We start from the raw sequence: 72,089 nt of genomic DNA, 5'->3' as shown, positions 1-72,089 counted from the left end.
TTCCATTCCTTCATATTTCTATTTCCGTAATATAAAATGAAATTTTATATGCTACAAATCAATTTTTTCAAATCTAAATAACATTTAGGTAATGCATAATCAGCTTTATCATCACTTATGAGTGATTCCCAGAGTCATTTACAGATAATATTGTTTATTGGGAATCTACACAGCACCCTTCTTTCATGAGCAGCATTTGTTGTCTTTGGAAGATGATTTTTCCTCCATTTTATTCCTGTGGTTTAAAACAGCTACTATCAGTGTCAGCTGGTCCTGGGGGTGAGCACTGGGCCCAAGCTGTGAGCAGTGAGGGTTGGTTGCTTCTGCTGGTCTTGTTTTCAGCTGTCAGGAGGATGTCTGTCAGACAGAATGGAATCAAGTACAGAAAAGCAGAGGCCAGCGATGGTGAGACAAAGGCTTAGGATCATTGATTCCTCATCCAGATTATTCCTAAGGTCCAGCCACAACCCTATGCTCCCATGGTTTGGTTATGAGAGACGATTCCTTTTCTGCCTAAGCAAGTTTCCTTTTCTGACTATGGCATCGCCCTTGAGTGATGTGAATCACCTCCACTTAGTTTATCCCAAGGGAAACTTCCTCATCTGCTTCTCAACAGATGTGTGGGCTTGGCATCATAGAAAGTAACTTCTGGAGAACAAAACTCACTTGAGGGCAGAACTCAGCTCAATGTCTTACACTTTTTTCATTCAGAAGACCAGATGGAACCAACAGGTTCAAGAAGAGGATGACTTTAAATGACCAGGCATGGTTTTTGCAATTATCTTTTATAACTAGTATAACTGGGAACATTGTATTCAATGAGAAAAAAACAAGGAAAACTCTAAGTTGTTATAACTGGGCTAAGAGATATAATGGATCATCTAGTAGCATGTGGCCTATACTCAGGGCTTTGTAGTAAAATAATTTTAGAGAAACCTAGTAAAAAAGAAGTCACAGAACTCTGATTTTTTTTTGTTTTTTTTTTTTTTTAAATTCTGTGGTTCTCCCTTGGTTTTCAGGGATTCATCACATGGTCATTTGGTAAGCAGATAAATATGACTACAGATTTGGGACAATGGTCCTAGTTCTCCCTGTATCCCCTGAGAAGACTGCTGATTTTTAGAGTGTTTCCTTAAGGGTGAGAAGAATCCAAATATATTTCCATCTGCTGTTAGGCAGCAGGTGTGAGGGAATTATCAAGATCTCTTGGGGCCAGAGATGTGGGTTCAATCTCTGCCTACACTATTTAAGTAGGCTACACAAAATGTTCTGAGCCTGTTTCCTTTTCTGTACATTGAGATGGTGAGATTATCTGCTTCACAAGGATGAACGAGATAATATATGCAAAAGGAAGGGTATAGAATATTCTTAACCACTTGGCTTTAAACAATCTTCTACAGTGAACAACTACCTTAATTTTCTAACCATCCAAGGGCCACAGTCATTCAGATATTAGTATGAGTTCCACCGACTTATATGCTCCTTCTGGGATTAGCTCTGAGGAAGTGGACACTCTGAAGAGGGAGGGGTTAGGATTATTTTTGGAGGTGGGGTACAGAAAAAGGGAGGAAGAATTTGATGGCATTCCAAAGGAAGATAAAATTGGACATTTAGAGAATAGGAAGGAGGCATCTATCAACAGCAAGAATGAGGGGGTTGTAGAGGAAAGGGCCCCAAATGAATATAGAAGAAAAAGAAGTTGGAGTTCAAAGAACAGCTTCATGGTTTTCTAAGAATGAACACTGGGGACTCGGCTCCTGGCACTCCAAAAAGCCCATTACACTCTCTACGCTTCCCTCATGACCCAAAGGCAGGCAAGAACTCATGTCATACCCTCCAATCAGTGCATTTATGGCAGGAGAAAGAGAGTAAAGATTAGAGGGTCTTACCTGGCTGAGACCCATCTCACCACAGCCACACCTGACCCAGAAAATTAGCAGGCCATGCTCAGGGCCAGCTGCAGTCTGCCGAGCTGCAGAACAGATGCTGCGGGCACAGGGTTTCCTGCAAAGCACCATTGTACCTCTCTGCCAGGAAGTGCCTTTGAAAGGCAAAGAAACAGACCAGACACCCAAGTTCATAACTAACAAGTGTCTAACCCTCGCAGTGTCTTGCTTGTACAGCTGGAGTGGGTGTGTGTGACATCTCCCCCACCCACACGCTTGCCAACCGTAATACTCAAGAACTGTTTCATGAAGGACGCAGAAGGGAGTCAAACACCACCAGGGACTTTTTACAAAAATGATTTGAGCATGCCCTTCCTCTCGAGTGCTTGGTCCAAATACATTTATCTTGCTAATATTCCTCTGTCAGACTAAATTTCAGACGACAGAACTCTACTTTCCAGAATCTTCCACATTGTAACTGCCTATTAATTACCTCTGCTTTGTCAGCTGGCCTCACACACAGGGCCTAAATGTTTAGTCTGCAGTTTGTGTAATCATTCTTCTGCTTCATAATTACTTTCCAGAATTACTTAGCTCTGAGGGCCGCACCACAAAGTCTGTGCTTTTCATTTTCTCATAATGGCTCATTATCAGGTCTGCATCCATAAGGCCTTGCTCAGGGGTTTAAATGAATCTTTATATAGTACTGGTCCTTTGGGCAAATTCCCAATTTTACAACCGCTTCTCAGGCCCTTCGGCCAGGAGCCAGGGCAGTGGGTTCTGGGGGTAATGAAGGATCAGAGACGCCCTGTTTCTACTGTACACATGGAAGGAGGAGCTTCCACACATCCTGAGGCAAGAGGATGTCACCACTCCATTTTCCAAACAGACCCTGACCAAGCTGGAGTAATGATGAGCTTGGAGGAGTCTGCACCACGGCCCTGCACACTCACCTGCCAGGCCTCATCTTGCGCTGGATTTCAGGAAGCATGGGCCTGCCCATTGGGAATGAACTCCTGGCTTCAAGGGAAGAGCCGAGAGAGAAGCCTAAGATGACTCAGCGGGAAAGGGAGATGCAGAGATTTTTACTGTGTCAGAGCAGGTCTTTCATGGTGCATGGAGAAGCACTTATCCCACCAATTAAGACCCTCTGGAGTCCAATGCACTAGCTATTTCCAGCACAGTCTCCAATTATTCACCATCCCAAAACCTCATATCAGCCAGGTTGGCTTACTCATCTCACTCTCATGGATCTTTCACCACCTCTGTGATTCCACTCATGCCTTCTGCCTGCCTAGAATGCCCCTTTCAATACTCAAATCTACCTCCTCCAGGGAGACTGTGTCCAGGAAGACTCAGAGGCAAATAATGTCTTGCCTCTCTGAAACAACGTCATATATTCTGTATGTAAATTAACCACGCTCAGCTTTTTCCCTCCCTTCTATTGTTAATTTAAAGTGTCATTCATATTTTTATGATTACTTGACTTTGCATTGTTGATATATTTTCTTCACAAATATAAGTTCCTTGAAGGCAAGGTTTTTGTCTTATTTTTCTTGTCTCTCCCGGCATCGACAATACTCAAACATCTCTGATTTAGTTCATTTGCTGCATTATACCCCGAATTTACAGGTTTTTTGCCCCTGTAGCAAAAACCAGAGTAAGAAACAGTGGATCTGTGATTCAGCCACTTTAGCAACATTTAGATGTTTACTTCATTTATTAATCTGTACTATAATTTTAAGAGTCGCATTTGTTTTCTTACTCCTGTATTCTAACCATATGCCTACTACCAGAAGTATAAGAAAACTTGTTTTTTCCCCCTCGCCTCTGGCTAGATCGAGAGCCAACTTGCTCTCCACCCTGTGAGAAGGGGAATTAGTCATGGTAACTGAAAAAAAGGAGAACATAGTCAAAGTAAAAATAAAAAAAGGAGAACCTATTCAAAGTAAATTGCTTTTCACTCAGAATCTGAACACGCACAGGAGCCTGAATTTGTAAATATTTGCTGTCACTTATGTTAAAAAATATTGACTTCCTAAGCTATATTGCTGCCAAAATATTTCTTTCTCACATGCCTACCCAGAGTTTTGGCCTATAGCTGGCAACAAACCCTCTGCCTTAGGTTAACCTCATAGCAAGGGTAAAGCTTTAAGTGTACTTATGTGGAGAGAGAGAGAAGCAGCTTGAAAAAAATAAAAATGGCAACATAGCTAATGATAAAAGTACTATTTCCAATAGTGTCTGAAGTCTACTATATGAGTTAAAAGTGAAACATCAGCCTAACCAATGCAAAAGCTTTATGGAGTCTGAGCAAGGATGACTAATCTCCAAAGCTGACAGTTTCACAGCTTACACAGGCTTCGTTCTGCTAAAGTGTGGGGAACACCCACCATCCCTATCATAGTCCCAGACCACATTATGGCATTGTATACTCATTCTCAGAACTTCACAGGGAAGATTATGGCAGAACTGGAATTCTCACTGAGGACACATCACTCTGAGCCCAGTTGCCCACTGGCCCCCCTTCCATCCCCTACCCGTCTTCTGGCTCCTTGAGCCTGCATGAACAATGTTTATTTTCATGTTGAATCAACCTGGGTTCAGAACTTTGAGCTCCACAAAGAAATCCACTAACAAAACCGTAAGAAACAATATCTTCACTGCAGATGCTATGGAAGAGTGGGGAAGAGTGAGGTAGGTTACACTGCCTGTCTCATGACCACTATTTATCCCGTCAAGTGCTTCTGGTCTCCCTGAAGCCACCCCCTAGGCCACTTGACCACTGTGAGTTATTCTCAGAGCCCAGCCTCTGTGTATTACCCAGTTCCAAAGCTGCTTCCACGTTTTCAGGTATTTCTTACTAGCAATAGCCCCTCTCCTCAGTATCAATTTTCTGTCTTAGTTCGTGTTCTGTTGCTCTAACAAAATACCACAGACTGAATAATTTATAAAGACATTTCTCACCATCACATGGTGAGAGGGCAAAAGCATGCCAGCTAAGGTCTCTCTTCTTCCGATTAAGCTACCAGTCCCATCATGGGGACTCTCACCCTGATGACCTTATCTAATCCTAATTACCTCCGAAAGGCCCCACCCCCAATCAACATATGAATTTGGAGATTACGTTTCCAACACATGAAATCTGGGGACATTATCAAAACCATAGCATCTCCCCAGCTCCCCCTTACTGTGACCTAACTAAAACTATTTTCTGAAAAGCTAATTCTTCTTCCTTGTTCCAGTGAAATAAAAAGAGCCAAGACTTTCTAAGTAAGAGTAGAAGCCCTTCTGGTTGGATTGGAGGCAGGAGCTCCTGAGATGACTAAAAGGATTCAGTCTTGCTCCCTTGCCTCTCTACCTGGTCCTTCTATTTCTACCTCCCAGCCCAGCTTGAATCCTTGCAATAGCAGTCAGATATGGCCATATAATTTGTAGGACTCAGTGTAAAGGGGAAATGTAGGGTGGGTCCCCTTGTCAACAATTATGAACAATTGCAAGACAGCAACCACAGCACATTAAGCCAAGCATGGGACCCTCTTGAGCAAGGGGACCCTGTGGAACTAGATAGGTCACATGCTCATGAAGCTAGCCATAATAGGAAAAGTCACAGGACTTGCAGCCACTTACATGAAATGTGTGCCATTTGTGACTAATTACTGTGCAGCCGTCACAGTTGTGCATTTCATAATTATGTAAGTGAAAATATGTAATCATTATATAAACACTGCTTTGTAATAATACAATGCAAGGTATTGTTTTTACTAACTATGGGGTTCATTTTGTTGAATGCCATATTGACTACAAAACCAAACCCTGTTCATATGCAGACAGCCTTCGGGGGACCTGGGGCAGTGCATCTACTCACAAATTTTCATTTGAAGAGGCTATGAATGATGTGACTCGAAAAAGGCATTGCCTTAAAAATCCACACCAACCATGACCACCAGTAATGAATTTAGGAACTGAAAATAAACCAAACTAGGGAACTGAAATTATACTATAGGTATACTATAGGTCATATTAAAAGAAGTGGTTCTTCAAATTTTGGATTTTATAGACCAATAAAATCTCTAAGAAATTTAGAAAATGAACATGAAGTTGACACATTTTAATTTTGCCATGTAAAGACATCAAAAGCCATCAATTCATTTGAAAATGAACAATTATGTCAGAAAAATAACATTTTGAAATATAGTTCTGCAAGTTAAATGAATTTAGTATTATGAACAACTTACATTGTCACAGTGTTTAGGTGAAAGCTTTTCCTCCATCAGCATGCTGGGTAGACTGACATTTATAAACTATAGGTCTAGGGGCCAGTGGCTACAGGAATGTTTATATAGAGAATTGAAATATTTTGCTTTAACTTGCATGATTCCCTAAGGCCCATGGCCAATTCTCTGCTTTGGAGAGGCAACTCATTTGGATATTATCACCCATATATCAGTTTCCCCTTTTCTTTGCTCCTCAGCTCCAATCCTGAGAGATTTGGTTAAACCTGGCCCAAACTCCAAATCTATGTCTTTGAACCCCAAGGAGGCTATCTCAAGTTCTCTGAATAGCTGTGCCTTGGTTCCCTGTCTCCCTGTTCCTATATTCACATGGAATGTCTAATTTGAGTCCATTCATTGTTTCCATTTAAAAAATCCATTCAGTTCAAGCACTTCGGGATTTAGTCAATGTCATTGAGATTTGCTGGGTGTGTGGTCTTCAGCCATCATCTTCAATCCACCTCCATTCTCCCTTTCCTCATCCTTATCTCTTAGAACAATAGCTAAATTCTTATAGTACAGTTTTGCCCCTAAGCAGATGCTTTGAGTATTTAGCATCTACCACAGAGTGCCTTCCAAATTAACAGGATTTTCTCCCTGAAGGAATTCTGGTGGGTTTAATGATTTCCCCATTCATCACTTACTAAGTAATTCCACATACTCACAGGAAACTTTCCCTGATTCCTTTAGCTTTCAAAGGTCTCCTACTCCTCTGAATTTATGCACTGAATTTTGCACCTACATCACAGAATCCTTTTTCCTGTTTACTTTGCTAGTGTTTTGTGTCTATTTGTCATGATCCTCAATTACGTTGTAATGTGTATGAGAGTCAGGACAGTAATTCTTACACCTCTAGTCATGCATTCATTGAGCAAGCCTTTGGATGTCTACTATGTACCAGGCACACTTAATACAGATGGCAGCATGTCTCCTTGAGAAGCTCATAGCTTAGGAAGGAGCAGAAGCACATATATACACAGATGAATTACAACACACTGTAGGAAATGCTATAATAGAGTTGTAAACAAAATGCATAGGCACCTAGAAGAGGAAAAACTACCCAGTGGAGCTGAAAAGGGCCTCCGAAAGATGCATAAGAGATCACAGGAGAGGGGTATTATGCACAAGCACAGAGATATGAGAGAGCAAATCGTGCAAGGAAAAATTAAAAAGTTCAGTGTGACTAGGGCTTGGAGCTTCTTGAGCAGATGGAAAATAATTAAATAGGTTGTCAGGCAGGCTATAAAAAAGACTTCTGAATTTCTCCTAGCTCCAGTCTATTGTTGTGCCTAATAAATAATAGCCTGTGCCTAATAAACAGTATATCATTGTAGAGCACTGTACCATCTTCAGAGAACTCTTACGCTCACGATTTTTGGTCTTAACTCTATAAATAAACGATATCTCCTTCAAATTTACAGATAATAAAGTTGAGGTTCAGAGAATTTTAGTGATGTGCTTCAAGTCACCCAGCTAAGTAATATCAGGTGAGACTCTAATCTAATCCAATTACCTCTTCTAATTCTAAATCCAAAATTCTTCACCACCCAGATCTTGAGTGAGCAGGTCCATCATTACACAGCCTTATAGAGTGAGATGCTGTACAACTTAATGAAAACAGAATGAGCTTTAGAGCCATAATTTCCAAGTTCAAGTCACTTACAACCCGCGTGACCTTAGGAAAGTGACAGAATCTGAGCCTCTGTTCTATCACTGTCAACATTAGATGTCAAGCCTTCTTTATAGAACCATTGATGAGATCAAAGCATACCATCCCTCCATAAATTCACAATATGAATATTACAAACCTATTTTAAGTGACTATTCCAGTGGAAACTTTAATTGCATATTACCTTTCAAAAAAATAAATATACTTATTTTAAGTCTACCAAATATTTTAATTTTGGCCTAAGTAGTCTGGTGTGCCCTTAAAGCTACTCATTCTTCCTTATTTTTCCTGGAATGTCATTTACAGGCTCAGCTTTATTTCTAAAATGAATTATAAACCCATCTACATATGAATCATTTGCTGTCCTCATTTCACACCACAAGTTCTATTTTGGGGGATGGAGTGGGAGAAGGGACAGCCATTACAAACTCCTGTGAGAATTTGCTGTTTGCTCAGATAAAATGGCTCCTTCTTCCATGGCTTCCCTTTGAAAGAAATTGGTTGAGAAACTCTCTTTTCCAGGATCTTTGTATCATTAAACCACTGCCACTAGGGTGATTACGGGTGGCAGGGGTGGAGGGACACAGGGAAATACCATGCAAATGTCAGTCAGATCTGTCAACACCCACCCCAGCACTTCTGCAGGCCCTCCAAATTAGCCTTTTCTCTGAGTATTGACTTCCAGAAAAATCATGCAATCAGCTTAAAATTAATAATTACCTCAAAGACCAAAACAATGGTGGAGTAAACAATGAAAATAAAATAGGGACCCCATGATGCCCCAAAATCACATGATCAGATGCTATATTCCCCCCAAACCCCCTTTCCAAACAACTGATCTCTTCAATTAGTGCCATCTAGCATGGAAAAGGCAAGAAAAAAAATCACAGCTTACAGCTGATATTTTCCACTGAGCCAGCCACCCTCCCTTTTTTTTCTTCCCTGAAGTTAATAGTGAAAGCTCTGTTTGTTTCACAATGCATTAATTCTTGCTGCTTGCAAGAAATTATTTTTGGAGGTATCATATTTTAATATAAGTTTCCATGAATCTTTCCACATGATTCCCTTGCATTGAAGCACTGCCCTCCCAGCCAGGCTCACCCAACAATGCCCACACTTCATACACCCTTAGGCCTGGGACAGGCCAAACACTGTGTTCACCCCCTGGACCACAGCCCTGGGTGCTGGTGGGGAAGGAGAGAACGTTTGCAACTGATCTCAAGTGTCATAGTGGTTTTCAGCTGGCAAAAGCATCTGAACATAGTTGTTGTACTTTTCATGCTCATGAAGGGGTTTTCCAAAAATCTAAGCTATGTTTTGAAATCTGCATTATTATAGGGTATAGATCCTTGCCCTTCGTTCTTTCTCCAACTCACTGCTTCCCAAATGGTTTGGAGCAGAACTTTTTGAAAACACAGCCAGAGGAAAGACCAGCTCATTTTGCCAAAGATTAAAACAAGAGGCTGATTAAAAGAAAAGTCACATTATATTCTTTCACATTTTGATTAGCCTAATTATACCCAATTTTGTTTACCGACTGTTCTCCATTCAAAATACCAGAATTAGAAAGGCTGGCTGCAAATACAAGAGAGTCAGTCTTGAGGCAGGAAGGCCCCCAAACATGCTATCCAGTCAGCATGAAAGTCGTTGACTAGTACCTTTATTTTTGTCCTTATAAATTCCAAGGGCTATCATTACATGAAAAATACATTTTTTTCATTTTCTGTATACCATGTTTCTATCTCTTGGATCGGGAACTTAGAATGATCAGTGTTTGAATTCACTCTTGTCATTTTATCAGGTAAGATAGTCTGAGCTTCATTTTCCTCTCCTGTAACATGGGAATAAAACCAAGCTGATAGGTTGGGTTACTATGATGATTAAAATAATTTTGTAAAACCTTGAACACAGTGACTAGCACATGGTAAGTGCTCAATAAATGAAAGATATCATTACTATTATTACTAATGAGGTAGAGTTTCTACTGTGGCTTTCCCAATGAATGACACTTCCTGATATTTACTCCCTCGTAAAGTTCTTTCTTGCATTGAATCTGGGCTTGATCATGTGACTTGATTTGGCCGATGAGACTTTAGCAAGCTAGGCTTAATATAAGCAATCAGAAAAGGGGTTTGTTGTCTTGGGAAGCTCCCTCTTGGATCCCAGTTTCCATGTTGTGAGCAAGACTAGGCTGTTCTGCTGGAGAGAAGCCATGTGGAGATGCCCTAGAGGATGAGACACTACTCAGAGAGAGAGGACACCTGGAGGAGAACTCAGGTGCCCCAGCTAAGCTCCCACTGATGCAGTCAACACCACAGAGAGCACAGGAACAGCCCATGGAATTGTGAAATCATTGTGATAACAAACACCTGGGAAGGGGGAACACCAACCCCTGCCACCCACCCATGCACAAACTTAGAAGTTAGCTTCTACTCAACCGATGAAGACAGGCAGTTAATACTAAGTAAGAGCATGGACTTTGGAGTCACAACAGCCATGGGTTGACTCAATTACAAACTATATGACTGTGGGCAGATTCTAAGCCTCTTTTATCATCTATTCATGAAAATAGCAGCTACTTCATATACGGTTATTGTGAGGCATTTAATCAAGATATTCCATATAAATATTTAGTTCCGTGCTGGATGCATGGCTAGTGCTTAAAAAGTATAAGTGACATCATTGTTTTCATTAAGGTAGAAATAGAAGCATAGCAATATTGTTCAAAATATTAGGATATCTTGTTAATAACAAGTTGGCAGAGGCCACTGCCCAACTTTTCGACCTGAAGGACACGCTGAGCAGCTGAAGCCAATCACAGATATTCAGGTCATTTCTGCTATGGTAGCTAATTTAAACAACCATGATTGTGTACACTCCTTTCCTTTAAAGAAAATAGTGACTTAGTTTTCACAGGTGCTTTCAATTCAATCACTGGAGCCCTTACGCAACCACCCATCCTTGTTTTTCTTTTCCATGGTAAAGAAGTAATACTAACTCCTGCAAACCTGATTTTAGCTCCAGAAATCCAGCCCAGGAGAGAAAGGACATGAATTGCCCTTCGAAGCACGTATTACTCTGTTCTCACACTGCTATGAAGAACCGCCCGAGACTGGGAAATTTTATAAAGGAAAGAGGTTTAATTGACTCACAGTTCAGCATGCTGGTGAGGCCTCAGGAAACTTACAATTATGGTAGAAGGCAAAGGGAAAGCAAGACGCCTTCTTCACAAGGTGGCAAGAAGGTGAACTGCCTCGCAAAGGGCAGAGTCCCTTATAAAACCATCAGATCTCGTGAGAAGTCACTCACCATCACGAGAACAGCATGGGGAAAACCACCCCCATGATTCAATTACTTTCACCTGGTCTCTCCCTTGACACATGGGGCTTATGGGGATTACAATTTAAGATAAGTTTGGGATGAGAAAAGTTCATCAAAGCAAACACATCAAAACCCAAGTTTGGGGATATTTAATTTGCCATGTACCATTAGGGAAGAAGGCACAGTTTCAGCCCTAATCAGAGGCCAGGATTTTACTAAAATCCAAGCATTCCTGGAACCACATAGTCAAAAGGAAGGGAAATTAAGAGATTGTGTTAAGAAAGAGGCCTCCAGTAAATGCAGTCAGTGCATATTAGAAGGCACCTGAAACATAGTACTTGTTTAAGACATCAGGCTTAAGCAGAGGTAGTCATAAACCTCAAACATCTGTTTCATGGCTCATAATCTTGCACATCTTTAGGAGGAAGCACAGTGTTACCACTGCTGGCAGCACAAGTCTGCTGATAAGGAATGTCTGGATGTTTTTCAGGCAAATACACTATTCTCTGAGTGATTTGGAAACTTTTTGTAGGGAATTCGTAAAATGGGTTTTCCCAGAATCCTAGGACAGGAAGGATTATTGAATCGATATTCACAGCCCTTATTGTTTTACTTGGAATGTTTAAATGCTTTAGAACTCACTCCCTCTGTGTAATTCTTGTCTATCACAATTGGGCCATTTGCTGAACCCTGTGGACTCCTGGCAGGCAGACCCTGTGTTTCTCTAAGGCAGGTCCTCCCTTCTCCCATCCTCTTGGTAGCTTCTGTCCTGCCCTGGCTCCTTCTGCCCAGCAGACCCTTTCTTATGTCTGCGTGTCAGCTCACATGAACTTCCTGAAGTACCAATCAATACCCCTGGGCATACAGATTGCCAAGGCAACCTCTGCTCAAATCACCCAGAATATTCTCAGTCTAGCAAGTGAAAGGGGAAGATGTGGCTGGATTAGAACAAAAATAACAGAAAGGCTGGTACCACCAAGAAGCCAAAAATCCTACAAAAAAGGGAAAAGATGACGTGGATGTCGTGACTGCAAAGAAGAAGGCAAGGGCTGAGAGATGCAAGGGAAAAGTGGGCAGCCAACAGCAAGGAACAGGAGCAGGAAAGAGAGGCTGAGAGAGGGCAAGGCCCACATTTCCACCCACTTCCTCCTCCAAGCCCCTGGCAGCATCTCACCAGCAAAACCTCTGCCAGCTCCACACTCTAGCAGCCGGCCACACCCAGGCCACCAACACTTTGCCACTAGTTGCAAGAGGATGTTAGCTGAAGTCTCCTCTGATTTAAATGTGAGGCCACTGGTATGTGACTCCAAGATGTGTAACTCACAGTAGGATCATCAACTTGGGTCATTTAAAAGGTGACCCCACCCAGGAGTACCTTCTGGAAATAGTATAGTGATCTCAGCAGAAAAGGCTAGAAGCTGTAGTTAGTGGGACCCAGCAAAAGAATCTGTTAAGGACCCATAGCCAGAGGAGACCAGCATGAGACCATCAAGCAAGAACTTTCCCTGTCTCTTCTTGTTCCCCTGCCTCAGCCCTGGGTCAGCTAAGACAACCTAGTAAGTAAAGGAGAATGGTAAACGTGCTCCATAGAAATACAGAAAGTAGGTATGCCTCCCCTTCCTAACTTCATACAAGTTTCTAGGAGAAAGCAGCCTGCACGGAGGACAGCAGGGCTTCTAGTCTAAATGTTACTATTATATAGGCCTGGACATTTTATTACAAATAAGATATATATTTTTTCGTGGCTAGATGTAACTAGAGGACTTTTTCATTATTATCTAAGAATAACCAAAAAGAGGATGTCTATGGGAACTTTCATCCAAAGGCAAGAGTCAGCAGAAAGGAGCCAAGATGGCATCTGCTGGAGCGGTGATGAGAAAACATGACTTCATGATCATACCAGATTAAACTCTACTTGTTCAGTATATCAGTTCATTGGCCCAAGCACTCTCTGGTTAGCATCTCTCTGAATCAGATCTGGCCAGGGAAAGAGGACATGGAGAGGCCACTCAAGCTGGAAGATCAGGTTGAAGTTTGGTGACTTCTGTGACTGCTGGGGTAGGGTGACCCCTTCCTTGTCTGCTCCACTTCTGTCCCCTCATTTCTCCAAGATCTCTTACCTACTGATGTCAACCAGCTCTTATGACCCTAAATATTGCTCACCAGCCACAGGGCTTGAGATCAGATTGTCTTAAGATTTTTCAAACTAGGAGAGCCCTTTCTTCAGAAGAAATTGTTGGAATTTTAGAAGACCCACACAAAGCATTCCTGCCTTACTGGCCTATGTTCAGAACCAACAGAAAGAAGTGCAGATCAAAACATCAGTATCATTACTGGTGAAGCTACTGGAGACTGTGACTGAGATATGAGGACCAAATGAGCATGCTAGCATTACATCCCAAAATTAAGTGTATCCACAACGGCACTGGACAGCCAGAAGTCTCCTATGAAGGGGTCCTCTCAGGGAAAACTACAGTACAAAGGAATCAAAGAGACCAGAACACATGGCCTCTGAGACAGGCTGTTCCCAAAGCTCGAGGGCAGAGGAGGAGACTGAGCCCACATTCCCAAGCATCGCTCCCAAGTTCCCCAATCAGGGAAGTCACTCCTCCTCTGGAGAGGAGGGAATGAGGAGATAGAAATGTAAAACTGCCAAGTTCCTCTTACAGGGAAACAAGAGGAATAGTGACTTAGTGTGCACTTGTTGCTGCCACATGTCTATTAAGCAGATCATTGCTGTACTTCTCTGGTTGGAGAGGAGGAGGAAAGTGATGGTGCGTGTGCTGTGTGCCTCTTGCACTATGGTGCATCCTTAGCCAGCTCAGGAGACTCGCTACTACTAAGCATCTTTGGAAAACACTGCCTTGGGTCTCCTGGCAACAGCACTGTGCATGGACTCAGAACATGCTGCAGCTGTGACTCATTGATACTCTGGTAGATTTCATTTCCGTGGCTTGACATCCAGCTCCCTGAGTGTTATGGGTGCCCACTGCTGCCTCTATCTAGCCTAGCATCCTGCTGCCCCATCAACTCCTACACACAGCCTGGCCCAGCACAATCAGTAGGCATCTTTGTGCCTAGGAGCTGTGCCCTGCCTGTCACTCAGGCCTCCCTGGGGGAAACCAGTGAGGGAAAGGGTGAGGCAAATCGGCTCCCTCTGCCTCAGCTTCATTCAGAAGCAAGATTCACCTGCCGAGCTCTGACCTCCCCCGGGTGATAATTGAACTGTGGGACTTCTTTGGCATCTAAAACCAGCGAGTTGTGCCTTGCTTTGAACTGGCTCCACTTATGGCAATTCATCTACTTGCTTGGTCAGAAGAACAATTCCTAAAAGAGGCCAAAAAATGAATGACAATGATGCTTACTGACTGGGGAGGAAGAATTGAAGGCAGAGCTGTGTGCATTTCTACTCCTGGATATTTACTTCCAGGTCCCCTTAAACCAGTAATTTTTAACTTTGGGTCTGGGGGTGGGGCAAGAGAAGGGTCACAAATTCTTTGGATAAACTAATGAAAGAGATGCTTTCTTTCCAAAAGTGCACACACTCAAACACACACACAATGTGTATATACATGTGTGTGTATGTATATACATATGTATTTAATATATGTTATAAAGTATGACATATGTGTGTCTGTGTGTGTGCATGTGTGTATATATACATATAAATTATATAAATTATAGCCTACCTTGAGTTATGTACATACAGACACACACACACACACACACACACATATGCCAGAATAAGAATGCCTGCTTTAAATCACGCAGAGTTTTAGAACTATATGGGGCATTAAATATAGTTTGGTACAAAACAGGGATTTCAGTTGAACTAAAAAATTTTTTTCTTTTCATAAATTGATATACTCTTTTAAAGGTTTAAATAAAGATAATAAATAAAGACAATGGGAATCATATAAAAGATAGGTAGAATTAACTGTATCCGCAACAAGGTTGTTACTGTAAGTAGACGCTTAAGTCTGAGCTTCTGGACAGCCAAGACAAACAGAGAAACATCAGAAATATCAAGTAAAGTGACCAATTATTAAGAACTGTGTGTTAAACTTTTAAAGAACATGGTCCTTCTCCTTAAGGAGGAAAGAGTGATTTTTATTAAAATATTCACAGGCTGAAGGCCAGGGCAAGGATACGTGATGGCTGCGTGTTCCATGCTATAAATGGAGATTAGGTTCTACAGGCGGCACTTAGTATTTGCGATATAGAAATACATAACATTGCTAATAGGGAAACACAACTAAGATTCAGGAAAAACATTACAAATGATCTCTGGGGAAAATCCAGTTTGTCAGGTGAGGGGCTGCCATCACGAGTCATTCTTTCAATAGATTAATTGGGAGCATCCAGGAAGAGTACCAGTACTGAAGGGAGCCTTCTGGAAGACAACTGAATGCTCTTGGTCAAGTTTTGTCTTCTTGAGGAGGATTTCTTAAGAGTACAAAGATATCACAGCTAAAATGCACTCTCAACTCTTTAGAAGAATCAATGCTGCTGGTTCTGGAGCCACATCTTGAGAATAAGCTGCTGGATTTACATTTCCTTCAGGACCCGAAAACATCCAGTTTCATTCCAGCTGGTCTCTCACATTCTTCAAGGGAATCCCTGGGAATGCACTTTCACGAAACAAGGCTCCGTCTCCTAACACTGGGATTCAGCTGCTGCTGAGAAGAGACTATTTCCCTCCACCTTCTCTGAAAGCCACTGAAACACAGCTGGCCTGCCTTTTCCTATGACCTGACTTAGCCACCTCCACATTTCCACCAGGGGTAAGCATGTAAGAAATTACCAATAGGAGACAAGCCCTACAAACTGTGAAATTACTTACAGTTGTTTATATTTTTCCCCATAAAATAGTATCCTTCCAGAAATTTGCCTGCAGAGAGGATAGTCTTTCTAGTAGAAATTCCTGCCTGCGAGGGTTGCTGGTCCATTGGCATAACAGGACTTCAGGGTACCAGCCAGGAGATCACAAGAAAGATTCTTCTTCAAGTGTCTGCTGCAGTAAAAAATAACACCTGAATATCATTCAAGACTCACATCTCTTTAGAACAAAAGCACATCAACATGCTTACTTAACCAGCACTATGTAGTGTTTCCCATATACCAGGCCCTGTTCACATGTCACTCTTTTGCACCTTTTAACAACCTTCTGTGGGGACAACCATTATTATCCCCATTTGGCAGAAGGAGACATTGAGGCCCAGAAAAGTTTAGTTGCCCATGTTACTCTGCAAGTAACAGAGGCAAGATTTGAACCCAGGCAGTCTAGTTCCAGGGACACGTTCTTATTCACTATCCAATAGTTGTAACTTCAGCTTGTACCAGAATCCCCTGGAAGTCTTGTTAAAATGCCGAAGCTGGGGCCCCATCCCTAGAGATTCTGGTTCAGTAGGTGTAGGGTCGGGGACTGAGAATTTGCATTGCTAACAAGGTCCCAGGTGATGCTGATGCTGCTGGTTCTGGAACCACATTTTGAGAACTACTGCCTATGCTCCCTGAGCCATCAGTTGAACACCTGCTGGGCCTTTGCACACTCTACCTGCATTGTTCTTAGTGAATCCTGATCATCAGTAGTTCTTTGAATTTTCTCCAGGTGATGCTAACGTGTAACTAGGATGAGAATCCCTGCTCTGCTTAAAGCTGCTGGTTCTCAAGCTTGGCTGCACATTGGAATCACCTGGGGGATTTTCAGATCTGCTGCCCGGGGTCCTAGCCTCAGATATTGTTTTAATTGGTATGGCCCTTAAAAGTCCCTGGACATCATGTTTTTAAAATTTTTACAAGTGATTGTAATGTACAGCAACCATTGGAATATCACTGCTCTCAACTCTTTCACTTTTAGAAGCCATCAGTTTGCTGATGATCAATTTCCAGGATCCTCAGGGATCTTCAGTTATCCTCCTAAAGCGTGATGACAAAGTTAACCCAGGCCAGAAATTAGCTGCTGCCATGAGACCAGCTGACTTCTAGTAAATGTTTCCAATTAGGGCCACAGATTTTTTTTTTAAACAAGTTAGTCTTCTTGCTAAAGGGCCAAGTTATTTAGATAATAACTTGATTTTGGCAGACTGTTGAAATTCTCTGTCATTGCCTTCTCCCAAATTTGGAGTGGTTTGCTTTACAAAAGGATTCTCTATTTTATGAAGGAATTCCTGGCAAGTTTTCTTGAAAGGACACTTAAAAACAATATCTGATTTGCACTCACTCATAAATTAAGGCTGGAGCCTTTAAAAGATTCTACAGCCCCTGACAGTGGCAGAAGCATCTTTCAAGACATTGCTTTGTTCTCACTCTAAGGTCTGATCACTTCCCCTCTGAGTTCCTGTGTTAATTCCACTGTCTATAAAGCTGAGGTGAGTGACGACACTTTCAGACATCACTCAGCTGTTTGACCAGCTCTCTGTTACAAAAACTGACAAGGACAACACTAAGAGAACAATTGAGGTGATAGTTTCTTTTGCTAGGGAAAACCTAGTCCAAGTTATTCATTCATCAGTCTTCACAAACGTTTCTTAGTACAAAATGGATTTTACTCATCAGATTATGCTAACAGAGTTCAATTCACTTGCATGATTTTTGAACTCAGTGATGTATCTTCCTAGCACAAACGTGCAACAGATTACTTGGGAGAAAATTTAATAGATGGCAGCTTATCCTTTTTTCCCCTCAGCTTTATTGAGGTATAACTGGCCAAAAAAAAAAATTGTATATAAAGTATTCATCATGATGTTTTGATATATGTATATATTGTGAAATAATTACCACAATCTAATTAATTTGCTTATCACCTCATGTAGTTACCTTTTCATTTTTCTAGTGAGAACACTTAAGGTCTACTGTCTTAGAAAATTTCAAGTATACAATGCACCATTAACTATAGTCACCATGCTGCACATCACATCTCCAGAACTTATTCATCCTGCAAAACTGAAACTGTGTACCCTTTGACTAGCATCTCCCTACCACCCCCAACAAAGCCCCTGTGTTAGGTTTCAGTCCAAGATGAGGTCCAAGGGGAGTCGCTGGGGTAGCAGGTAGCTGAAAGAACACTCAAGAGACCACAGGTAGGTGAGACGTGGCTTTATTTAGCAGCTCGCTGACACTGTTGGTGCTGCATTTATGCACCTCACAGACAACAGTGGCTCAGGGCCAGGTGATGAAACTTCCCATGTTATGGCTACATAGCTATGATTATATAATGCATGGGGTTGCGTGTCTGCACTCCAATCCCACTGTGTCATGCTGTGCCAGATGTGTACCTCGGCCTATACCTGACTGCGATGCAGCCATTGTCTTTACACCCTGAGAACCACCATTCTACTCTCTGCTTTTCTTAGTTCAACTTTTAAAAATTCCACATATAAGTGAGATCATACAGTATTTATCCTTCTGTGTCTGGCTTATTTCACTTAGCATAATATCCTACAGATTCATCCATGTTTTAGCAAATGGCAGGATTTCCTTCTTTTTAAAGGTTGAATAATATTCCATTTTATATGTGTGTGTGTATACATATATATATGTGTGTGTGTGTATACACACACATACCATATAAAGTATGGGATATATATATTTATATACACATACCATACTTTATCAATTTATCATTGACAAACACATAGGTTATTTCCATCTCTTGGCTTGTCTTCTTTGGATGAGAAATATCTGTTAAGGTCTTTTGCCCATTTTTAAAATCAAGTTATCTAGGTTTTTTGGGTTTTTTTTACTATTGACTTGTTTGCGTTTCTTATATATTTTGAATATTAAGGCTTTACCAGATATGTGGTTTGCAAATGTTTTCTACCATTGCATAGATTGATTGTCTCTTCACTCTGTTGATTGTTTCCTTTGCTGTGCAGAAGCTTTTTAGTTTGATGCAATCCCACTTGTCTATTTTTTTGTTGCCTGTGCATTTGGGGTCATATAAAAAAAATTATTGCCCAGACCAATGTCAAGAAGATTTGGTCCTATATTTTCTTCTAGCAGTTTCATGGTTTCAGGTCTTACATTTAAGTCTTTAATCCATGTTGATTTTAATCCATATTATTTTAGCTGTGGGCTTGTCATACATGGCCTTTATTATGCTGAAGTACATTCCTTCTATGCCTAATTTGTTGAATTTTTATCATGAAACGATGTTGGATTTTGTCAAATGCTTTTTCTGCATTTATTGAGATGATCATATGATTTTTATTCTTCATTCTGTTAATGTGTTGTATTACATTGATTGATTTTTGTATGTTGGACCAACCTTGCATTCCAGGAATAAATCTCACTTGATCATGGTATGTATGCTTTTAATATGCAGCTGAATTTGGTTTGCTCATATTTTGTTGAGACTTTTTGCATCTGTGTTCATCTGGGATACTGGCCTGTAATTTTTGTTTCTTGTAGCATCCTTTTCTGGCTTTGGTATCAGAGTAATGCTGGCCTTGTAAAATGAGTTTGGAAGTGTTTCCTCCTCTTCAATTTTGTGAAGAGTTTGAGAAGGCTTAGTTTTAATTCTCTAAATGTTTGGTAGAATTCATCTGTGAAGCCATCTGGTCCTGTGCTTTCTTTTGTTGGGAGACTTTTTTTAAATTACTGATTCAATATCCTCGCTCATTATTGGCCTGTTCAGATTTTCTATTTCTTAATGATTCAGTCTTGATAAGTCATATGCTTTAAAATTTACTATTTAAGTTATCCAATTTGTTGGTGTATAATTGATGCTAATCATTTCTTATGATCCTCTGTATATCTGTGGTATCAGTTGTAATATCTCTTTCACTTATAATTTTACTTATTCAAGTCTTCTCCCTTTTTTTCTTGGTTAGTATAGCTAAAGGTTTTTAAATTTTATCTTTTAAAAAAACAACTTTTTTGTTGTTGTTGTTTTCTAGTCTCTACTTCATTTATTTATGCTCTAATCTTTACCTCTTCCCTTCTGCTAAATTTTAGCTTACTTTGTTCTTTTGCTTTTTTCCAGTTTCTTGAGGTATAACATTAAAGTTGTTTATTTGAGATCTTTCTTTTTTCTTAAAATAGGTGTTTATCACTATAAACATTCCTTTTGGGACTGCTTTTGCTGAATCTCATAAGTTTTACTATGTTGTATTGTCATGTTCATTTATGTCCAGTATTTTTTTATTTTAACTTCTTTTTTGACCTTGTTGATTTTCTTTGATTTTCTGTCTGAATGATCTATCCATTGTTGAAAATGGAGCATTGAAATCCCTTACTATTATTACATTGCTGTCTATATCACCTTTCAGTTCTGTTAATGTTTGCTTTATATACTTACATGCTCTGATGTTGGGTGCATATATATTTACAACTGTTATAGTCGCTTGATAAGTTGACCCTTTGATCACCATATGTTAAATAATAACCTTGTTTGTCTCTTATGACAGTTATGATTTAAGTCTACTTTGACTGATATAAGTACAGTCATCCCTACTCTCTTTTGCATGAAATACCTTTTTCCATTCCTTCATTTTCAGCCTATGTGTGTTCTTAAAGCTGAAGTGAGTTTCTTGTAGGTAGCATATTCTTGGATTTTTTAAAAAAAATCTATGTAGCCACTCTATGTCTTTTGATTGAAGAATTTAATTTGCTTACATTTAAAATAATTATTGATAGACCAGACTTACTAATGTCATTTAGTTAATTATTTCTTTGTTTTCCTTCAATTATTTCTTCTCTTGCTTTCTTCCTTTTTGTTTTGATTATACTTTGTAGAGGTATGCTTTAATTCCTTTTTCTCTGTCTTTTGTGTATATATTAGAGCCTGTGTGTGTGGGTGGGGGGGGGGGGGTTACCATGAAGCTTACATAAAACATCTTATGGTTTTAACAGTCTATTTTAAGCTGATAAGTTAAACTCCAAATGCATTCAAAAGCTCTACACTTTTACTTCTCCACCCCACCTATTTTATGTTAGTGATGTCAAAATTTCCATCTTTTTATAGTGTGTATCTATTAACCTATTATAGCTATATAGTTAAAATTGCCCCTTGAACAACACAAATTTGAACTGCATATATCTACTTGGAAGAGGAGTTTTTTCAATAAAAGTAACACCTAGTGTGCCTGCCTCTTCCACCTCTTTCTCCTCTACCACCTCTAAGACACCAAGACCAACCTCTCTTCTTCCTCCCCCTCCTTAGGCTATTCAACATGAAGACAACAAGGATGAAAAGACATTTATGCTGATACACTTTTCCTTAATGAATAGTATATATTTTCTCTTTCTTATGATTTTCTTATTAACATTTTTTTTCTAGCTTACTCTATTGTAAGAATGCAATATATAATACACATAAAATATAAAATATGTGTTAATCAATCATGTTATCAGTAAAGCTCTCAGTCAACAGTAGGCTATTAGCAGTTAAGTTTTGGGGGAGTCAAAAATTATATGCAAATTTTTGACAACATGGGGGAAGACTTAGTGCCCTTAACCTCTGCATTCTCCAAAGGTCAACTGCATTTTTTAATATTGCCTTTATTGACTGAATAAACCTTTCCCTGTCCAGAATTTTTTATCAGCCAGGATTATTGATCTCATGATTTGTATATGATCAATCTCCTTTAGGAATGGGGTTAATATGTAGTAGTATTAACCTAAGTATGGACCAGCATCACGTAGGAGTTTATTGGCAATGTAGAGTCTGGGACCCACCCGAGACCTTCTGAGTCAGAGCCTGCATTTTAACAAGACCCCAAAATGCACCCATCTTCTGCATGTTTTCCTTTCTTTTATGGATGGGAAAACCGGCCAGGAATGTTAAAGAACTCATCCAATATAGGAAAAGAGTAGAGAAAAAAGACAGAACCAGGCCTCCCTGTCTAAGACTTTCTATTCTATCAGACTGTATTTCTGAACTGCTAAGATTTTGTTTTATTTTGTTTGAATATAAGGAGGCACTTACTCTTTATAGAGCAATTTCTTTGGACAATAGTTCAACTGCATTTTTAATACTTTGTCTTCTAACTTTTATATTAGGAAAGTGATTTAAGTACCACCATTGCAATCTTACAGCATTCTAAATTTGACTATAAACTTACTTTTACCAGTGAGTAAACATATGAACACTTTTATATGTTTTTGTGTTACTAATTAGCATCCTTTTCTTTAAGCTTAAAGAACTCCTTTTAGCATTTCTTGTGAGGCAAGTGTAGTAGCAAATCTGAGGAAGCCCAGCTTTTGTTTGCTTGGGAAAGTCTATCTCTCCTTCAGTTCTGAAGGACAGGTTTGCCACGTATAGTATTCTTGATTGGCAGGGTTTTTTTTTTTTTTCTCCTTTAGCATTTTGAATATCTCATCCTACTCTCTCCTGGCCTGCAGGCTTTCTGCCAAGATATCTACTCATAGCCTTGTGGAGTTTCCCTTGAATGTTACAATCTGCTTCTCTCTTGCTGACTTCAAAATTCTGGCTTTGACTTTTGATAATTTTATTATAATGCGATGTGCCTCATTATAATCTTCTTTGGATTTTCCTGTTTGGGAATTTTTGAGCTTCATGAACCAAGATGTTAATATCCCTCTCAAGATTTGGGAAGTTTTCAGCCATTATTTCTTTAAGTAAGTTTTTGTCCCCTTTTTCTATTTCTCTTTCATAATGTATATATAAATCCATGTACTTGATGATGTCCAATAAATCTAATCAGCTTCACTCTTTATTGTTATTTTTTCTCCTTTAACTGGATAATTTTATCTAATCTGTCTGGGCTCACATATTTTTTTTCTTCTGCTTAAGTCTGTTGCTGAAGCTCTCTATTTAATTTTTCATTTAATTATATTATTCAGTTCCAGAATTTCTGCTTGCATCTTTTTAATAATTTCTATCACTTTATCGAACTTCCAATTTTGTTGATGTATTTTTTCTGAGTTCATTGAGTTGTCTGTTTTCTCTTATAGTTTGCTGGGTTTCCTTAGAACAATTATTTTGAATCCTTCATCAGGCAATTTATAGATCTCTATTTCTTTGGGGTGGTTACTGATATATTATTGTGTTCTTTTAGTGAAGTCACGTTTCCTTGATTTTTTGCATTCTTCGAAGTCTTTCACTACTATCTTCACATTTGAAAAAGTAGTTATCTCTTCCAGTCTTTACTAACTTCAAAAGAGAAATACTTTCACTAGTCAGCTTAAATAGGGATTCTGGTGGTCTCTCAGAACTTTTCTATAGATGCATACGCTCCACTTCCCTTGTTCCCTCTTGAGTGGGGTAGAAAAGTCTCAAGATTATATTAATATGTTGTCTTATTCTGCAGTGCTATAACAAAATACCTGAGACTGTGTAATTTATAAGCAATAAAAATTTATTTCTTATGATTTTGGAGCTGGGAGGTCCAAGATCAAGGCTCCAGAAGGATTGATGCCTGATGAAAGCTGCTCTCTGCTTCAGGATGGTATTTTCTTGCTGCATTCTTCATAGGAGAAGTCTCACCTGGCAAAAGGGATGGAAGGGCAAAAGAGAACTCCCATAAACCTTGACCTCTTTTATGAGTTCTCATCCCATTCAAGTGAGAAGAGTCCTCATTACTTAATTACCTCCCAAAGGTCAGACTTCTTAGTACTATTGCATTGAGGATTCAGCTTCAACATAAATTTTAAATTTTAAATTTTCATTCAAATTACAGCATATTCCTTCTCTTGGTCTTGGAAAAGTCAGGCCATGTGCAATGTAAGCCTCCTGTTTATCTTCCCTAGGAAGTGCCTTGAAAAATTCAAGATTAGTTGCCTCTTTCCAATCCTGAATCAAGTTAGTTGTCTTCGTGTTCCCATGCACAATCTGCAGAAGCTTGTACATGCTATCCGTGGGGGTGTATTCAGGGTGCCAGCTACACGGGGGAAAGGCATGCAGAAGGTTGGAAGCACACATGGGCTAGGCAGGGGATCTGCAGATTATGCATTCTATGCAGTTTGTGGCTGGCCCTCTTGATGGAATTTGGGAGGTAGTTAATAGAAACTGTGGCTCTTTGCTGAATTCCATACCTAGGTTGCTGTGAGTTCTGCCCCTTTTCCCTGCTCCTAGCTACCCCAGATTATTCTACCATACTGATTCCCTCAGGGTTCTGACCTGGGTGAGGCAGAAGTGGGTCTCTTCTACAGCATCCTACAGCTGAGGAAATTGGGCACTCACTGTTCTCACTTTCCCCTGTGGAAGAAATCAGGCTGAAGTGGTCTCCCTTGGCACTGAGCTGTGCCACACTGGGGGAGGGGTGACACAGGTAAAGTAAAACTGTTCTTACCTTCTTTAATGCATCTATTCTTGGATTTATTTATTCATTTATTTTTTATTTTTTGCTCCAAACAAGGTGCTATGATCTCTCTGCTGAACTTCTGAGCTCCCACAAAGGTTCTCTTACCTGTGAGTGGTTGGCAAAATTAGTGTTTCTGTGGGAGGGATGAAGGTTGACTACTCATCCATTGACTACGGCCATTCTCCCATCTTGCTGATGTCACCTGCAGCATTGTTTCTTAGAAATGCCAAGATGCCCCTATACATTCAAAATTATAATGTGGCAACTGAAGACTCAGTTTTGGTCATATCTGTGCACCATATTAGTCTATAAAGCTCCTGCATTAAAAAAATTCTTCACTTGCCAACTATCTATCTATATCTATATTCTTATCTATATACTCTCTACACACTTTAGTTTCTTAATCCTGCTTTTTCAGCTTAGCATAAGATTGACAGATCTAGCAAACAGAATTAAGAATGCCCAGTTAAATTTGCATTTCATATAAATAATGAATAATTTTTATTATAAGTATGTCCCAAATGTTACATGTATTTTATCTGAAAACCCTAGCCAAGAACACTTTCTGAAGGCTAGAGTGCTCATGCTTTATTTTGCCCTTCCTCAGCCAGATTTTCCTTCATATTACCGGTGTTTACATTAAGTTCCTATCCCTTTCTTTCCCTTTATTCATTCATCCAACTGGCTCATGGTATTTATGTTTGGGCTGGATCTTAGAGTTCTAGATTTAGAAAAGATATGAGACTCAGAGATCAAGAGCCTTAAAACTTGGAGTTGGGAGAGTTTATGGCTAATGCTGTGATAGCATTTCAAATAGGTAATGACTTTTGTAGGCTTGCCTGAGAATTTACCAATTGTTTAGAAAATTTTTTCTCAAAGAAGGTAAATTTTGAGTTCCAAATTGAATTAGTAACCTAGTAGTAGAGATATAGGGGAGGGGAGAGATTAGAGGAATATTTTGATGGTAAAATAGAATTTGGTGATTACTTGTATACAGACAATGAGGGAGGAATGAAAGATGACACCCAGATTCCTAGTTTGGATAACTGGATTGATAATGAAATAATGAAGCACATATTAAGAAAATACAAAATAAGAAAACAGCTCAAGAATATATGTGTGTTTGTGTGTGTGTGTGTATGTGTGTGTGTGTGTGTGTGTGTGTATTTGAAGTAATCAGAGAGCTACCAAGGCAGCCAGGACTTGAAGGGCCAATATTTTAAAAACAAGAGAAGAATGTTGAGGTGAACCAGACAATCAGTGATGCTTTTCACCCAAGGCATTTGTCATTTTATAAGCATTGGTAGAGACATTGAGAAGATAAATAGCACTTTCAGAATTTCAAAAGAATGGGGAGACAAATAATAGAACTTCAGAGCTCACCAGGATGGAAGATCCTGGGTAAACCAATAAACCCAGGCTTTCAGAAAAGAAAGGGCTTTACCTTAGGAATAAAGGTGAAACTAGAAATAGATTGGCCCTTAGTAAGAGCAAAACCTTGCTTCAAATCAGAATGGTGCCAAACTGGATTAAGTTGATCACTTTCTGTTCTAAACCCTCACTGGAGAAAGGAAACCTTATTGTGAGCCTCCACTTTCAACTTGTCACTTTATTTTTTCATATATAATGTCTGGACTCAATCAAAACTTACAAAGCAAACCATAAGATCAGACTAGTGTCTGAAAAACCAGAGGGAAAAAGACAAAACTAATTGAGATATTAGAGTTATCAGGCACAAACATGAAAACAACTGTGATTAATATGTTTAAATTGCCAAACATGTTTTTCCATTTTTTCCAAATCCCAGGCATATCTTGTTACCACAATATTAGGAATAGTTAAAAAAAATACATTGAGAAGGATGTAGAAAAATAAATAAGTTACAAAGCAGGTAGAAATGTTCCATGTCTTGATGGCAACATATGGCATCTTGATTATGTTGTTTTTACAGGAATACACGTTTGTCAAAACTCATCAAATTGCATTTTTTAAATGAGTAAAGTTTATTGGTTGTTTGTAAGTTTTACCACAATATAGCCTTAAATTCAATCTCAAACACTACATTCAAAAGGAAAATTTTAAAAATCAAATATTCATAAATGCTGATTCAAAATGAATGTAATCTTGAGACACACCTACCATGTCAGAGAAGGGAAATATGTCAGACAGTTTGGTGACATCAAAGGAATAAGATGTGTATTCTCTTTCTCTCTCTTTCCCTCTCTGTTTCTCTGTCTCTATCCACACAGCCAGAAGTATCATATCTTATTATTGCAAGTTCTCTATCTCACAGTTGATACTTCCCATAGTTAAGATAGAATAAAGTTGACAGAAAACAAGCCATCTCAGGTTTCACTCCTTCTTAATAGGCACGAATTTCCAGTCCACATTTTTCCTGTACTCTGTGGCTCTACTGACCGCTGACTTTTACCTAGACATTTGACTTTCTTCTTGGTGCAGTTTCCATAAAACCCCTTAGTAGATATTTTCAAGCCATCTGGGTCCCGAACCCCACCTTTTGCCTGTACCCAGTATCTGGTCCCACTTCTCTCCCTGATTCTGATTCCATTACCATCCTAACCATTTCCTCCCTCCCAATGTTTAGCTGTTCACTGCTTTCTTAGTATTCTCTAATGCTACAGTCTATGATACAGGAGAGCAGGAACTTTCAGAATAGTTGGCACATTGGTCAACGAATCTCAGATTACAAAATAAATTTTAAAATCCAAGTCATTGCTTCAAACGTCTGTTAAGATTTCAAGGTTACATAGAAAAATAAGACTTTATTTCAAACATAAACTTTAAAGTTTTAGAATAAAAACAACCAAACTATTTCCCAGAACAGGAAGGATCGTTTTTCAAAAGTTGAAAAGCCTAACAGATTTTCAAAGCATAGTGATAATGCATTACCAACACCAATGCCCTCAGTCTAAAAAGATAATATTACCCACCAAAGCATCATCAGAACCAACTGAATTTTCCTCTTTTTAAATTATTTCACTCTCTTCTCTGTTATTCTTTTATTCTCTTGATTTTTTTATTATAGTCTTTCAAATTCTCATCATATTTCTCCTTCCAACTCCCTCCCTTTTAACTGGTTATGATATGGAATTTACAATTAAATTATCTGTTATATTTCTTGAATATAATTGTGGGCATATCCTGCCTTCACTTTAAGATTGCAGATTAAAACTGAGTCAAAGTATTTCCCTTTCCAGTATCTAACAAAATGGAAGAGACGAGAATTTTTAAAAATTATAAAACCTAAAACCTAAAGGAGAAGTCACTAGTAGCCACAAAACAAGAAAAGGGGAGTTGCTTAATGCATAAACTCCAAAAACTGGTAAATAGGGAAAGATACTGAAGACTGTGAAATGAAACAGAGAGGGTGCCCTGCTTTGCTTTTACTTGTGCCCAAACCCCCAGAAGTTGTACTTCTGAATTGATGAACTCAAACCTCAAAAGAAGTTAACTGAGTCACTGTCTTTTTTCCTTTCCAAATGAGAAATCGGGGGGGGCGGGGAAGAGAATGAAATAGGGACTCACCCTACAGAAAAGAAAGCTCCACAGCTGTACAGTCTAAGGAGCAAAGTCTACATTTCCACAAGAAAGGAAAATATCACTCCAGTAAGTCTTGACACAGGACCATCAATAAAGTTCCAGAAAATGAGCAGGGCTCAATTCTTTAACAAAGACTGTAAATAACCTAACCCAGCTGAGCTTTCTCCCTCTGTTGCTATTCTCTTGGTTTATAACAGAATGGGTAGAACACAAGGATACTCAGGCACCAACCTAAAGCTCTGAGGAGCAAACAAAATCGTCATAGATAATGTTTTAAAAAATAAGAAATAACCCTCTGCACATCAGAGCAAATAGAATGCCTAGACAGAACCACCCAAACTTAAAAAAAAAAAAAATGAGATGGCAGGCAATTATATAACTTTTATATGATAAGGAAGAAAGAGAGGAAAGGAAGGACAAAGAACTAAATAAGTTCTTTCCCAAAGGAAAACTGCTCTGCACTATAGAATAATTTACAAAGTACTTGATCTTGCTAAAACAGACTCAGACCGGTTCCAAGATGGCCAAACAGGAACAGCTCTGATCTGCAGCTTCCAGCGTGATCGATGCAGAAGACGGGTGGTTTCTGCATATCCAACTGAGGTACCTGGTTCATCTCATTGGGACTGGTTGGACAGTGGGTGCAGCCCATGGAGGGCAAGCTGAAGCAGGGTGGGGCATTGCCTCACCAGGGAAGCGCAAGGGGTCAGGGGATTTCCCTTTCCTAGCCAAGGGAAGCCATAACAGAAAGTACCTGGAAAAATGGGACACTCTCACCCAAATACTGCACTTTTCCCAAGGTCTTAACAACTGGTAGACAAGGAGATTCTCTTCCGTGCCTGGCTCGGAGGGTCCCACACCCATGGAGCCTTGCTCATTGCTAGCGCAGCAGTCTGAGATTGAACTGCGAGATGGCAGCCTGGCTGGGAGAGGGGCATCTGCCATTGCTGAGGCTTAAGTAGGTAAGCAAAGCAGCCAGGAAGCTCGAACTGGGCAGAGCCCACCGCATCTCAGCAAGGCCTACTACCTCTATAGACTCCACCTCTGTGGTCAGGGCATAGCTGGACAAAAGGCAGCAGACAACTTGTACAGACGTAAACATGCCTGTTTGACAGCTTTGAAGAGAGTAGTGGTTCTCCCAACATGGAGTTTGAGCTCTGAGAATGGATAGACTGCCTCCTCAAGTGGGTCCCTGACTCTTGTGTAGCCTAACTGGGAGACACTTCCCAGTAGGGGCCAACAGATACCTCATATAGGTGGGTGCCCCTCTGGGATGCACCTTCCAGAGGAATGATCAGGTAGCAATATTTGCTGTCCTGCAATATTTGCTGTTTTGCAGCCTCCACTGGTGATACCCAGGCAAACAGGGTCTGGAGTGGACCTCCAGCAAACTCCAACAGACTTGCAGCTGAGGGTCCTGACTGTTAGAAGGAAAACCAACAAACAGAAAGGACATCCACACCAAAACCCCATCTGTACCTCATGATCATCAGAGACCAAAGGTAGATACAACCACAAAGGTGGGGGGGAAAACAGAGCAGAAAAGCTGAAAATTATGAAAATCAGAGTATCTCTCCCCGTCCAAAGGAACATAGCTCCTTGCCAGCAATGGAACAAAGCTGGATGGAGAATGACTTTGACAAGTTGAGAGAAGAAGGCTTCAGACAATCAAACTTTTCTGAGCTAAAGGAGGAAGTTCGAACCCAGCACAAAGAAGCTAAAAACCTTGAAAAAAGATTAAACGAATGGCTAACTAGAATAACCACTGCAGAGAAGTCCTGAAATGACCTGATGGAGCTGAAAACCATGGCACAAGAACTACATGACGAATGCACAAGCTTCAGTAGCCGATTCGATCAACTAGAAGAAAGAGTATCAGTGATTGAAGATCAAATGAATGAAATGAAGCGAGAAAAAAAATTTAGAGAAAAAAGAGTGAAAAGAAATGAACAAAGCCTCCAAGAAATACGGGACTATGTGAAAAGACCAAATCTACATCTGACTAGTGTACCTGAAAGTGATGGGGAGAATGGAACCAACTTGGAAAACACTCTGCAGGATATTATCCAGGAGAACTTCCCCAAACTAGCAATGGCAACAAAACCCAAAATTGAGAAATGGGATCTAATTAAACTAAAGAGCTTCTGCATGGCAAAAGAAACTACCATCAGAGTAAACAGGCAACCTACAGAATGGGAGAAAATTTTTGCAATCTACCTATCTGACAAAGGGCTAATATCCAGAATCTACAAAGGACTCAAACAAATTTACAAGAAAAAAACAAACAACCCCATAAAAGTGGGCAAAGGATGTGAACAGACACTTCTCAAAAGAAGACATTTATGCAGCCAACAGACAGACACGTGAAAAAAAATGCTCATCATTACTGGTCATCAGAGAAATGCAAATCAAAACTACAGTGAAATACCATCTTATGCCAGTAAGAATGGCAATCATTAAAAAGTCAGGAAACAACAGATGCTGGAGAGGATGTGGAGAAATAGGAATGCTTTTACACTGTTGGTGGGAATGTAAATTAGTTCAACCATTGTGGAAGACAGTGTGGTGATTCTCCAAGTATTTAGAACTAGTAATACCATTTGACCCAGCAATCTCATTACTGGGTATATACCTAGAGGATTATAAATCATGGTACTATAAAGACACATGCACACGTATGTTTATTGTGGCACTATTCACAATAGGAAAGACTTGGAACCAATCCAAATGTCCATCAATGATAGACTGGATTAAGAAAATGTGGCACATATACACCATGGAATATTATGCAGCCATAAAAAGGATGAGTTCATGTCCTTTGCAAGGACATAGATGAAGCTGAAAACCATCATTCTCAGCAAACTATCCCAAAGACAGAAAACCAAACACCGCATGTTCTCACTCATAGGTGGGAATTGAACAATGAGAACACTTGGACACAGGGCAGGGAACATCACACACACTGGGGCCTGTTGGAGGTCGGGGGCTGGGGGAGGGATAGCATTAGGAGACATACCTGATGTAAATAACAAGTTGACAGGTGCAGCAAACCAACATGGCACATGTATACCTATATATCATACCTGCATGTCATGCACATGTACCCTACAACTTAAAGTATTTTTAAAAATAGAATAAAAATAGCAAAAACAAACAAACCAACAAAAAGACTCAAAGGCCCTATGATAACAACAACCTACCAAGATGTAAAAAGTTGTTGCATACCTGAGGAAGCAATGGGGGTCCTAAACAACCTCATATAAAAGTAATAAATATTTTAGAAACAATATGAAACACAGTGGCTATTGCTGTATATACAATTACCAACATAGCAGAAAGACTTGAACTAATCATGGTGAATAACATTTAAAAAGAAATCAAAGCATTTAGGAATGATGTAATAGATATGGTATAGAGAAAAATGTGATCTAAAACAAGGATAATTGGTGCCATCAAGGTAACAAACCCAACAAATAAACAGAAAAAAAAAGGCAAACACATAGTGCAAGAGACCATTCCTGAAGCAAAGAGTTAAAAGTAATACTTAAGTCCAGGCACGGTAGCTCACACTTGTAATCCCAGCACTTTGGGAGGCCGAGGCAGGCAGATCACGAGGTCAAGAGATTGAGACTATCCTGGCCAACATGGTGAAACCCTATCTCTACTAAAAATACAAAAATTAGCTGGGCATGGTGGCGTTATGCCTGTAGTCCCAGCTACTCAGGAGACTGCAGCAGGCGAATTGCTTGAACCCAGGAGGCAGAGGTGGCAGTGGACCAAGATCCTGCCACTGCACTCCAGCCTGACGACAGAGCAAAATCAAAAAATAAATAAATAAAAAATAATGCCTGCATTTGCAGTTGTTTTTTCCTGTATTTTCCAGAAAAGTTTGATACAGAACACTCTACACTGAGCATAGCCAAGTTACATTATTAAAATTCAAAGATAAAGAAATAATTCTTCAAGTAATAAGCCAGAAAAGAAAATCATGTACACTGGGAAAAAAATCAGACTTCCTCATAATGACAGTAAATGCCAAAGACAAAGGAGTAATGCTCACAATGTTCTGAAGCAAAGAAGGTGTGATCCAAGAACGTCCTACCCATCCAGAATGCATTTGACTAGAGGAGAACAGTAGGCAGACTTTCTCAAACATGACAGAATTCAGGAAATACAACATTCATAAGCGTCTCTTGGGGAAAAAATATTAAAATATGAATCAAAATAAAGAACACAGAAATAAAATCATCCAAGTTTTAAAAAACTGATAGGCATTAAATCCATTTATATATTGAGCTAAATACTAAACTAATCAAACTAAGAGAATTATGATTACAGAAAAAACCTAAAAGTTACATTTTTAGACAATATAAAAATATTACCAAAATTTGGGAAGCAGTGGGAGAAAGTTTGAGAATGCTAGGATTGAAATATGTAGCTGAAGGCCAGGCGCGGTGGCTCAAGCCTGTAATCCCAGCACTTTGGGAGGCCGAGACGGGCGGATCATGAGGTCAGGAGATCGAGACCATCCTGGCTAACACGGTGAAACCCCGTCTCTACTAAAAAAATACAAAAAACTAGCCGGGCGAGGTGGCGGGCGCCTGTAGTCCCAGCTACTCGGGAGGCTGAGGCAGGAGAATGGCGTAAACCCGGGAGGCAGAGCTTGCAGTGAGCTGAGATCCAGCCACTGCACTCTAGCCTGGGTGACAGAGCGAGACTCCGTCTCAAAAAAAAAAAAAAAAAAAAGAAATATGTAGCTGAAGAATTATTATTGTTTTTTAAATTTCTTTTTTAATCTGAAAGAAAACTTTTAGGAAATAATAGATCTTGTCTATTCTTTTCTTTTCTTTCTTTGAGACTGAGTATCGCTCTGTCACCCAGGCTGGAGTGCAGTGGCACGATCTCGGCTCACGGCAACCTCTGCCTCGCAGGTTCAAGTGATTCTCCTGCCTCAGCTTCCCAAGTAGCTAGAACTACAGGCTCATGCCACCACCCCCGGCTAATTTCTTTGTATTTTTAATAGAGACGGGGTTTTACTATGTTGGCCAGGTTGCTCTTGATCTCCTGACCTCGTGATCCACCTGCCTTGGCCTCCCAAAGTGCTGGGATTACATGAGTCACTGTACCTGGCCAATCTTGTGTATTCTAAGGAAATATTTATTTAGAGTTCAACAATTCTCTGTTTCTGCTTCTATTAAATTTAAGTAAAATTATACTTTTTGCATTAAAGTGTCTTCTGTAATGTCTCCATCTTAATAAAGATATTTCTAATTAACCTGTGTGTGTGTGCATGTGTGTGCATTATACGTTAGAATGTTTTGTGTTGCTATAAAGGAATACCTTTATATATATGTACCTTTATATAAAGACATGGGGTAATTTTTAAAGAACAGAGGTTTATTTAGCTCCAGGTTCTACAAACTATACAAGAAGAATGGCACCAGCATCTGCTTCTAGTAAAGGACTCAGGCTGTTTCCACTCATGGTGGAAGGTGAAGGGGAACCATTGTAATTTTGCAGAGATGACATGGTGAGGGAGGAAGCAAGAGACCTTGGGGGCAGGAGCCAGGCTCTTTTAAACAACCAGCTCTTGTAGGAACTAACAGACTGAGAACTCTCTCACTCCCTCCCAGGAAGGGCACTATTTATGAGGGATCTGCCCCCAAGACCCAAACACCTCCCATTAAGCACCACCTCCAACACCAGGGACCAAATTTCTACTTCAGGTTTGGAGGAGTCAAACAGTATATATGCATAAAAAGATGGACTCTAAAATGATGTTCCTCTCATGATAACAGTGAATTTTTTCTGAGCAGTAGCATTGAGTGATTTTTTTTGTCTTCTGAATTTGTTATAATAAGCACATATTTCTACAAAAATAATAGATTATTTTGCAGATATGGGGTCTTGTTGTGTTGCCCAGGCTAGTCTAGAACCCCTGGCCTTTAAGCAATCCTCCTGCTTCAGCCTTCCAAAACACTGGGATTACAGAAGTAAGCTACTGCACCCAGCCTAGTATTTTTTTAAGCATAAGAATATATCAAGATAAATATTTAATATTGGGAACTGAAAATATGGATGCTTGCTATTTTCTGTACATTTCTGTGGTGTTTACATTAAAAAATGTATTGATAAACTAGTTTCTAGTTTTCTTCTTTACTGTCTTGATTTTTCAGAGGGGGGTGTTCTTATTTGATATTTCCTCTATGGTTTTCTGGGTTTCAATAGAAAAACTGTTGCCCATTTCTAGTTTAGATAGGGATTCATTTAGGAGGGAAAAGAAGCAATATCTGAAAATTGCTGGTTAATAATCAGTCAACTACATGCTACTTAGTTTACATTAGCACAAAGAAAACAATGGATTCTGGAAAGCTGATGTCTGGAAAAATATCATTTTATTATGAACTAAATTGTAATTGGACACATAAAACAAAGAAATTCTTCCACTGAACAGATACACTACATAAGAAGCATTTCCCAGATACTTTGTTTCAATATAGGTTAATGGGATTCTGCACCATAAATCTAGTCCCTTTCCCTAAAGGGAAAATGTTTATTGGCACCAAAAATTTACTATGTTCTATGTAAGGAGAAGTACCAAGGCAGATGAAATTGAAGCACATGTTTCCAGTCGATATAATGTAAACTTATTTTTTAAAGCATTGCAAAAAGGAAAAAAAAGGTGGGGGAATACTAGAAATATTCAAGGTGGGTTAAGCATACCCTCAAAATCAAAGAAAAACACTCAAACTAAAGAGTTAAAAAATTAAATACTTTGTAGCAGATACATGTAAGTATATGTAATTTTTCCAAAACCAACTCAGAGTAGCATAACTTCAGTTTATAGGTTCAAATTGTGAATTTATACACACAACATGTGTTACGAACTTGGTCAGACTGAAAGCTCACATATGTGCTTTATACCATCCCCTCTGACCTTAGTATTTGGTTTTCCATCATTTTAGAATATTACATTTGTTAGGGTTTTATATCCTGTTGGAGCAATTTTAGAAGGCAGAGAGGGGAGGAGTTGGTGGGTTTTGTGGTTAGACCAGTCTATAACATTGTCAAAATCATTGTTCTCTCTCAAAGTGTGATTTGGTGCCAAATGGAGCAACCAAGATGTCAACAGTATTTCACGGTGTTGAAGCTTCTCTCCGTGAATCTCTGGATCCCGACAACTTGTTTACTATATCCTCAGAGAAGCTCAGGAATTCAGCTTAGGGTCCAAGTGGTCATTGGGTTCTATTCTGGGAGGTGGGACACCATGTTCCTCTGCGTAGATAGGGTGTATTAAGTTTTCATTCACGTACAATCCCAGCTCTACCACACAGAGTGCGAAAACAGAACAGGAGAGGTTCAGATGCCAAACAGTTACAGGGATTCTGCAGGAAGCAATTAAACTACCACAAAAATTTCCTTGGGCCTCTCCCTTACAGAACCATGCTGATCCCTGAGGTATTGTCTGCACAGCTTTCTAACAGTATTTCTAGCTGGCCCATTAGATAACCATTGCACTTCTTAGCTTCTCTCTCTCTCTCACTCCCTCTCTCTCTTTCTCTCTCTTTCTTCACTTCCAACTGTGTAACTGAATCTATTCTAACGTTAATGCTTTCAACACCTCGTTTTAAAAATGGCAGCTGCTTTTGTTTTTAGTTTCTTTCCATTAATTATTTTTTTAAAAAAGAAATAAAAAGCCTTATGCAGAGAAAAAATTCATACCCATCTGAACAAATTTCACACTCAGATATTCATCAGAGAAAGCCATAAGGAGCCCTTACTTTAACAAATAACCTGCATAATGAGATCATTTGCAGGAGAACCCAGTAATTTTGTTCCTAAATTCATCATATTATACATGCCCAAATACAAAATATCTTTGCAGAAGTATCCTATGTTCTGTGTATATACCCATATGGTTGTTTTAGCATAAATAAGAAGTTACTGGTTCTTTCTAGGTGCATGAGGAATTATCAAGTGTTCCTAAAGCTTAGAAATCAAAGCAGAACCAAGGCCCAAAGCAGGGGTTGAACAGTAAGAGGAGAGAAGAAGTTTTGGTTTAGAGTAAGAAAGCCTGTTACAGGTTCTCAACTCTGCCATTGTAATACGAAAGTAGCCATAACCAAAAACATGAGCATGACTAATCATTTCTCAATAAAACTATGGCCACTGAAATTTGAATTTCATACCATTTGCATTTGTACTTTTGATTGTATCCAACTACCTAAAAATCTAAAAGCCATTCTTAACTCATGGGTGGCACAAAAACAGGAGGTGGTCTGGATCTGGTCTGTGGGTCACAGTTCACCAAATCCTTGTATAGAGGAAACTGTAGACCAAAAAGTAGGCAGGCCCTCCCCTCCTATCTTACACAGGAATAGTGATTTCTGTCAGCAAGTTTTTTCTCATATCCTGTGCCTGTAATCCTCATCACAATCTTGGAGATACATATTAGTTTCATATAAGGAATGAGGAAGCTGAGGTTCAGAAAAGAATCAAATTATCTTTAATTCATTTAACAAATATTTGAATCCATTACAGGGGGGCCTGCATTAAGGCCTCAGGGTATGGCAATGACTAAGGCACGGTTTCTAGTTTCTTAGAGCCAACTGGGGCAAACCAGTACAGGACAGGAATTATTAATGCAACATAACGTACAGGCTAAAGGGAATCATACAGGAAGCATTTAACTCAGTTTGGGGGATCAAAGGAAGCATTCTGGAGAGTGACATCCAGTTCGAATGAGAAAGAAATAGATAGGTGAAAAGAAAACGGGGAGGAAAAAGTCTGTTCTGTTATAAGGAACAGCATGAGCAAAGATGTAGAGGTGAGAGAGAGCGTACCATATACAGCAGCTTCACATTATTCAGTGAGTGTGCATCCGAGCATACTGTGTGTATGGTGGGGGCAGGGAAAGAGTAAAGAAAATGCCCGACAAGAAAGGTGAGCAAGGATGACCATATGTCATGCTAAAGAGAGTGGCTTTATCCTAGATATCATGCAGAGCCAACGAACAGGTGGATGCAAAGGAGTGACATAGATCAGATTTACATTTCAGAAAGATCACTCTGGATAGAGAGTAGAGAATGGATTGGGAGGAAGCAAGTCCAACCTTCTCATGTCACAATCAAAAAAGTAACTCCCTTATAAATGACTTGCTCAGGCTCACTTAGCTCGTGAGTCACCAAACCATATCTGTGACCTCATATCTAGTTACTAATTATAACAACCTTTCTTATAACCATAAGCATTTACAGGATACTATATTACTACTGTTATTGCTATTGTTATTTACACAAGGTTACAAAAACTAAATAATAGTAGGACCAGAACTAGACTCTATGTTCTAGGCCTAAACTCACACTCAACACCTTTTTTCACTTTAACAGTAACTTTCAAGCTATGTCCCATAAAGTCTTGGGGCTCTGTGGAGATGCCTAAAGGAGAAACTGGAAAGACAGAGCTTCAGACTCTCCATCTTCACTTTTCTATCTTTTATATTTCCAAGAAGCAAGAGCTCCACTACTTTAAAAAAAGGAAAATCATTGTAAGCCATGATATCCACCATGCAATCATTAAGAATGAAATCAGTTCAGACACTGTGGCTCACACCTGTAATCCTAGCATTGTGAGAGACTGAGGCAGAAGGATCGCTCAAGGCCAGGAGTTTTTGTACTAGTCTGGGCAACATAGCAAGATCCCATCTCTACAAAAAAAAATTGTTTTTAATTAGCCAGGTATGTAGCTATAGTCCTAGCTATTCAGGAGGATGAGGTGGGAGAATCACTTGAGCCCAGGATGTCAAGGCTGCAATGAGCTATGATTTCACCACTCTACTCCAGCCTGGGTAACAGAGCAAGATTCTTTCTCAAAAAAAAAAACAAAACGAAACCAAAAGAATGAATCAGTGGCAAACAAAGGATAGGACGATACACCCAGGGCCCTCAGTATCAGTGGTTCCCCATCTGCCGGTTCAATCAACTGTTCATAGAAATATTTTTTGGGGGAAAGGGCAATAAAAAATAACAGAAATAAAAAAAATAGTATAATAACTATTTACATAGCATTTACATGGTATTAGGTATTATTAGTAATCTAGAGATGATTTTAAATATATGGGAGGATGTACATAGGTTGTATACAAATATTATGCCATTTTCTACCAGGGATTTGAGCATCCCAGGATTTTGGTATCCTCTGGGGCCTTGGAACAAATTCCCTGCATGACCGTATGTTGATCTTAAAAAAAAAAATAGGGGTAGAAAATAGCTTATGAGAAGTGAAGCAATGGATTTGAAATACATTTAGCAAATCCTGTCTCCTTTTCTGTTGACAGGCTTTCTGCCCTGCCCCTGAGCCCAGGAGGCTCAGGAAAGCTTAGTGGGACAGCAGGAAATCTAAAACACAGAATTTGTCCTCAGCAAAACTGAACAGTTTTCAATCTTCACAACACCCACTTTCACCATCCCTTCACTATGGAAGCTTGGCCACCTTCCTTACTGAAATGAAATAGACTGGATTGCATCAACTACATAATGTTTATTCCCTGAGTGTCTACAAGTGCTATTGTCCCAGATGTCGACTGTGGAATATCTCATCCCACTCTGGAATTTGCATCTGGAAAAGTTGAAACTCTGGGAGAGGCCAATTGTTAATCCACAGGTGGAATTTCGTGTCCCTTTGTGTCTTCGACTTGTCAGTCTCCAATTTATTGCTCACATGAAGATAATTTCATTCTCTGGACTCAGAGAGGCAGAAAACAAGGAGGGGATATGAATGTGTTGGTCAAAGTAAATAAGCAGATGATTTTTGTGATAGGCTAAATTGAACTATTATAGCCTCATGATTTTGAAAAGCTCTTTCCAAAGCTGAATTTACCTGCGGAGTGGTATTTAGAAACACCCTTTTGGTTTATAGTTTAATCATGCTCCTATCTCCCTCCCTCACCGTAACATTCTGGATCAACTGCCCCTATGTAACCAATTCTCACATTTAAAGTATACAACTAGGAAAGATTAACTTTCCTCCATTCTGAGAATTAATCTTTTACCTTAGGAAAAGATTTATATTTCTGAGTCATAGAAAAGCCAACACCCTCCAGCACTTAGAAGCAACCTCAGAAAGAGAAAAAGGAATGAAAACAGTGAATCAATTTCCCTTTCCACACAGATCTGAGAGATGAGATAGTTTTCGTGTCTGCCAAGGGGCTTCCGGCCCTGACAAGTTGAGTCAGCATGCTGCAAATCGTTCTAGATGATTTTTGGACCACATGTGGCAGCTAGAAGAAACTAAACTGGGTCAGGCTAACTTTTGCAAGGTGCCTTAGGATTTTAAGAGCTAAAGGGAAACTATAACTCAGTTTTGTGCCTCTTGTGATCATCTATGATGTGAGGGTAAATGGTAGCAATGTGACCAGGCATGCTGCCCTCTCTTGCCTTTTTTACGTGTCATTACTATTATAATAAGACTCATGGGTGTGGCATCCATGAGGAGGTACTGCTGAGATCTCCCTTTAAGAGAGAATCTGCTCGACTGTAGTGATCATTTCAGTGTGTATATGTGTATCAAAATATCATGTTGTATACCTTAAACATGAACAATAAAAATAAATTTAAAAATATAAACAACTTTTAAAAAGAGAATCTTTAGTAAGAAGTGTGGTTACCTGCCAGCCTACAGCTGTCACAGCTGTGGGGTCCATCATAGCATCCATACTAGGGCCACACTTCTCCAGAGCTGCTCCAAGCCAATGACTGACCATGGGGAGAGGGGACAGAGGTAGGGGTCTGCTAGGTAGAGGTGGGCATGCCTGCTCTACTGGGAAACTCTTGCTTTGGATGTCCCTATCAGCCTAGCCAAGACTTTCTCAGAGTTGCCCTGCAGGCTGAAACTCTATCTGCCTGATTCTTCTTCCTTCCTGCTCTCTCTTTACAGATGTGAAACTTGCATCATGGTCTGAGCCTTGTCCCACCTGTTCCTGCTCCCTCTCCCTTTATCCTTCACAGGCATCGCCCCCTAGTCAACGTTTTGCATTCCTAATTCCATCTTGGTGTCTGCTTCCTGAAGGAACTGAGCAGAGGCAGGTGGGAAGGGGCAGGTCTTTCTTCTCTCACCCCATCTCTAACCTCTCCTCCTCATGTTGCCTTAACTTTCCAGCCAGCCCACGCCTTCCCCCTTAAGCAGCAGCTGTGGCCTTCAGCAGTGTTTACCCTTGGCAGTCATGTGGTCCTTTTGCCATTTACTTTCCCAACAGAAACACCAACCCTAGCAGATTGGAAACAGCACATGTGTCTTTATAAACTGAAAGTAAATATGAAAAGCCAAAGAGGTGCGGAGATACTAGGGCAAGGTCTGTTCCACCTGAAGATTTGAGGAGTGTGTGTGTGTGTGTGCGCACGCACACGTGCACATGTGTGTTTATTATCAGTTGGGGGAAGAGGTGGCAGATATCCCCAAATTAGAAATAATCTTCTCCTCATGATTTTGAGAAAGAACGAATACAAATGTATCATTCTACCTTTTCAATTCCATTGCCTACCCCAAAGTTACCAGATCACCTAGCAAATAGTAGAATGGACGCACCAGTTTTGTTCTTTTTCCCTCTCTACTTTCATAAATCAATAAGATAGTCAAAAGTTGGCAGGGAAGAAAGTCAGGGACACTAAATATGAATGAACTGAATTAGCCACAAACTATTCAATTAATGTTTAATCAAGCAATTGCACAATTTAGAATGACCATTGTCCGTTTTAATTTTTTCAACTAATCTATCCAAGTGATCGTCATTTTAATTGCTAAAATGAAAAAGACCTAGGAAATCAAGAAGACAGTGAGTAAAAAGGAACAGCTGGGTATGACTGAGTTGCCTGCTTGGAGGCAAGCAGAAAGATGTAAAGTTTTTGAACATTCCTTCCACCATTGGATTCTAAGGTGAGGAAATTAATTTTTAAAATTAAAACACAGACCTAAATCCTGTCTACTGACACCTGCTAAGTGTATGGACTCTGTTCACTTTGGCTTGAAACATAAAAGATGGGTTATCTCTACCAAATGTTGTCTACCCCATAGGGATTTCATTCTCAGCATGCCAGAAACATTTAATCCTCTCTCTCTCTCTCCCTTTCTTCTCACTCTCTCTTCTCTTTTTGCTTCTCTCTTCTCTCTCTCCCTTTCCTTCTCTTCTATAATTTTCCCAAAGCTTACAAGGACACCCTATGTGCAGTACTTTGTTAAATTAGAGGTTACACCATCGGCACCAACAAATATTTTAAGATTTCTTATCACCTTTGACCTTATCACTCCCAACCCTTCACCAACAAAGGGGGGAAATTAATATTAAATTATCTGGGCTGAGTATCATGGCAAATGTGTACACCCTGCCTTCCCCGATTCCTTCCATCTGTGTATGGCTTGAACAGCTGACTGGAACAGTCTTTCATCTGTAATCTAATCAACTAACTTTCCCATGGGAAACAGCCAATGAAGCCCAAATCTACGTACCAAACTCTTTTTAGCCCAGGCAGTTCGCCACATCTGACATTTCAAAAAAAAAAATCAGTAAAAGTGGCTGCTATGAGTCACAAAAGACAAACAACATTCCTGAAAGAAATGAACAATCACTAGAAGAAACACATTAGTGCCTGCTTTGGAAACCCTATAGATCTCTATAGATCTGAATGTTATTTAGGCCTGAATTCTCCGCATCTCTAGGACACCTTCTATTTGCTGTTTAGTTTTCTGTAAATATAACTGTCTCCTCTCCATTTTTTAATTGTAACAAACTAGCATCCGAAATACTTATAATATTTAGCGTATTCCTTAATACTCTCTTTTCAATTATTGCTACCAACCTAAAGAGTGGTTAACTATAATTTGCTGTATACCACTGGCTTTCCATTTGGTAGGCCAAGACCTGCATATTACCTCACAAGCTAGTACAAACACACACACGTGCACGCACACACTCCAAAGCAAAAATACAGTGGCAGAAGAGACTAAGGAAAGGAGATATTAGAGCTAAATGTAATGTGGGGCCCAGGATCAGATGTCCTGGAACAGAGAAGAACATTAGTTACAACTAAGGAACTCCTGATAAAGTATGAACTTTAGATAATCATAATGTGTCAATATGGGTTCATTAAAGTGAAAAATGGACCATAGTGATGTAAGATATTAACAATAGGGTAAACTGGGAGTTGGGTATATAGAAACTCTCTCCACTGTCTTTGTAACCTTTTTGTATATCTAAAAATCTTCTCTTTAAAAAGCTTCTTAGGACAACAACAGAAAGCTAGTCGCTGACATCACAGTGACTGCATCTGACAATCAGGCTTTCCCCGCAAGTTCCATCTCCCCGCAACTGTAAAATTCTGACGGTGATGAGTCCCTTTTCCAAGCTCACAGATAGCGTAAAAAGCCGTGTGATGATGAAGATCACGCACTTGGTGATGCGCACAGAAGAGCAGCTGGCTAATGAAAGTGTGGTGATTAAGCTGAGCCCTGCATCTCGCTGTTCTCTAACGGGGGTCCAGAGGGATCCAATAAAGCTCTCTGTGAAATGTACTCGGAAATCTGAAATGTGTCCAAATCACCAGTTGCCAACTAACCTGCCCAAAATCTGACAGGAAATTCAAACCAGAACGTTTTCCTGTTTTAAGAGAGGTGTAGTTTTGCAGCTTCTTTTCTTTTCTCTTTTTTCCCCCCTTAAGAACAACGGAGAGTGGGTAATAAAACATTTGACTCAGATGGAAGGAATAAAACTAGGGATAAAATGGCACAAAACCAAACAAATCCCTGGAGCTGAAGAAAATCCTGGCTGTGATAGGAATTCAGGCCTTTCCAACATGTATCTGAATGAAGCAGACCTCAGAGCCAAATGTATGGGTGTGAAACGTTGTAAAATGAACGTGTGGGGATGTAAGTGTTCTTGAACGTAAGCTGATTAATTTTCCAAAACTCCGCCGACACAGTGTTTCAGGTCAACTGAAGCTTCAGTTGGTGCTGACTCAGGGCTCAAACCAAGAATAATACAGATGTGATGAAAACACTCCCTTTTCTGTAATAGGTTTGCTCCTCCCTGAGGTCCATGACACTCCGTCTTTAGATTTTGTGAAAATATCCTGTTTAGCTGCCGGCTTTAGAGGAATATGGTTCTGATCCTTGAGGGTACTTTCCCCTGAGCCAAGGGGGCATGTTATGTGAATCCAATGCTTCTCAAACCTTTTTTTCAGAAGGGGAATTCTTATACGAAAGAATCTTACTTGGGCCCTCTAATATAGAATCAATTAAAATCAGGGCTGCTCCAGATGATGACGAAGAGAGAACAGAGTCATTTCATTTTATTGACTCTACATATGTATATTTATATATATACATACACATATATATTTTCTCATCTTAACTGCATAAAGGTTCATCATTTATAGAAACATGCTCAAAAATAGCCCCACACATATATACCATGGAATACTATGCAGCCATAAAAAAGGATGAGTTCGTGTCCTTTGTAGGGACATGGATGCAGCTGGAAACCATCATTCTCAGCAAACTATCGCAAGAACAGAAAACCAAACACTGCATGTTCTCACTCATAGGTGGGAATTGAACAATTAGATCACTTGGACACAGGAAGAGGAGCATCACACACCAGGGCCTATTGTTGGGGGAGGGGGTGGGGAGGGATAGCATTAGGAGATATACCTAATGTAAATGACGAGTTAATGGGTGCAGTACACCAACATGGCACATGTATACATATGTAACAAACCTGCATGTTGTGCACATGTACCCTAGAACTTAAAGTAGAATAATAAAAAAAAAATTGCCCCAATATTTAGTATTTAGTTGATTGGTACAAAGAAATATATTTTTGTTATAAATTATATTAATATAATAATACTTTATATTTGTATAATTGGTGGACATAATTCCTTGTCCCAGGGAACCCTCAGGGACTAAAGTGTTTTGAAACAGAGTTAAAGATGAGAGGAGGGAATGCTCTAAGGTGAATACTAGATGAGGTAGAAGTTGCCCAGATGCCCATTCATCCCATTTCTTCCTTCCAGGAACGGAGGAATATCATATATTCCCATTGCCCTTGCAGACAATATTAGGGGGATGTGATTGCATTCTGGCCAACAGTATGTGAGTAGAAATAATACGTCTCTCTTCCAGGCCTGGTCTCTAAAGTGTGTCGTGCAATCCTCCCCACCCCCTCATCCTCTCTCTCCCTTATCTGTATCCTGGAAAGGAAGGATTACCAGTTGGCAGAATTAGTTACAAGGTAGAAGGAGAACAGATCCCCGAGTTTCTATTCAAATGAGAATGACCCAGGAAAGCCATGTTACCCCCATCACACTATGATGTAAGCAACAAATAAAAATTTCCTGGGTTGAGCCACTGAGATTTGAAGATCTGTTACCACAGCAAGACTCAGTCTGTTCTGATTAACACAGAAAACATGAACTTCTAAAATGTATTTAATCTCATTTAAACATTTTAAAATTTTGTTTAGAGGACCAGTATCAGCCTGAGTCTCACCAATACCATAGATTCCTTTTTCAATTTATGACTAGAAGAAGGCTATCCTTCCTGAAGGACTGGCATGCTTTATACAAGTAGATAATAATTTTGTCACTTCTTATGCCACCATTTTTGCCCCGGATACCAGAAATCCTGGGACAAAAAGAAATGTTTAATTACAATCGTTGGTTTTGCCCTCTTGGCTACCATATGTGTTACTGATTCATTTGCATGGGTTTGATTTTTTCAGTCTTTGTTAACAGTTTGTTTTTCGCTGTTTGAACCACTTGATCCATTTTGAAAAGGTGTAGTGTAAATGAGTAAGTCTTTCAAGAGAAATGACACTAGCAAACCAAATGAAACAAATGTCAGGAATTTTCTTCAAAGTAACATTTCATTTGCATGATGTTAAAGATTTTCCATCAATGTGACTATTTAAGTGGATGCCACAGCACAATTAAATGGAGATGGTCATGGAGGAATTCAGGCTTAATCTCTGATTGTGCTTCAGTTGATGGCAGGACACTTGACCAGTATTACGACCCCTTTCTTACATGGTCCAAATGTTTGAAGAGCATGAGCAATGAACAAATTTCTATTTTATAAAAATTAGAATCAGATATTTAAAAATAGACTTTAGTTTAAATATTTTTTCTATAAAATCCTAAAGAATCCTCCTTAATCATAAACGTGATACTGAGACCAACAAGATTTCTCTCTGCAGCCAACACGGTTATCATTTAATATTTTGTAAGTTTCCACTGGAATATTAGCACAGTATTCTTCTTTTCTGGTGACCAAATGAATAAAAACTGTTTTATAGCAGGCATTGCTTCCACTTGCTGAAGAGTGACTTCCACTAAAACCTCAACATCATAGGCATAAGAAAGGCAAAGGAGAATGTGTGAAGACTTGTTTCACCTGCCTAGTGTGAACTAACTTAACATTATGAAAAGAGTCACAAATGTACAAACCAAATGGGAACACATTCCCTTCCTCCCTCCTGTCATGCCAAGGCTGAGTTTCGTTTTTAAATACCAACCCAGGCAGATGAAGATGGAAAGTAAACAAAGGCATTTTAACACCTCCAAATTACAATTTTCTTTTCTGTAAAATTGAGGTAATAAAATACAACATCAGTTGCACACATGAAATTAGTTAAGAATCATAGACTTTCGGATGGACTTGGAATGGCTTTTAGCAACTATGTCGCTACTCCATTTTCACACTGCTAATAAAGACCTACCCGAGACCGGGAAATTCACAAAAAAAAAAAAAAAAAAAAAAAAAAGATGTTTATTGGACTTACAGTTCCACATGGCTGGGGAGGCCTCACAATCATGGTGGAAGGCAAGGAGGAGCAAGTCACATCTTACGTGGATGGCAGCAGGCAAAGAGAGACAGAGCTTGTGCAGGGAAACTCTCATTTATTTTAAACCATCAGATCTTGTGAAATTTATTCACTATCATGAGGACAGCACGGGAAAGACCCACGCCCATGGTTCAGTTATCTCCCACTGGGTCCCTCCCACAACATGTGGGAATTATGGGAGCTACAAGATGAGATTTGGGTGGGGACACAGAGCCAAACCATATTACATGGGGTTGCTAGGGAGGGAAGGGATCCCATACTTCTCCAATGATAACAGCTCCATATTTGTCTGTTCAATATATGGGATTATGCTTTCAATTTTACCTTAAAGGAAGGTTCTGATACCAAAATCTTTTAAAACTCCTTGAATGAGTATAGCAGTCACAAAGACTTAGGTTCAAAATCCAGGCCTGCCACTTACAAGACTTGGACAAGTTAGTTAACCTGGTCTACTCTCACTTTCCTCCTTATAAGATGGGGTTGAATATAAACACTGATCCCCATACATCAGAAGGCTAGTGTGAGGAAGAGATGATCAAATAAGATGATAGACATGTCAGTACTATGTAAACATAAAGTATCATAGAACAAAGGGCTATCTTAGCATTATTTATTATATAATACTTGCAGTTTGAGTATGGCATTGGCACTGGAAATGGATGAAAAAATTAGATAGGTGAAGATAGGCATAGGAAATTCCAGAGAGATGTCAGTCAGCATGTGTTCTCTCTGCACGGTGCCCCATGGAGATGAGCAATGCAGAGGCCCAGCTAAGTCCAAGCACAATGCTGCACCACGTCTGACCCAGCTCCCTGGCACAGGGGCTTAGCTGTGGTAAGTGGGCACATGGGTTGCATGGTCTGAATGTTTATGTCCCTCTAAAATTCATGAGTTGAAATCTAATTCCCAATGTGTTGGCATTAAAAGGCAGGCCTTTGGGAGGTGACTAGGTCATGAGGGTGGAGTCCTAATGAATGGGATTAGTGCCCTTATAAAGAGGACTGAGGAAGGCTTTCCCCTTTTGCCATGTGAGGACTCAGTGAGATGACTCCATCTATGAGGAATGGGCCCTCACCAGACACTGAACCTGCCAGCACCTTAATCTTGAACACCCCAGCCTCCAGAAATGTGATAAATAAACTTCTGTTGTTTATAAATTACCCAATCTGTGGTATTTTGTTGTAGCAGCCCAAACAGACTAAGACACGGATGAATTTAAATAGCTGCACCATTGTGAGCACATGAGGCAATTTTGACATGGGATAACTATTTTCTAGTGGTGATTATGGGGTCCTCCAGCCCAAGAGGGTGTATCTAAGTTCTTATCCTGGCAAAGAGTTAGGAGCAAGAAGAGTAAGTCAGGTGGGAACACTGTGCCATGACAGCAGCTGGTCAAAGGCATCCCTCATGCTGCCTGGTTTCCACTGCAATAACAGGCCTCCAGCCACGGTGGCAGCAACAGTCACATGGTGGATACTTCTGAAATATCTGGTCCCCCAAACTGAGTCCTCTAGTCTCAAAGAGAAGTTTCTCGGTTCCCACTCTAATAAAAGCACAAGATTGGAGCAACCGCCTTGTAGCTGGATTAAATGTTTAGGGTTCTTGTATAGGAGGAAGCACTCTGGTAATGAACAATGTTTGTGCAATAGTGGGATAGGACTCAGAGTCCCTTTAATTTAAATATTTAAAGAGATGTGGCCTTATTATATTCAAGATGGTGAAGTACACAGTAAGTGCAAATATAAAGATATCTTCCTATTCCAAAAGGAGATATTTATAAAGTTTTTTAAAACATAATCCTTCATGCTAACCAGCAAATAAAATTTGCTTGATAAGAATTAGGTCCACCTAACACTTATTTATTAATAATGTTAGTATTATTATGTAATAGTAATGATATTAGGGATTCTGCTATTTGCTAGATATATAAAGATAAATAATACATGTTTCCTACTCATGAGAATCTGATGGTCTCTGGCCACCATCTGACTGCTGGGAATGTTTACCACTGGTATCACCTGGCCAAAATACTTCCCCCAAGGCCTGTCACCAACTCACGAGGGAAGTCTCTGAATGACATTGTTTTTAACAGATTCAACAAGTGTTGTCATAAAGGCAACATGATGCCAACAATGTTTAAAAAAAAAATGGTACCAACATCACGTCCTTGCTTGTTAATTAGGTACTTTGGTAAAACCAAAGGTTCTATTAGTCTTGCCTCACTTTCTCTTTCAACTAAAACAGCTTCGGTATCAGATGAGGGGGAAACCACGGGCATAAGATAGAGAGATTCTAGATCAGGGAGAGACATTTTAATTCTAAAGTTGAGCATCCTGGTCACTGGCTGGTACAGGTAGGATAGGTGACAGCTTTCTGTCTTCCTTTCCTTTAGGTCAGGTGCTTACAACCTGGAGTCCTGAGAACACTGAACTTCCTAGGGTCATATATAATATTGTATGGGGATGGGATATTTTATTGAGTCATTAATGTCTGCCTTAATTAGTTTCTGTCTGTAGATGAATAAAAGGGCAATTTTCCCTTCCTCCTTCTAGAGAGATAGCCGTTCTTCACTTTTCAGTGCTCCTTGGACTCAGTTCTGCCCTGGAGACTACCTCTATCCATTTCTTTGCTGGAGGCAGAGGGCAGACATGGAATTGCCCTAGAAGAGGGAAGACAAAGGGAATATGGCTGGTTTGTAGGGGTGAGGAAGCTTCATGAAGCTACTACAGGGTGGTTCCTGAAAACAGATCTGGGTAGAGACTGAGGGGAGAGGTGCTGTCCATGTAAGATCTGGTGGTGGGGCTCACACAGAGCACAGCAGAGGTATTAAGGCCTCATCTAAGTTGAGTGTGTGCTTCCTGCTATGCACCTGGAGAGTCTGAACGCTAGTGCTGCAGTCTGGGGGCCCAAGCACAGATCCCTGAGCAGAACCACACATCATCAACAGTACCCCCGAGTGAAGAACAAAAACCCGAGAGTGTGGAATGAAATCCTGCAGCCCTTCCCAGCATTTCTGGACCAGGTTTCCTGTATGATCCCAAGTGAAGAATGAGGAAGAATGAGAAAGGCCCTCCTTGGATTTCTCAACCACCTGGTGGGTGGAAGGCTGAGTCAGATATGATTTGCAAAAATCGATGAGGCTTGTCTTATACTTCCAAGACTGTAGAACAAATGCAAACCAATTACAGGCATGTGCACTTCTTTGTTGCTGTTTTTTGAGACAGGGTCTCACTGTGTCGCCCAGGCTGGAGTGGAGCGGCACAATCATAGCTCACTGCAGGCTTGAACTCCTGGGCTCAATGATCCTCCCACCTCAGCCTCCCAAAGTGCTGGAATTACAGGCATGAGTCACTGTGCCTAGCAGTACTTATTTTTAAAAAAGAGGAAAACTGCTCAGACCTTTTATCAGATACTTAAAGGTATCTATGACCTAAAAAGGGTTAAAAGCCTCCACTTCCGGAGTTAGAGGGTGATTTTAGGTTGGGTTCCCTGAGATGTAGATTTGGGATTTGTGAGGAGGTGATTTATTAAGACTGCTTCTCAGGACTACCATTCGACCCAGCAATCCCATTACTGAGTATATACCCAGAAGAATGTAAAGCATTCTACCATAAAGACACATACACGTGAATGTTCATCGTAGCACTCTTCACACTAGCAAAGACATGGAAGCAACCTAAATGCCAATCAATGACAGACTGGATAAAGAAAATGTGGTACATATACATCGTGGAATATTATGCAGCCATAAAAAAAGAACAAGATCATGTCTTTTGTGGGAACATGGATGGAGCTGGAGCCTATCATCGTTAGCAAACTAACACAGGAACAGAAAACCAAAGACCGCATGTTCTCACTTAGAAGCAGGAGCTAAACGATAAGAACTTATGAACACAAAGAAGGAAACAACAGACACTGGAGTCTACCTGAGAGGGGAGGGTGGGAGGAGGGAGAGGAGCAGAAAAGATAACTATTGGATACTGAGCTTAATATCTGAGTGACAAAATAATATGTACAACAAACCCCTGTGACACCTGTTTATCTATGTAACAAACCTTCACATGTACCCCCAAACCTAAAATAAAAATTTAAGTCAGGGAGGATGGCAGGAAGGGGAGGAAGCCAAACAAGGGTGTCATCGCAGGCAAGTCCTACAGAGGGTAGTTTTGGCCTGATCCTGCAGGGGACCTCTGGAGTGTAAGTTATGCCTCCAAGTTGTACCAGAGGCAAGAAAAGCAAGAGCACTGGGCTCTCATACCTACCTCACTTGTACGCCATTCATCAAGGCCACAAGCAGGGTGGAGAGAACAAATGCCCAGGCGCTTTGGCTGGAGGGGCTCTCTGCACAGGCCCTGGCATCCTGAAAGCAGTTCTCCAAAGAGCTTCAGAAGCTGTGAGTTAGAAGCAAATGCACAGCAAACGGGTATATGAGTATACACAAAAATGGTAAAGACAAAAAGATCAGCCGGGCACAGTGGCCTATGCCTGTAATCCCAACACTTTGGGAGTCTGAGACAGGTGGATTGTAAGGTCAGGAGTTCGAGACCAGCCTGACCAACATGGTGAAACTCCATCTCTATTAAAAATACAAAACTCGGCCGGGCGCGGTGGCTCACGCCTGTAATCCCAGCCGAGGCGGGCGGATCACAAGGTCAGGAGATCGAGAGCATGGTGAAACCCCGTCTCTACTAAAAAAAAAAATACAAAAAATTAGCCGGGCGCGGTGGCGGAGCCTGTAGTCCAAGCTACTCCAGAGGCTGAGGCAGGAGAATGGCGTGAACCCGAGAGGCGGAGCTTACAGTGAGCCGAGATCCGGCCACTGCACTCCAGCCTGGGCGACAGAGCGAGACTCCGTCTCAAAAAAAAAAAAAAAAAAAAAATACAAAACTCATCCAAGAGTGGTGGCGTGTGCCTGTAATCCCAGCTACTCAGGAGGCTGAGGCAGGAGAATCACTTGAACCCAGGAGGCAGAGGTTGCAGTGAGCTGAGATCGCACCACTGCACACCAGCCTAGGCGACAGAGCCAGACTCCACCTCAAAAAGAAAAAAGATCTTGCGAGGTCTGATTGGGAGCACCGAAGTCATCCACCGCATCTTCTGAAAGGAGTTGTTCTTAAAAATGCAATTGCCATTGGGAGGCTGAGGCGGGTGGATCACGAGGTCAGGAGATCAAGACCATCCTGGCCAACATGGTGAAACCCTGTCTCTAGTAAAAATACAAAAATTAGTTGGGTGTGGTGGTGCATGCCTGTAATCCCAGCTACTTGCGAGCCTGAGGCAGGAGAATCACTTGAACCCGGGAGGCGGAGGTTGCAGTGAGCCGAGATTGCGCCATTGCACTCCAGCCTAGTAACAGAGCGAGACTCCGTCTAAAAAAAAAAAAAAAAAAAAAGCAACTGCAATTGCAACTGGAGAGCCAAGGACTTGGCACCCCAAGCATAGCCATGAGGACACTAAGGAAAGAGAAAATCTAGCAGAGAGCAGGGCCTAGAAGAGGGAGACAAAGTATGTTAGGAGGAGAGCACAAATCCAACACAAATGTGTCTATTAGACCAGTGGATCTGCTCCCAGTCCATGAGGAAAATGTCTCCTCACCAGACATCAGTTGTCCCTGTTCTGGGACGGAGTCTAGCTCTGTCACTAGACTGGAGTGCAATGGCGTGATCTCGGCTCACTGCAACCTCAGTCTCCTGGGTTCAAGCAATTCCCCTGCCTCAGCATCCAGAGTAGCTGGGACCACAGGCACGTGCCACCACATCCAGCTAATGTTTGTATTTTTTGTGGAGTCAGTGTTTCACCATTTATCTAGACTAGTCTCAAACTCCCAGACTCAAATGACCCACCCGCGTCGCCTTCCCAAAGTGTTAGGATTGCAAGTGCGCACCAATGCACCCAGCCCTATTTATTCTTTATTTACATTATCCTGTGTAGTATTTTCCCCACTTGCTTTATCCCATCACTCAGAGCTTTCCCATCACTCAGAGCTTCTTGGTGTCTATTTATTTCTTCATTCTAGTCCCAGCCTCTGGTTATTTTTTATTGGGGCTTGCCTCACCTGCCTCCTCTTGCTCATAGCCCCTTCTCCAGCATCTCTCTCTTCCCGGGTCACCTCATCAGTATCTTTTTCTTCTATAATGTAGAGAAACATATTTCTTTTTGGTTCAGTCTTAGCCCAGTCAAGTTATGGCCAGTAGGTCTCATTTTCATAACCAAACATGCCCATATAAAGTGTGTTCTGAAGCAAAGGCAGTTCTCTTCCTGAGTCTGCAGTTGGCACTTCATGTGACTTTTCCCCTCTCTATTACATACAGTACATATAAATATATATGTAATATGTACACACACATACTAATGCATATGGAAACTGAGGCCCAGAGAGATGGCAACTTGCCTGTTCATTGCCTCTGAACACACTGGCTTCCGAGTGTTCAAGCATTTTATATCAATGGTAATAAATAAAAAATAGTTTATTGGGAAAGGCAATTCAAGCTAAGTGCCAAATACATTCCATAGATAAAGAATTTATTTTCTGAATCTATGGGGCTAAGGCACATAGTATAAATATGGGGAAACAGAAATTAGCATAAATCTTGAAATAAAGTTGCCTTTCCATTACATATGGTAACAGATGATTCTACAGGGCTAAAAGAGACTGTTTAGGGGGACTATTCATTTGAAAACCTTGTAGTATCAGTAAAAATACTTTCTGTGCTCAATATTTTCTTACTGATTTCATCAAAAACATAAAATCATGAATCATAAAGCTGGAACGTGTTTCAGTTAGATAATCTGATTCACTTCTCCACTTTCAAACAGAAAGGGGTATTCTTATCTCCATTTCCAGAGGAATTAGTTGCCAGAAGTACTAGTATTGACTTAAGGGCAACTTAGAATCCTGTTGCTCCACTGCTTCATTTTCCAGAAGCCACATCTAACGTGGTCATCTGCAAATTACAAACTGCTTTTAATACATTTTACTTGTGATAATCCTCATAGCAACCTTATATGACAGGTCAATTATTACCTCATTTTTACAGGTGAGGAAACTAAAGCTTGGAGAGATTAAGTCACTTGCCTAAAAGCACCCCACGAGTATGTGACGGTTAAGACTGAAATCCAAATCTTCCGTCTCCAAATCCCGTGCTCTTTCTTTACAATTCTATTCAGACCGTGAGTACTAGAGGAGGTGGTTTGTGTTGGCACATTGGTTTGGATGTTACAGACAATAAGAAAACATGGCTGAACTGTCCGTCACTGCAAGCGGGATCTTATCTTTATCTAACAGGAGGTCTTGGCTGGATAGGAACTGAGTCTTAAATACTTCCAGTGACTGGGTGGTAACTCCATGTCAGACTCTGTTCAGGTGTCCAGGATAGATCACTGACCAACACAGAAGGGTCTCTGGCCCCTGGAATTTACATTCTAGTGGATGAGACGGATGTGAAACAAATAATGAAATATAAAATATGTCAAGTGATGTTAAGTGCTATGGAAAAATTAAAACAGAATGAAGAGGTGTGTGTGTGAGTGTGTAAGGAGAATAGGAATTATATTTTATATATAAGGTGTTCAGGAAAGTTCATCAGATAAGGTCACATTTGAGAAGGTCCCTAAAATAAGTGAAGGAGTAAATTTCATGGAAATCTGGGAAAACATATTCTGGATAGAGAAAAATCACAAATGCAAAGATCCTAGGGTATGAGTTTAGTGAATCTGAGGAACAGGAAGAAGGCCCGTGTGTCTGGGAAGGTTTAGCCACCATGTACTCGCCTTCATTGAGCAAAAAAATCCATAAGAGAAAAAACAAATGCATGTCTTTGAAACATAAAAAATAACACAGGGTAAAATTGAGTGTTACAAAGAAGCATAAATCAAGTACTATGGGAGTTCAGAGGAAGTAAAGGAGGCTTGGAATCATAGAGAACCAGCAGTTAATTCTCTATTCCAAGGTTTTCCTTTTTGTTTGAACTGTAAAATATACCATTTTCAAACTATATCTTATGTGGATTGCCAACACGAAAACAAATGAAATCAGAATCCTCTAGTAAAGTGAAGGGGTGGGGGAGTTTTAGCCTTCCTAACTTGGCCTTACTCTTTCTCATCACCAGCCACAGAAGAACCTTCATGGAACCCTGGAGTCTAGGAAACAAAGTTTGCCAGTAACGGATCTAGTCAAACTAGCTCATTTTACAAAAGAGGAATCTGAAGCCCACAGAGGGAATCTTCTTCTGGCCTCTACTGGAGTGAAGTCTCCCTGGACTTCTGGGCTGGCCTCAGCCACTAATGACCACAAAACATGCTTCAGCTTCCAGTCTGAAGTTCCTCCCTCCTTGTGTTGAACCTTGACCTGACTGACTTGGAACTCCATTCTCTCTGCCTGTGGACCAAGGTATTCACTTATGGGACCCATGCATTCATCATTTCTAGGGGCAGTCTGAGACCGTTGAAACAAAGAGGCCATTGCTCAGATTTGCGTTGCAAATTAGATTTTGAGTCCAAAGTAAGACAGTAGTCTTGAAAATTAGATTTATTGGGAGAATATAGGTCTTGAACACACAGAGATGATGACAATGAAACTGCTCTACGCTTATACCCTGAAAATGACAAGCACATCCTTGACATCATCCTTCGCATATGATGCACTTCTTTGCTTAAAATGGCCTCGTTTTTGGTAAATTCTACTCATCTTTCCAGGAAGCTAAATTCGCTTTCCCTGTGATGCATTCTCAGACTTTCCCAAGCAGAATCAATCAGCCCTCCATCTGTGTTCCTGTAGCACTTTTTTTTCATCCATTTGTTATAGCCCCTCATCTTATTGCATTAGAAAAACGTGTTTACACATTTTTCTTCTGCTGACTCTGAGCTTCTGTTGTGAATAAGAAGTATGTCTCACTCATATTGATGCCTCAGCTGCTGCTAACACAATGCTCTGGTGCTTGATACATTTGCTGATTGACATTGTAATTCAGTACCGGCTGAGGTTATGAGAAATGAGTGTCCTTATCAACCATAGACTTTTTGAGAAGTTGCCAACTAGTGACAAACCATTATTAATTATTTGCTTGGCAACTTGATAAGTTATTCAAAAGCAAAATGACTGTGTGAATATCCTGTTATTGATCATTGAATGTTTCTGATGGACAGTCCCAGCACTCACCTTTGGTCTGTTTCAGTCACAAGCCTTCTTACACATTTTTCTGTTTGTTCATCCATGCTGGATCTGTTCTGAGGCAGACACGTTGCTATGACCAACACAGCCAGCCATGACACATTCTCCCTCATGCCTGGCCACAGCCCCTGGTAACTGTCAGCCTTGCAGATATGACTGACAAGAGTAGAAAGCAAAATCTGTGGGAAAAAATATGAAATCAGGTTCCAGTTCTCACTCCCTCATTATGTAAAAATGATCTCATGTTTAGGGAGGGTTGTGTGGTGAATCTCACATGATCCTGAGACAGAAGGGGCTTTAGCAGGAGAGAACTGATTTTTCTGATAGATACATGAACCTGGGTAACGGTGCTTCTAGCCATTCAGTACTGAAAGGCAAACTTAAGTTCCCTTTGCCAAATTCACACTGCACATCAAAGCTACAGGGAAGGGTCAGTCCCTTTCAACAACTGCAACGTAACTAAAGCCACTTCATTTGCAGGAGTTTATAAAAACTAGATTATCCCAGATCCATTTTCTTAAGCCAAGAACAAAACAACCTCAGTAGTAGAAAATGTCAGCTCTCACATGTCCACTGATCTTTGCCTCATCATCTAAGACTTTTTAGATTTTGTGTTGAAATACAACTTCCCTACCAACAGGTCTCCTGCCCAATCATTTTTAACCCTAACTTTATAGCTAACAGTTCAAAGTACAATATTCTTTCTTTCATGTATAAGCATTATTTGATCACATGGGATTTACCACATTTATTGTCAAACAACTGATCTTTTCTTCTTAAATTCCTCTAGGATTTCCATCTAGTTGATGTGGCTTTCATGTTTCTAACAGAAACAGCAAAGAAGAACTCAAGAGAGAAATGTTTGTATCTTGTTGAAATGCAGAGTATTCAGGGTTATCACTAAAAGGCATTTGAGACATGACCACACAGAAAAGATAATCCAAGGAGCTGTTTGGGAAGACGAATCACATTAAGGGTGTTTATTTGGATTTCTAAAATTTCCCTTTCTCTGGCTTTATTTACATTTCATTAATATGAAGTGATTCAACCTAAGTAACATTTTGTCCTACATAGCTTACTGATTTGACTTTTGCAAGCAGCCAGACACCAAGAGTGGTCCTAAACAAGCTCTTGGTTGATGCAAAGCTCCACACTTACTGAATCAGATAACTGTAAATGAAAATTGCCCTTTAAATGTAATCTCTCAAAATCACCAGAGTTCATTTCCCCTAGAGAAGCAGATAGCTTATGCACATTCCCTTAAGAAGGGGATCAAGCTTGTTACCTATAAAACTAAGAAGGCAGAACTGCTGTCAAGGGCAGGAGTTGAACTGTACGGTTTTAATTCCTAAACTGGACCCAATTCAATGGGCTTTGGTCTTGATCTTTTCCAAATTTATGTTAATTAAGTCCTCATTAAGCAGAGTTCATTTTAAAGAAGTCAGACGCCAAGTCTTGTCTTCTCTACCTGGACTTTCAATATTGCAGAGCTTTTTGTTAATTAAGGTGAAGAATTCCTTTTGGCTTTCACAGCCAGAATTTTCCACTTGTTCCACTTTGAGTGCCAGTTGGCTTTCACACTCTGCAACCATGTGCCTCTGGCACAGCTGGAAAATTTATGAACTTCTGTGGGATTAAAAAGGTGCTATATCCTTGGGAAATGTTCCTAATAACCTGAATTCCTATTTAGTCTCACCAGTGATCAATCTTTTCCAAGTAATAACTAGCAAGTGAGCAGTAAAGGCAGGGAACAGTGAGATGTCAGCAGCAATGTTTCCAGAGAGGTGTCCTCTCTCCCCAAGCCCAGAGCTTGAATCCAACAAAGACTGATACGGGCAGTCTTTAGCCAGAGCTCTGGCTCCTAGTTTGGTACCCAGGGGCAACTTGCAGATAAAGGAGAGATGGATCCTAGGCTGCCCTTATGGCTGCCTAGGATGTGTGAGGGCTCAATAGGAATGGCATCCCTTAAAGACTGCTAGGCACCGGAACTGGAAGCAGAAGACCCAGTTCTAGATCCTTTTCTCCCACTGTATAATTATGAGACCTTGAAACAGCTCTCTGCTTCTCCAAGCCTTGCTTGTCTCACCTGTAAATAAAGAGAATATGACTAGACCATTGCTTCTCAAACTAAATGTGTAATGAAGGAACACATTTTTCCTTTCTTCCTCCTACCCGAATCTATTGTAGACTGGTCTTTTGTGAAATACAATAAAAAGGAATTACCAGAAGAATGATATTTGGAAGGTGCAACAATGTCAAATTTCTATAAGAATTCTAGGCCGGGCATGGTGGCTCATGCCTGTAATCCCAGCATTTTGGGAGGCCAAGGCCGGTGGATCACGAGATCAGGAGATCGAGACCATCCTGGCTAACACGGCAAAACCACGTCTCTACTAAAAATACACACACACACACACACACACACACACACACACACACACACACAAATTAGCCAGGCATGGTGGCGGCTGCCTATAATCCCAGCTACTTGGGAGTCTGAGGCAGGAGAATGGCGTGAACCCCAGAGGCGGAGCTTGCAGTGAGCCAAGATCGCGCCACTGTACTCCGGCCTGGGCAACACAGCAAGACTCTGTCTCAAAAGAAAAAAAAAAAAAGAAATCTAAATGCTTACCCATACTTTCTGTACTTATCTGGCCATTAAAAAGGTAACAGTGTCTGGGCCAGCAGCAGCACAAGGACCACACTTTGAGGAGCAATCAATGAGATGATATCTTAGGCACCTCCTGGCTCTCATAGTCTCCTCTTCCCATAGCCTGCCTGCCTCTCCACTAGATTTGCCCAAGCACCCAAATGCTAAGCTTGGTGACAAGACCAAAATTATGCTTCCTGGGTGACTTAGTGTGTTAGTGCTTCTTTTATAACATACTATAAATTGGGTTACCTATAAACAACAAATGTAGTTCTTATAGTTCTGGAGGCTGGGAAGTCCAAGATCAGGGTGCCAGAGGATCTGCCATCTGATGAGGGCCCTCTTCCTAGTTCACAGATGGCCATCATCTCACTGTGTTCTCACATGGTGGAAGAAGTGAGGGGTCTCTAATTCCATTCAAGAGAGCTTCACCTTCATGACCTAATCACCTCCAAGGGCTCCAAATACCATCATCTTGGGGGTGAGAATTTTAATCTGTAAATTTGGGGATGGGGTGGTGACACGGTCACGCAAATATCCAGTCTGTAGTATGAAGTTGGCAACAAAGATCCAAATAACCACTTGAACAACTAATAGTATTTCTATCTCCGTGTTTCTTTCCCTATCAACCTCCCCAAACCATGATCTAGAATCCCAGCTCCACCACTTGGTGTTGGGGCCAAAAGCAAGTTACTTAACTTCTCTGTGCCTCAGTTTTTTCATCTCTAAAATGAGAATAACATCTTCTTCACAGGAGTATTTTTGTTAAGTGTTTATTTTGATATAATTTCAAACTTAGAGCTAGATTAGTACAAGGAAATCCTATTTCCTCATTTTTATTTTTTATTTTTTGGAGACAGGGTCTCACTCTGTTGCCCAGGTTGGAGTGCAGTGGTATGATCTCGGTTCACTGAAGCCTCGACATTTAAGACTCAAGCAGTCCTCCCACCTCAGCATCCAGAGTAGCTGGGACCACAGGCACATGCCACCACATCCAGCTAATTTTTGTAATTTTTGTAGAGTTGGGTTTTCGCCATTTGTCCAGACTAGTCTCAAACTCCCAGGCTCAAGTGACCCACCAGGGCATCACCTTCACAAAGTGTTGGGATTACAGATGAAAGCCAACGCACCCAGCCCTATTTATTCTTTATTCACATTCCTCCTGTGTAGCATTTTCCCCACTTGCTTATGCTTCTCTTTCTTTCCCTCTTTCTGTTTTTTAAAAATTTTTTCTGAATGATTTGAGAGTAACTTGCATCCACCATGCTTATAGAATTGTCTTGAGGATTAAAGGAATTAATACACGGAAAATACTCAAAATGTTGCCTGGCACACATAGTAAGCTCTCATAAAATAGTTCTTATGCTTGATTTTCAAAGGCCTTTCCGGACATGCAAAGGGAACCTCAAACTCTAGTAACTTGGGGTCCACTCCATGTGAAACCTCCAACAAACTGGAGGTCTACCCCTATGGCTTTGCCCTTCTCGGAGATTTATGGCTGATTCACTTATTTTCCAATGTGTTGGATTTGACCAACTTAAAAAATATTTTCCATGCCATATGCAGCTAGCCTTGAACACTGGTATTAAATGTATCTGCTCTAAATTACTATATGTTATTAAATCCAAAGAACTCTGGGATTTTTCTTCCTTTTCTTGCAAAACTGCTGTACTACTGTTAACATGGTATTAAATTGGTCAGTAGTGAGTAGGAGGCCAAATCCTGTGTTCTTTAGGAAAATGATAGGAACTCTGATTTCTAGGAAATTCAAGTATGACCTTAGAACAAAACTCCCCTAAGCAGCTCAAATGTCTCATATCTCTGTTATCCAAAATGTCTCTGTCTCTGATTCAGAAACAAAATGCTGATTTACACAATGCCCTATCTAACCCTTATGTTGGTTTAACTTTAAGCTGAACCAGAACTTTCATCTCTCACATTCACCCTGGGTTCCTTTGCTTCCTCATTTCCTGCCTCATCCAGATCCTGCTGTGCAGAATTGAATTAAGTATAGAAAAAATACTGATTCAGCTTCAGCTTCATCTCCATGTGCCCAGATTCAGCTGCAGAAAAGGATAGAAATATTGTTTGGTCCACAGCAATTTTTTAAATCATTCCATGTGAGTCATATACCAAAAAGAAATAAAATCATGGAGGCATCTGGCATCCAGAAAAGTCCACTTTTTTCTACGGCCACAGTCTAGAAGGTCGGGTGACTTGCCCAGGGGACACATTGCTCTTCATAGAACATTGGAACAAGGCCCATATGTCTTCCAGGCCCTTTTGCTCAAAACCATGTGACCAAAACAAATCCTATCATTGTCCCAGCAGGATTCACTGGTCTTATGAATTTGGGGACAGACTGTGCCTGGGGGAGGAAAAGGAAACAAAGTAGATGCTTCTTCCATTCCAAGATGAATCACATATGTATAATTAGACCCAGTTTAGTTTCACATTACCCTTTCCTGGAGGAATCTATGAATATGGGACCCCCACATATATTCACAGACCACACTGAATGCTCTGTTCCCTAGAAAATCTATAATCTATACTGTACAATTTGATATTTGGTTAAAACATTTTTGCAGGACATGTGTATCTGGTTCCCAGGGCTAAGCCATCCAGTCCTAGAGAGCCAAGGTCATTGTGCTATACTTCTTTGTACCCTCCAGAGCAATCACATGGCATGCTGCATACATAGTAGGTACAAAATGTATTTCTCTGGATTGGCTAATATTTTATTAAAACATGGGAAAATCGACTGGGCATAGTGGCTCATGCCAGTAATCCCAGCATTTTGGGAGGCCAAGATGGGCAGATCACCTGCGGTCAGGAGTTTGAGACCAGCCTGGCCAACATGGTAAAACCCATCTCTCCTAAAAATACAAAAATTAGCCAGGCATGGTGGCTTATGCCTGCAATCCCAGCTACTTGGGAGGCTGAGGCAGGAGAACTACTTGAACCTGGGAGGTGGAAGTTGCAGTGAGCAAAGATTGTGCCACTGCACTCTAGACTGGGTGAAAGAGCAAGACTCTGTCAAAAAAAAAAGGAAAAATCAGTCATCCCACCCATCAAGTCATTGTCTCCATCCCCAATGGCTAGTGGCAGATGTGCCTGCTCCTTAGCTGCAACATAGATATGCTTCCCTCCAAAAAAGAAACCAGTATCTCTGCTGCTATCATAGACTCAGACACCTGCAGGGGCAGTTCCCACTCACTGCATTCCACAAACCACTTGGTCTATACATTTCTCTACTATCACCATCTTCTTCCCAAAGAATCCAGGTATTTTACAGAGATGAGAAGACACATTGATACTCACCTGATTTATTTAAAAATCTAATGGATAGTTCCTTCAAAAGTTAAACATAGAGTTACCATTTATACTGCAATTTCTCTTCCAGGCATATACCCAAGAGAATGGAAAAACATATGTTCACACAAAAACTTGTGCATGAATAATTGTAGCAGCATTACTCATAATAGCCAAAACGTAGAAACAAGCCCAATGTTCAACGACTGATGAATGGATAAACAAAATGGGGTCTATCCACACAAAGGAATATTATTTGGCCATAAAAAGGAATAAAATATTAATACCCGTGACAACATGGATGAACCTCAAAAACATTATTCTATGTCGATTAAGCCAAACACGAAATAACATATATTAGATAATTCCATTTACATGAAAGTCCAGAATAGGCAAATCCATAGAGATAGAGAGTAGCTTCATGTTGCCAGGGTCCAGGGGAAAATGACTGTTAATGAGTATAGGCTTTCCTTTTGGGGTGATGGAAAGGATATTCTGGAAAGAGAGTGACGGTTGCACATATCTACGAAAATACTAAAAACCATTGAATTGTACATTTTAACAGATGAAGTTTATGGCATGTGAATTATATACCAATTTTAAAAAATTGTTTAAAGCCAGGGTTCCAAGATGGCCAAACAGGAAGAGTTTCAGCCTCCAGCTCCCAGCATGACCGACACAGAAGACGGGTGATTTCTGCATTTCCAACTGAGGTACCGGGTTCATCTCACTGGGGCATGTCAGACAGTGGGTGCAGGACAGTGGGTGCAGCCCACCGAGCGAGAGCCGAAGCAGGACAAGGCATCACCTCACCCGGGAGCGCAAGGGGGAAGGGAATTCCCTTTCCTAGCCAAGGGAAACCATGACACACAACTCCTGGAAAATTGGGTCACTCCCACCTTAATACTGCGCTTTACCAAGGGTCTTAGTAAATGGCACACCAGGAGATTATATCCCGCATGTGGCTTGGAGGGTCCCTTGCCCACAGAGCCTCCCTCATTGCTAGCACAGCAGTCTGAGATCTAACTGCAAGGTGGCAGCGAGGTTGGGGGAGGGGTACCCACCATTGCTGAGGCTTGAGTAGGTAAACAAAGTGGCCAGGATTCTCGAACTGGGTGGACTCCACCGCAACTCAAGGAGGCCTGCCTGCCTCTGTAGACTCCACCTCTGGGGACCGGGCATAGCCAAACAAAAAGCAGCAGAAACCTCTACAGATGCAAATGTCCCTGTCTGACAGCTTTGAAGAGAGCAGTGGTTCTCCAGATACAGAAGTTGAGATATGAGAATGGACAGACTGCCTGCTCAAGTGGGTCCCTAAACCCTGAGTAGCCTAACTGGGAGACATCCCCAACTAGGGGCAGACTGACACCTCACACCTCACACAGCCAAGTACCCCTCTGAGACGAAGTTTCCAGAGGAACAATCAGGCAGCAACAATTGCTGCTCAGCAATATTCACTCTTCTGCAGCCTCCACTGCTGATACCCAGGCAAACAGTGTCTGGAGTGGACCTCCAGCAAACTCCAACAGACTTGCAGCTGAGGGTCCTGACTGTTAGAAGGAAAACTAACAAACAGAAAGGACACCCACACCAAAACCCCATCTGTACATCACCGTGATCAAAGACCAAAGGTAGATAAAACCACAAAGATGGGGAAAAAGCACTGCAGAAAAGCTGAAAATTCTAAAAATCAGAGTGCCTCTCCCCCTCCAAAGGAACGCAGCTCCTTGCCAGCAACAGAACAAAACTGTATAGAGAATGACTTTGATGAGTTGAGAGAAGAAGACTTCAGACGATCAAACTTCTTCGAGCTAAAGGAGGAAGTTCGAACCCAGCACAAAGAAGCTGAAAACCTTGAAAAAAGATTTGACAAATGGATAACTAGAATAACCAATGTAGAGAAGTCCTTAAAGGACCTGATAGAGATGAAAACCGTGACACGAGAACTATGTGACAAATGCACAAGCTTCAGTAACCAACTCGATCAACTGGAAGAAAGGGTATCAGTTGTTGAAGATCAAATGAATGAAATGAAACAAAAAGAGAAGTTTAGAGAAAAAAGAGTAAAAAGAAGCAAACAAAGCCTCCAAGAAATATGGGATTATGTAAAAAGATCAAATCTACATCTGATTGGTGTACCTGAAAGTGATGGGAAGAATGGAACCAACTTGTAAAACACTCTTTAGGATATTATCCAGGAGAACTTCCCCAACCTAGCAAGGCAGGCCAACATTCAAATTCAGGAAATATAGAGAACTCCACAAAGATACTCCTCAAGAAGCACAATTCCAAGACACATAATTGTCAGATTCACCGAAGTTGAAATGAAGGAAAAAATGTTAAGGGCAACCAGAAAGAAAGGTCGGGTTACCCACAAAGGGAAGCCCATCAGACTAACAGCAGATCTCTTGGCAGAAACTCTACAAGCCAGAAGAGAGTGGGGGCCAATATTCAACATTCTTAAAGAAAAGAATTTTAAACCCAGAATTTCATATCCAGCCAAACTAAGTTTCATAAAGTGAAGGAGAAATAAAATCCTTTACAGACAAGCAAATGCTGATAGATTTTGTCACCACCAGGCCTGCCCTGCAAGAGCTCCTGAAGGAAACACTAAACATGGAAAGGAACAACCAGTACCAGTCACTGGAAAAATATGCCAAAATGTAAAGACCATCGATGCTAGGAAGAAACTACATCAACTAACGAGCAAAATAACCAGTTAACATCATAATGACAGGATTAAGTTCACACATAACAATATTAACCTTAAATGTAAATGGGCTAAATGCACCAATTCAAAGACACAGACTGGCAAATTGGATAAAGAGTCAAGACTCATCAGTGTGCTGTATTCAGGAGACCCATCTCACGTGCAGAGACACACATAGGCTCAAAATAAAGGGATGGAGGAAGATCTACCAAGCAAATGGAAAACAAAAAAAGGCAGGAGTTACAATCCTGGTCTCTGATAAAACAGACTTTAAACAGACAACGATCAAAAGAGACAAAGAAGGCCAATACATAATGGTAAAGGGATCAATTCAACAAGAAGAGCTAACTATCCTAAATATATATGCACCCAATACAGGAGCACCCAGATTCATCAAGCAAGTCCTTAGAGACTCACAGAGACTTAGACTCCCATACAATAATAATGGGAGACTTTAACACCCCACTGTCAACATTAGACAGAGCAATGAGACAGAAAGTTGAAAAGGATATCTAGGAATTGAACTCAACTCCGCACCAAGCGGACCTAATAGACATCTACAGAACTCTCCACCCCAAAGCAATAGAATATACATTCTTCTCAGCACCACATTGCACTTACTCCAAAATTGACCACATAGTTGGAAGTAAAGCACTCCTCAGCAAATGTAAAAGAACAGAAATTATAACAGACTGTCTCTCAGACCACAGTGCAATCAAACTAGAACTCAGGATCAAGAAACTCACTCAAAACCGCTCAACTACATGGAAACTGAACAACCTGCTCCTGAATGACTACTGGGTACATAACGAAATGAAGGCAGAAATAAAGATGTTCTTTGAAACCAATGAGAACAAAGACACAACATACCAGAATCTCTGGGACACATTTAAAGCAGTGTGTAGAGGGAAATGTATAGCACTAAATGCCCACAAGAGAAAGCAGGAAAGATCTAAATTGACACTCTAACAGCACAATTAAAAGAACTAGAGAAGCAAAAGCAAACACATTCAAAAGCTAGCAGAAGGCAAGAAATAACTAAGATCAGAGCAGAACTGAAGGAGATAGAGACACAAAAAAACCCTCCAAAAAAATCAATGAATCCAGGAGCTGGTTTTTGGAAAAGATCAACAAAATTGATAGACTGTTAGCAAGACTAATAAAGAAGAAAAGAGAGAAGAATCAAATAGACACAATAAAAAATGATAAAGGGGATGTTACCACCGACCCCACAGAAATACAAACTACCATCAGAGAATACTATAAACACCTCTATGCAAATAAACTAGAAAACTTAGAAGAAATGGATAAATTCCTGGACACATACACTCTCCCAAGACTAAACCGGGAAGGAGCTGAATCCCTGAATAGACCAGTAACAGGCTCTAAAATTGAGGCAATAATTAATATCCTACCAACCAAAAAAAGTCCAGGACCAGATGGATTCACAGCCAAATTCTACCAGAGGTACAAGGAGGAGCTGGTACCATTCTTTCTGAAACTATTTCAATCAATAGAAAAAGAGGGAATCCTCCCTAACTCATTTTATGAGGCCAACATCATCCTCATACCAAAGCCTGGCAGAGACACAACAAAAAAAGAGAATTTTAGACCAATATCCCTGATGAACATCGATGCAAAAATCCTCAATAAAATACTGGAAAACCGAATCCAGCAGCACATCAAAAAGCTTATCCACCATGATCAAGTGGGCTTCATCCCTGGGATGCAAGACTGGTTCAACATACACAAATCAACAAACGTAATCCAGCATATAAACGGAACCAAAGACAAAAACCACATGATTATCTCATAGACGCAGAAAAAGGCCTTTGACAAAATTCAACAGCCCTTCATGCTAAAAACTCTCAATAAATTCGGTATTGATGGAACGTATCTCAAAATAATAAGAGCTATTTATGACAAACCCACAGTTAATAAATATCATACTGAATGGGCAAAAACTGGAAGCATTCCCTTTGAAAACTGGCACAAGACAGGGATGCCCTCTCTCACCACTCCTATTCAACATAGTGTTGGAAGTTCTGGCCACGGCAATCAGGCAAAAGAAAGAAATAAAGGGTATTCAATTAGGAAAAGAGGAAGTCAAATTGTCCCTGTTTGCAGATGACATGATTGTATATGTAGAAAACCCCATCATCTCAGCCCAAAATCTCCTTAAGCTGATAAGCAACTTCAGCAAAGTCTCAGGATACGAAATCAATGTGCAAAAATTACAAGCATTCTTACACACCAATAACAGACAGAGAGCCAAATCATGAGTGAACTTCCATTCACAATTGCTTCAAAGAGAATAAAATACCTAGGAATCCAACTTACAAGGGATGTAAAGGACCTCTTCAAGGAGAACTACAAACCACTGCTCAATGAAATCAAAGAGGACACAAACAAGTGGAAGAACATTCCATGCTCACAGATAGGAAGACTCAATATTGTGAAAATGGCCATACTGCCCAAGGTAATTTATAGATTTAATGCCATACCCATTAAGCTACCAATGACTTTGTTCACAGAATTGGAATAAAAACTACTTTAAAGTTCATATGGAACCAAAAAAGAGCCCGCATTGCCAAGACAATCCTAAGCAAAAAGAACAAAACTGGAGGCATCATGCTACCTGACTTCAAACTATTCTACAAGTCTACAGTAACCAAAACAGCATGGTACTGGTACCAAAACAGAGATATAGACCAATGGAACAGAACAGAGCCCTCAGAAATAATACCACACATCTACAGCCATCTGATCTTTGACAAACCTGAGAGAAACAAGAAATGGGGAAAGGATTCCCTATTTAATAAATGGTGCTGGGAAAACTGGCTAGCCATAAGTAGAAAGCTGAAACTGGATCCCTTCCTTACACCTTATACAAAAATTAATTCAAGATGGATTAGAGACTTACATGTTAGACCTAGAACCATAAAAACCCTAGAAGAAAACCTAGGCAATACCATTCAGGACATAGGAATGGGCAAGGACTTCATGTCTAAAACACCAAAAGCAATGGCAATGAAAGCCAAAATTGACCAATGGGATCTAATTAAACTAAAGAACTTCTGCACAGCAAAAGAAACTACCATCAGAGTGAACAGGCAACCTACAGAATGGGAGAAAATTTTTGCAATCTACTCATCTGACAAAGGGCTGATACCGAGAACCTATGACGAACTCAAACAAATTTACAAGAAAAAATCAACTCCTCAAAAAGTGGGCAAAGAATATGAACAGACACTCCTCGAAAGAAGACATTTATGCAGCCAACAGACACATGAAAAAATGCTCATCATCACTCGCCATCAGAGAAATGCAAATCAAAACCACAATGAGATACCATCTCACACCAGTTAGAATGGCGATCATTAAAAAGTCAGGAAACAACAGGTGCTGGAGAGGATGTGGAGAAATAGGAACATTTTTACACTGTTGGTAGAACTGTAAACTAGTTCAACCATTGTGGAAAGCAGTGTGGTGACTCCTCAAGGATCTAGAACTAGAAATACCATTTGATCCAGCCATCCCATTACACGGTACATACCCAAAGGATTATAAATCATGCTGCTATAAAGACACATGCACACATATGTTTATTGCAGCACTATTCACAATAGCAAAGACTTGGAACCAACCCAAATGTCCATCAGTGACAGACTGGATTAAGAAAATGTGGCACATATACACCATGGAATACCATGCAGCCATAAAAAAGGATGTGTTCATGTCCTTTTTAGGGACATGGATGTAGCTGGAAACCATCATTCTCAGCAAGCTATCGCAAGAACAGAAAACCAAACACTGCATGTTCTCACTCATAGGTGGGAATTGAACAATGAGAACACTTGGACACAGGAAGGGGAACATCGCACACCGGGGCCAGTTGTGGGGTGGGGGGAGGAGGGAGGGATAGCATTAGGAGATATACCTAATGTAAATAACGAGTTAATGGGTGCAGCACACCAACATGGCACATGTATACATATGTAACAAACCTGCACATTGTGCACGTATACCCTAGAATATAAAGTATAATAAAAATAATAATAAAAAAATAAAAAATTGATTAAGGAATAAAATAGGACACAAAACTTAAAGAACAATTAAAAACTACTTTGTGAATCAACATGACTCTCAGGGCCAACACTGGCCTGTTGATTTTAGTGTTGCCAGAGCTGGACTTCCCTTTCTTTCTCTTTGTTTCACTCACATTTGGAACTGCAAACATAGGCTTTTCTAAAATACATTGTGTGCCTTTGCAGCTCACATCCAATGCCCATATCAGGTCTGTGACCCAGGCTATTGGGCCCACTCTCAAGTGGGTTTTGATCTGGCCCTTCTTCTATAGACAATGTGAGCCTCGGGGATCTGGCTTCCCCATTTCACATTGTGAGTGGTGATCGTTTCTGTCAAAAATAATCACCTGTCTTTCATTGTAGTGCAGATGACACCCAAATGTTACCCTCATCCATCAAACTGTCAGGTTAATTGTTTATAAAACATCCGGAGCTGGTTGTCACAGAACATCAGCAAACTCAGACCAAATAAAACAGAATGCTCTGGTTGGATACAGCCCCTGCATGAAGAAGAGCTCTGATGACATTTATGGGAACAAAAGTTCACAAACACCTTCCTTAATACAGTGACTGTCAGAAACCTAGGGGTGGTGTTGCCCTCCTGAGACACTGAGCAAAACTGCTCTCGAATAGCTTAGTTTTTCTCTTCCTAGAATATTTTTTGATCATTTGAAAACTACTTCCAGTCCCAAAAGACTGAAGACAGGTGAAGTTTATGGTATGTGAATTATATATTGATGTTGGCTTTAAATTCAGCTTTTAATTTGACTTTGTTGGCTTTAAATTTCTGCCATGGTCCAGCATGAAGATGGACAATGCAGTTTCCCTGCCTCATTTGCTGCAGTCATGACTCTCAGATAAATATAAAAAGAATATCCATTAAATATTTTATTTAACTTACTAATTAATAAGGTAAACAGTAAGATGTTAGGACTAACTTAGAAAAAAAAATTTTTTTTTGAGAAGCTGGTTATCTATTAAAAAAAAAAAACTGGTCCATGACTTACCAGGCAAGAAACTTTTCAGGGATGATTCTTCCATGAGACAGACATTTTTTGCATCTTCTTTTGGAAAAAACCCCACAAGTTAATCTTTGTCTGCATAGTTTTAAAACAGGCAAGCCATGGAAAATTAAACCTAGTACTTCACTGAAGAACACTCAGGACTCTCTTTTGGCTGTTTTGAAGTTTCTAGTAACTTCCTGAGAGGCCACTGCTGCCAGAACTAGGAACCAATTCAGAGAGGATTGTGGGAGCTAAGTCTTTATCATCTAGTGCTAAAAAATAAACGGAACCGTTTATCGATAAATACACACAATTATCCTCAAAGCAGAGGTGCATCAGCCACTATCTCCCTCCTTCCCACAGCCCTCGGACACTCTGTGGTGCAATTTCTTTACCTTAAATGTAACCTACTATTGTTTAATGGGGAGAAGAAAGAGGAAAACAAACCTGCTAAGAAAGTGGACCAGACAAATCCAAGTCAAGAATCCCTACCCTACAAGTGTGCAGAACGAAAATACTCAAAGAGGTCTTCAACTCTTTGGATGCCATGACTTCTTGAAACAGACAAATGCAATTTTGAGAGTAGTTTGAATGATTTTAGAACCTGGCAGGAATATTTATCATAAGATCAAAAAGGCATCAACTCATTTCCCCTCCTGCCATCTCCATTCTCCATTCCCTGCCCTCCACCAGAGCTCCTCAAAGCTCAGGAAAGCAAGGCAAACAACAAAAAGAAACAACAACAACAAAATCAAGTTTCCAAAATTCTATTATTTACGGTAGGTAAAACTAATGACACAGCATAGTTGGGGTTTCTTACAGAATCAGTGTGCTTTGCACAAGACTATTTTAAATTATGTCCTGGCGTGGTGGCTCATACCTGTAATCCCAGCACTTTGGGAGGCTGAGGCGGCTGGATCACTTGAGGTCAGGAGTTCAAGACCAGCCTGGCCAACATAGTGAAACCTCATCTCTGCTAAAAATACAAAAATTAGCTGGTTGTGGTGGCACACGCCTGTAATCCCAGGTACTCAGGAAGCTGAGGCAGGAGAGTCACTCGAACCCCGGAGGTGGAGGTTGCAGTGAGCTGAGATCGCACCACTGCACTCTAGCCTGAGTGAAAAAGTGAGACTCTGTCTCAAAAAAAAAAAAAACAAAAAAGACTTTTAAATTGTAATGAAATTTTATAGCTATTGAATTTCTATTTTATAAATATACCTATTCTCACATAAAATTGTTTCTGTATAACACCTACAGGTTATATGTATGCTTGTTAGGTTTATTTGCTGCTTAGTCCCTGATCAGAAATGCAACTCCCAAATATAATACAGTAGGCCCCCTTACCCACAGTTTCAGTTACCTGAGGTCAGTTGTGGTCCAAAAATATTAAATGGAAAATTCCAGAAATAAATAATTCATAAATTTTAAATTGCATGCTGCTATGAGCAGCTTGATGAAATCTCCAGCCATCCTGCTCTGTCCCACCAAGGAGGTGAATCATCCCTTTGTTCAGAGGATCTGTGCTGTCTGCCTCCCCACCCATCAGTCACTAGATAACCATCTAGATTATCAGATCAACTGTCACTGTATTGCAGTGCTTGTCTTCGAGGAACCCTTATTTTACTCAATAATGGCCTCAAAGCACAAGAGTGATTATAGTAGCACATTGTTATAATTGTTCTATATTATTAGTTTTTAATCTCTGACTGTGCCTAATTTGTAAATTAAACTTTATCGTAGGTAGGTATGTACAGGAAAAAAACATAGCATATACAGGGTTGGGTACTATCCATGGTTTCGAGCATTCACACGGGGTATTGGAATGTATCCCCCAGAGATGAGGGGGGACTACTGTATTCCTCATGTAGTGTTTTTGTGAGACTATTCTTTTTGTGTTTTAGCACGAGGTTATCAGGAACTTGTCACTCCTGCATGGGCTCATTACATGGGGGAAAAATAATCCCAGAATTTCACTGGCCTCAAACAACAAAGCTATATTGCTCATTCATGCTACATGATCACCTTGGGTTGATAGGGACTCTGCTTCCCTGGCCCTCACTCAGGGGTTCAGGCCAATGCAGTAACCACCATCACAAGCCTTGCTGGATATAACAGCAGAAAGAAAAAGTGTGATTCATAGCACACTCATGCATAAGGTTTTCACCCAGGACTGACACCTGACACTTTCTCTCATATTTCATTGGCCAAAGCAAGCCATGTGACCATGCCTAATCTCCAAGAGGCAGGAATTGCAATCCTGAAGGAGAGAGAAAATTCGTAACTAACACCAGTGACCACCAAAATTTATTTTGGAAAGTAGAGTCTCCTGTTTTTAAACAAGTTGTATTCTTTTAACTATATTAAATTAGCTATTAACCAGCCACATCTTCACGGTGTTAGAATTCTAAGTATGGATTTTGATCTATTAATTTAAACTTCCACTCATCTGAAACATCAACCAAATACAGATTTTTTATGTGTTGCCCCTCATTTTAGGCAAAATGCCATAGAAATTAATAAGACAAAATCCTACAAGCAGATCCCAGGTTGGGTAATTTGGTCTTATGCCAGAAGGCACAGCTTTCTTTTCTGGAAAGGGCCCAGGTTTGGGATTGGCTATAGTTCCTCTTTCCATAAGGTCTGAATCTGTCAACCTCCACAGCACAGAGGATTCATTTGTCACACCTGGCATTCATCTGAGGAATGAATTAACACTGGTGTTTTAAGGAAATTTCATTTTAGGAAATTTTGGTTAGCAGGTGATTTTGTGGTTTCAACTTTACTTCCATACAATTAATTTCCTACACCCAGCTTAGAGTTGCTGAATCTAGACTTCAAAGCATAAAATCCCCCCAACATGGCAGAGTTAGGTGCATGTGGAACAAAAGTAGCCACTGCCAAAGATCTCAGGAGGTCAGAGGCCAGGTTCAAGGCCTTCGTGGAATGTGTGCAGCAAGTGTCAGCTCGACAAGAGTCCAACAAGGAAAGAATGGTTCAGAGTCCACTCTGGCAACAAAACTGAAAATAATCTCCTCTAATCAAAAGGTCTTGAAAGAACGTTATGGGAGTGCTTGCTATCAAATAATACAAAAAGCAAAAGTAAGTAGGTCGTGTAATTCTACGATGTGGATAGATGTAGAAAGCAAATACTTTCTACGTAATAAAACTATTAACCAGATTAGGTTATTTCATTGCAGTTTCTGGATCTTTCATTAATGTAATTGGCTCCTTGCTGTGTCAATGAGGATCCTGGCATGAAAGAAACAGCACATTCAGCTGGGATT

General features: G+C 40.3%; 1 long non-coding RNA gene across 1 annotated transcript; it reads right to left on the bottom strand.

Annotated features, from left to right (window-relative positions):
* Window positions 1-23,450: 23,450 nt before the first annotated feature.
* Window positions 23,451-70,299, bottom strand: LOC139358029 (uncharacterized). Its single transcript, XR_011612239.1, has 4 exons — window positions 70,166-70,299; window positions 55,030-55,220; window positions 24,407-24,523; window positions 23,451-23,601 (listed from the first exon to the last, which is right to left on the bottom strand). It is a non-coding gene; the product is annotated as an uncharacterized lncRNA (long non-coding RNA).
* Between the last annotated feature and the right edge of the window lie 1,790 nt (window positions 70,300-72,089).

Source organism: Macaca nemestrina, chromosome 13, assembly GCF_043159975.1.
Source record: "Macaca nemestrina isolate mMacNem1 chromosome 13, mMacNem.hap1, whole genome shotgun sequence".
NCBI classification, from domain to species: Eukaryota; Metazoa; Chordata; class Mammalia; order Primates; family Cercopithecidae; genus Macaca; species Macaca nemestrina.
Note: the sequence above shows the minus strand (reverse complement) of the source record. Positions and strands in the feature narration are given on the sequence as shown.